Source organism: Aedes albopictus, chromosome 1, assembly GCF_035046485.1.
Source record: "Aedes albopictus strain Foshan chromosome 1, AalbF5, whole genome shotgun sequence".
Classification (NCBI taxonomy): Eukaryota; Metazoa; Arthropoda; class Insecta; order Diptera; family Culicidae; genus Aedes; species Aedes albopictus.
In genome coordinates this window covers 233472636-233533583 of record NC_085136.1, presented here as the reverse complement: position 1 = coordinate 233533583, position 60948 = coordinate 233472636, and the positions used below count along the sequence as shown (strand labels likewise).

The following is a 60948-nucleotide window of genomic DNA, read 5'->3' as shown; positions in this document are numbered from 1 at the left end:
GTGGCGTCATATAGAAAGAAATGAGAAGGACATCCAACTTTTTGAGATGTTGATTTTTCGTACAAGTTTGAGCCACCCTATTGTACACAGTTTCATTAGTTTTTTGCCTTTCTCGTACACCAAGGTGTACCGAAAAGCTATATGTTCACTCCAAAAACGAAAATTTGATAGAGCCCCCGGAGGGGCAAGTTTCATATACCAATCAACTCAGCTCGACGAGTTGAGATGATGTCTGTGTGTGTATGTGTGTGTGTGTGTATGTGTGTGTGTATGTGTACAAAAAAACGTCACCTCACTTTTAGATAGTAAATATCAACCGATTTCAACGATCGACGGCTCATTCCACGCGGAATCTGGTCCCATTGTTTCCTATTGAAAATGGTTCGGATCGGTCCAACCGTTCCGGAGTTATGGCCAAATAGGTATTCCGGACCGATACCCCTGGAAGTGGTCAAACATGAAAATGCAACAAACCCATACATGCAACACATCAAATTGCGGCATTTTCGATAGCTTTATGAACGGTTATCATGAAAATAGTCTCAAACCATATCTGAACCGGTAGTATTCCGGAACCGGTTCTAAGTGTCCCGCCAAATATAAAAGTGAACCAATCCCATGCATGCGACATATCAAAGTGCGGCTTTTTTGATAACTTAATGAATGGTTAGCAAGAAAATAGTCTAAAACCATATCTGAACCGGTAGTGTTCTGGAACCGGTTCTGAGTGTCCAGCCGGAAGTGGCCAACTATAAAAGTGAACCAAATCCATGCATGCGACACATAAAATCGCGGCTTTTTTCATAACTAGCAAGAAAATAGCCTCAGATCACATCAGAAACTACCGATAGTGACCCAAAATTGATTCCGGGTGCATGCGGCACATCAAATAGCGGAATGACAAAGGTGAAAAAAAAAAAATCTAGCGATTGATCAAATCGTGGCTTTTTGATAGCCTGGTAATCTTTGGGTTAGATTAAAAGTGAAGAAATGGTCGAAGTGTTCATATATGCAAAAGAACAAAATTGTGACCAAGGCGATCTCATCAAATCACACCATTTCAGATTCCTGCGGTATTTAGGCTCAAATGAGAATCGCATATTGCCCAAAACTGAAAAAGCGTTTTATCCAGAATGACGAAAAAGCGGACAAAACCAGCGTGTCTGATTGTCATAATTGACTAAATCAACAATCGGACATTTTCATTTTATTAGATTTATGAATCCTTGTGGGAAAAACTGCTTTTTTAGTTCTGGAGCATTTGCCATTCTCATTTGAGCCTTAATATATAGTAGGATGGATCAACATTTAATGTGAAAATTATAATTTGATCGCATCAATACCGAATTAAGTTTTTTTTTCAATTTCCTCTCTCGTCTAAAATTACTGCGCAAAATTTGGGTGCGGCTGGATGAGCTCTCGCTCTTCTCATTGCGATTTTTGTATGGAAAATTCCCCTTTTTGCATTTTTCTCACAAGGAGGTAAAATCCGTGTTACCAAGGATAATATAATATAGCTTAAAGAGTGCTAAAGAAAACTTTGTCGAAGATCGTAAAGTGATCTGTGGTTGTGAATAATGTTAAGGTGGTCAAGCAATCAACTGAGAGGTCTGATATTGTTTATCTCTGTTTTGTCGTTGAACATAACATCGGAATATGTGCCATCAATAAGTTTCACAAATCGATGGCGGTTTTGTTGAAATTTTTGCTTTTCTATATAAAGTGTTCCCAGGATTTCGAACATTTCGGCTAACGTTGAAGAAAGAACATGAGTTACATATTCGATAAGAAAGGCTTTATCACCACTAGGTGGATTAATCTGGGTTTTTTATTCTTATGAATCTCGTAACTGATAGATATCCACTTATGTGTATTTTTAAACTGTTTAGGTGGCTGCTAGCATGTGTCGGACTCCGTTGTCTGGATTTTTATGAATGACAAATACAGCTAAACAAAGGTGTACTGTTGGCCAACAAAATAAAATTCTCAAGAAAAATCGTCGACAGTTCAGGATGTGCGGAAAAAGAATACAGTTATAACACAGATCTAACAATATACAAAATTACAAATATCCTGGATCTGGATCCTGTGAAGAAACTAGATGTTAACGTAAAATACGCGCAGCATCCTAGTTTCAAAAGGTTGTACTAAACCATTTGGAATTCTTAAATATTTTTTACCTTACAATGATACCAAATCGTACACTGTCTATTAAATTCCAAACCCCCTAATTATAATGCGGAAACATTTTGTCTGTACTATAAATTTAGAATGACAGACACAATACTTCAATAAATTCGCAATCAAACAATAGGGCAGAGTAACAATACAGATTGGTTTAGTTGTCGTATTGGTAGAATTACTGCATCGCTTTGTTTTGAGGCTTCTAATTGCAACACATTTTCTGGATCTTTGATTGATAGAATAATGGGGGATTGTTGTTTTTCATCGCGATGTCACTCGTGTGTGCCGGAGGAAGAGGTTCAGTTTGAAGGATGTAGCTGACAGAAAAGTTATTCGGCGAGCAGTACCATCAGATGCTCCAAATTCAGCAATTGCCAAACATCAGTTCGGTAGACGAGCCTACTTTGGATTGGCGAAAACCCGGATAGTATTGATACACAGTCCGATGTAATCCTGGAAATTAAGTGCCCTTTTTCAGGAAAGATCAATGGAATTTGGTGAATAGTGAATAATTGTCTTGTAACGAAACGTTACCTAAAAGAACATGAGTTAAATGGATATATCCGATTAAAACTCAACAAAACAAAAAAACATTCGTACTATGCTCAAGTGCAAGTAAACATGTGGGTAAACATCAAAGCCCAGGGAATTCATTGCGTGTTGTCGCGCAAAAAATACAAAATTAAGCGTAACTGCGTGTATCCATTTGCAATTATCGCACAACTTTGTGCAAGAGTTTTCTTTGCAACGCATAAAATTTTCTCAAAGCTTGGGGTTGTTTATGTATTTTGGACAGTCTGAGGACAATGTTGGAAAAATGGCCCCAAACTTCCATAACAAACAAAGTTACTAATACGCTTATAATATGGCTGTATTTTGTGTTTCTGGTGACTGAAACCTTAACGAAAGCAATTCAAGTTGAACAAACACGACACCTATGCGTTCGCCTGTGAGAAATGCAGTTTAGCCACCAAATACATGTTATTTACACCTTCTGGTAAATATAATTTTGACAGGAGCATTATCTCGAACTTCAGTCATGAATACTGTGCAAAATGTGCATTTACTATTTAAAAATATTTTGTTGCAAACAATCTAATGTCTACGTTGAACAGTTGTTTCGGTAATTTTTAGTTTTTGCCAAAATATCACCAGAATCACAGAATACGCCTAACAGTATGCAATGACACAGCATCTCCATATGACCAAAACATATAACTTATATGTGTGTACTGAAAAATTAATTTCGTCATATCTAATTTCAATCACCTACAGCGCATTTTAGAAGCTGAACCTGAGAATATGGTATATGAAAAACTTGTGCGGCTAGTCTAGTTCTGCAAGAAAGTCACGGAAAAACCGCCATTTTTTGAATATTTAAGGTAAATGTCACGGACTACCTTTGAAAAATGCCAAATGATATTCACTGTGAATATCATTGGCATTTTTTGAAGGTAGTCCGTGAGATTTACCTTAAATATTCTAAAAATGGCGGTTTTTCCGTGACTTTCTTGCAGAACTGGACTAGCCGCACTAGTTTTTCATATACCATATTGTCAGGTTCAGCTTCTAAAATGCGCTGTAGGTGATTTTGTTTAGCTATGACGAAATGAATTTTTCAGCACTAGAAGCAGTAGAAAACTTGTAATATATTTTGGACACCACCTATTTTAAGTGTTCTAGATAAGTGTTAAGAGATTAGCTGCTCAATGATGCTTCATTAAACATTTCTCATAGCAATGAGGCTTTCAAATTTCTCACAATTATTAATTCAACGATATTGAGATGCATATTGTATGTGACTGTGAAGTGTATCATCTCATCTTGGATATCACCGCATTTGAAAGGTTTTAGTGACACAATCTGCATGTTTGTTGATCTTGAAGTAAATATTCAATTGGCGTGTTTCCAACGTAAATGAACAGAATAGGGTCTGCTTGACTCAATAATCACAATGAAAAGTATCTACTTTTCTCAGCTCTTCGGAACAAGATATACATCACTGTGCATGTCAAAATTACACTAAATTTTGTTTAGTTACACGCGATTGTTTGTTCCGCTTAAGGCGAAACTGGATCCATTTCCTCACTTTTTGGTTTTTAATTTTTTATAAAATAATGAAGTAATATTTTCAAAATCGGTTTTCGTGCACATGTAGAGTATGGATCAAGGTATCTTCTGATTTTTTTTTTGTGGTGGAAAATGTTTTCAATTTTTGCAGAAACCATTTTTTGTGTTATTTTGTTTAAAAATGGTTTCTGAAAAAACGAAAAGCATTTTCCACCAGAAAAAAAATTCAGAAGATACCTTCATCCATACTCTACATGTGCACGAAAACCGATTTTGAAAATATTGCTTCGTTATTTTATAAAAAATCAAAAACCAAAAAAATGAGGAAATCCTTCCAGTTTCGCCTTAAATAATCGATTGAAAACAGTTTTCAGAACTTTTTTATTTGAACCGTCTTTAAATTTTGACAGGGTATCAAAGATAATAAGAGAGATCTTTGGTAGAAATTCGAGTCCCGGCTGAAAAAAATAGCAACCAGGAGAGAAGAATCCTTCCAAAAGCACATCACGTAAGTAATTTAGAGAAAATCGTGCAAAAAAATCGTGTAAAATAAAACGTGTAATCTGTCAGACTAAGCCCTGAGTGTTGAAGGTACCGAAATTGGTAACAATGGACCAGACCACTGTGAGACTTTACATAGAAAACTAGAATGTGTTCGCTCCTGTCGGGTGAACTCCACGGTGGCAACACCACGTCCGGGGGCGAAAAGGTGGAAATGCAGAAAAAGCTGAGGAGTCGAGTCGAATCTTCCAAACGAACGAGACGACCTAAGAGAAAACGATCGTGACAAACCGGAATACCCCGAAGTCCCCACGTTGGTAAATCGAAGAGAACCACGCGAGTGCCCACGAAGTTGCGTCGATCCAGTGGCCGAACGTGGGGAATCAGTGCCTGATTGGTACGCGGTCTGCGCATACGCGCAGAATCTCGAGGCAGCGTTGCCGGACGAGGGTGTGCTCGATGTGGCCCCTCTAGAGGACTGCTGGAGCACAGTCAAAGCAGCCATCAACAACGCAGCCGAGAGCACTATCGGGTACGTAGAACGGAGTCGACGAAACGATTGGTTCGACGAGGAGTGCAGAGCGGTTCTGGAGGAGAAGGATGCAGCACGGGTGGTAATGCTGCAGCATGGAACCCGACAGAATGTGGAGCGATACAGACAGAAGCGGAAGCAGTAGACCCGTCTCTTCCGGGAGAAAAAGCGCCACCTGGAAGAAGCGGAGTGCGAGGAAATGGAACTGCTGTGCCGTTCACAGGAAACACGTAAGTTCTACCAGAACCTCAACGCATCCCGCAAAGGCTACGTGCCGCAAGCCGAAATCTGTAGGGATAAGGACGGGAGCCTCCTGACGGACAAACGTGAGGTGATCGAAAGGTGGAAGCAGCACTTCGACGAGCACCTGAATGGCGATGAGAATGTAGGCACGGAGGACCAAGGCAGCGGAGGAAATGACTATGTTGGTGCAGCAGAGGACGGGAACGAACCAGCTCCCACGCTGAGGGAAGTTAAGGATGCCATCCACCAGCTCAAAAACAACAAAGCGGCTGGTAAGGACGGAATCGCAGCAGAACTCATCAAGATGGGCCCGGAAAAGTTGGCCACCTGTCTGCACTAGTTAGTAGTCAAGATCTGGGAAACCGAACAGCTACCGGAGGAGTGGAAGGAAGGGATAATCTGGCCCATCCATAAGAAAGGCGACAAGTTAATGTGTGAGAACTTTCGAGCGATCACCATTTTGAATGCTGCCGATAAAGTGCTATCCCAGATCATCTTCCGTCGTCTTTCACCTAAAGTAAATGAGTTCGTTGGAAGTTACCAAGCCGGTTTCATCGACGGCCGGTCGACAACGGACCAGATCTTCACCGTACGGCAAATCCTCCAGAAATGCCGTGAATACCAGGTCCCAACGCATCACCTGTTCATCGACTTCTGTATAAATGTCCGAAAACCAAAGCCGAGAGGTGGAGGCGGAACTTAAACGGAGAACCGAGTAACCGGTAACCCGAGAACACTATTCGGACGGTAGGAAACTTTCTACCGGCGGATTGCGGAGTGAAAATACGCACAAACTTGTTTTCACGTGTTTATTGCACTGTTGTTCGGTTACAAGTGGTTTTCTCTTATAATTCTTCTTTTTCTTTTTCCTCTCGCGCTGGCAACGGTTGGTGCCAGTCAAAGTATATGCGATGACAGGTATGCTGTGCGTTGGGGGTAGGAATTTCGATGCAAATCCCCGAACATCCTCCCCGCCTTGAGGCAAGGCCTCAATCAGGAAGTGGACATAGCTTCTGCACTGGACGCTGGTATTCGGATCTTCCTCGGCGGAGCGTGACAGTGCGCACCAAACCATGCTTGTCTGGATGAACAGCTACAACCCGGGCCAGTTCCCAGGCGGACAGTAGGGTGTTGTCACTTTTCACCAGAACGAGCTGGTCCGGCTTGATGTTGTCTCGACGATTTCTCCACTTACCACGTGGCTGCAGTGTAGCAATATACTCATTGCGCCAACGGTTCCAAAACTCATTTGTGATTCGTTGTACCTTCTCCCAATTATCCAGTTGGTTTACTTTCAGATGTCCAATGTCGGGTTCCGGTAGCAGGTTCAGCGGTTGACCCACCAAGAAATGCCCCGGCGTGAGGGCCTCGAAGCTGTCCGGCGATGTGGAGGTAGGATACAGTGGCCTCGAATTGAGACACGCTTCAATTTGGCAGAGTACAGTCGACAACTTTTCGAACGTGAGCTTTTCGTTGCCAACGACCGGTCGCAAAAGCTCCTTTGCGCTCTTAACGGCCGCTTCACAGATGCCACCCTGATGCGGACTGGATGGCGGAATGAACCTCCAGCGGATGCCAAGGTTGCTGAAGTACGGTTCAGTTTTCTTGCTGTGAGTCTGCGTTGCTTCGTAGATCTCCGTCAGTTGCCGGTCGGCACCGACCAGGTTCGTCCCATTATCCGACCAGATCTCGTTGCAGTAACCTCGTCGAGAAATCATTCGCTTGAAAGCTCCCAAAAATGTATCCGTTGAGAGGTCACCTGCAACCTCGAGGTGAACCGCCTTGCTCGAGAGGCAGACAAATACGACGATGTATCCCTTCGAGCAACGTTCTCCGCGGGTATTGCTGCAGAATGGGACCGGCATAGTCAACTCCGACATGGCTGAAGGGTCGACATGCGGTCACGCGCGCCGCTGGAAGACTGCCCATTAGCTGCTGTGCTGTCTTGGCTTTCTGTCGGCAACATTTGACGCAATTCTGAATGACTTGTTTGATGAGATGTTGGCAGCCTGGAATCCAGTACCTCTGATTGATCGCTGCCGTCAGGAGTGTGGGACCTGCATGACAGTTCTGCAAGTGTAGCTCCTCAACCAGTAATCTGGACACGCGGTGGTTGTTCGGGAGTATCGCCGGGTGCTTCACTTCAAAAGGAAACGACGACTGCTGCAAACGTCCCCCGACACGAATCGTCCCGGTTCCATCCAAGAAAGGGTACAAGCTGCTGATCTTCGATTTCGGATGGACTTCATTTCCCTTCGCCAACGATTTTGCTTCTTCTTCATAGCCTTCGTGCTGAGCCAGTCTGATGAGCTGCATCCTGGCTGCGTGTAACTCGGATGGAAGGATCGCACCCGAGCGCCTCTCGTACTGAATCGACGCCTTCGACTTCAGGTTGAAGATGAATCGTTGGACACATGCCAGCTGTCGGCATGCCGCGCCGATGCTGGATCGATTAGCCAGTATGTGCTTCTCGATTTCGTACGTGGATCCTGAGTTGATGATAGCGACATTGAGTGTTTGGAATCGTTTACGTACCTCCAATGTTGTTTCATCCAAATCGTCAGACGGGTTGGTTCGATTCCAGGTGGCAGAATCTTCCGCCAGCCACGTTGGTCCTGACCACCACAGATGATGATCGATGAGCTCTGCCGGAGATATCCCACGAGACGCGCAGTCTGCAGGATTATCGTTCGATGCAACGTGAGCCCAATGCTTACGCGGCAAGACCTCCAGTATCGATGAAGTTCTGTTGGCCACGTAAGTGTTCCATTTTCGAGGATGTCCTGAGAGCCACTGAAGCACTATAGTCGAGTCCGTCCAAGCATACTGTTCTACCTGGAAGCGCTTGAGAGATTCAGCAACTTGCTTCATCAGCTTCGCTAGTAGTTCAGCAGCGTTGAGTTCGAGGCGTGGAAGAGACACCTGCCGCACGGGTGCCACCTTAGTCTTCGCTGCCAGCAACGTAACGAAGACCTTCCCATTTCGATCCACCGATCTGAGGTACACAACTGCCGCATACGCTTCCTCGGAGGCATCAGAAAAACCGTGGAGTTGGATTTGATCCTCGTAGTTGGGTGCCCATCGTGGAATGTTGATCCTCTCCAGCTGGCACAAGCTCTCCTTCATTTCGACCCATTTTTCTTCGACGACGGGGGGAAGCGGATCGTGCCAATTCAGGTCGTACAGCCAACAATGTTGAAAAAGGATTTTGGCACGAACAATAACCGGCGCAAACCATCCGAACGGATCGAACAGTCTGGCAGAGTCTGAAAGTAGTTGGTGCTTCGTGTTGGGCCCATCTGTCTGCAGGCTTACCTTGATCGTGAAGACGTCCTTGTCCGGAACCCAATGAATTCCTAGAGCCTTCACCATATCCCGTTCATCCGGAAACTGTATTTGTATTGGCGTTGTGCTGGTTTCAGGTAGCGATTCTAGAACCGCCGCTGAATTCGAGCTCCATTTACGTAATGTAAAACCTGCACTCTCCACGATCTCGTTGATTTCCTTGACAAGACGAATAGCTTCCGCGACTGATTTAGCTCCGGATGTGAGGTCATCAACGTAGGTGCTTTTCTTGATGTGCTCTGCGGCTTCAGGATACTTTCCTTCATACTCGTCCGCTGCCTTCTTGAGTGCTGCCATGGCCAGAAATCCAGAGTTCTTCAGCCCGTATGTCACCGTGCGAAGCCGGAAGTGCTGTATTGGCTTGTCCGGTGAGCTTCTCCATACTACCCGCAGAAAATCTCGATCGTCAGGATGCACCAATATTTGTCGGTACATCTTTACCGCGTCTGCGGTGAACACTACTTCGTGGAATCTGAACTCCATCATGATGTCGAAGATGTCGGTGTTGATATTCGGTGCATCGAGTAGCAGATCGTTGAGTGACGCTCCAGAAGTGGTGACACACGAAGCGTCAAACACCACCCTAAGCTTGGTGGTGCTGCTGCCTTCCTTTACGACCCCGTGGTGCGGCAAATAGTAGGACTTCGTACAATCAACTTGGATCTCTGCCTCCGGAATCGGTTCCATGTGGCCTAAATCCTGATAGTCCTGCATGAAGGCAACGTATCTCTCCTTGAAGTTCGTGTCGTTTTCAAACCGGCGTTCCATAGCTCGTAGCCGCCTGACTGCTGCGGTCAGCGACTCTCCCAGCTGCTGCTTTGAATCGTCCATTGGCAGTCGGACAATAAAGCGACCATCTTCCGTACGAGTAAGAGTCGAGTTGAAGTGATCAACGACCCTCTGTTCTTCCTGTGTCCAAAGCTTTGCTTGACGCAACTCCTGGTCTTCCCAGAACAATCGCAGGGTGTGATCGATGTCGAATTCCTGGCGAAGATTGACCACCGAGTGATGCGCGTGCGTACACCATTGCTTTGAGATTCTTCCTGCAACAATCCACCCAAAGATGGAACGCTGTGCTACAGGAACTCCATTTGGATCCTTGACCTGCCCGGCCTCCAATACGGACAGGAAGACATCCGATCCCAGTATGACATCCACCGAACCTGGTTGGTTGAAGTGGGGGTCCGCGAGTTGTAGATGCTCCAAGTACGGCATGTTTGCTACGTCGAAACGCTGGCACGGCAGGGATGCCGTGAGCTTTCCCAGCACGTAAGCGGATGTAGTGAGCTTGGTTTCCTCGTTGAAACGCGACGAAATCACCAGCGGGACGATGCCGGCAGTGGTGCCGACGACCTCGCCGCTGACACCGGTGACTTCCAAAGAAGCATTGCTGCGCCTCAACCCAAGGCGCTTGGCACAGGTTGACGTGATGAGAGATGCTTGGGAACCACAGTCGATCAAAATCCTCACCTCGTGTAGCTTCCCATCACCTCCTCGAATGTTTGCCACCACCGTAGGTAGCAAAGCGAATGCGGACGGTCCTTGCTTTTCGGCAACCGCCTGCGCAACGTTGGTAGAGATCGATGGAACATCCGATCCCGATTCCGGAAGTTGTTGAACCTCCTGCTTTCTATCCGGTTGTTTGATTTTCTGCTGGCATAGCATTGTGTGGTGCCGCTGGTTGCACTGCGGAGTGCGGCACACCGACTTCGATTGACACTTCTTCGCCGTGTGTGACGGACGCAGGCAATTGAAGCACAACTTCGACGTGAGTGCCAGTTCCCTACGCGCCGACACATCCATGGCCTTGAATTGTTCGCAGTGGTACGTTGGATGATCCTTTCCACACTTCGCACACGACGCCTGTGTCGCACTGGCGTGGAATGCTTGAATCTTCTTCTCGCTTGGGTTGTTCTTCGGGAACTCCTTCTTCGCAGTTTCTCCCTGCTTCCGCGAAAACGCCGAACAAGTCTCCAGAGCGTCACAGCGTTTCTGCAGAAAATCGATGAAATCTGCGAACATCGGGTTTTCCTCGTCGATTATCTTCTGCGCCCATAGCGCGCGGGTCTCCCGGTCCACTTTCTCGAGCAGCATATGGATGAGCCAAGGATCCCGTGTCTCGTACTCGTTGCCGAGAGCCTTCAACTGTCGGATGACGTCATCAGAAGTAGCCACCAGTTTCTTCAATCCAGCCGCATTAGTGACCGATGGCTGATCCACAAACTCCCGCACGAGGGTAAACACTGTGTATTTCTTTTTATAATAGTGCGTCACGAGTGTTGCCCACGCCTCGTCGTAGTTGGCATCGGTGATGGGGAACGAGTTCACCATCCGCTTCGCTTCTCCATCCAAGTAGGAGAGCAGATACTGCATTTTAACGGAAGGCTTCAGATCCTCCCTGTTGTGGATCGTGCTGACAAACAAATCCTTGAACGAGTTCCAGGCTTTGCGTTCACCTCGGAAGACGGGAATATTGAGCTGCGGTAGTTTGACTTGGGGTTCATGATTCGGCGCCTGACCACCCGCTGCTGGCTGCTGCGGTGGTGCATGCCGGCGATCGAGCATTGCCTGCTGCGTTTCCAAAAGCGCCTTTATCGCATCCCGCAAATCGTTGGACGTCTCGCTGCCCGCACTGTGCCAAGAAACGTGGTCCTGATTTGCGTCCAGGTACTCCGTATACAGGTCTTTCACGTTGAAATAAATCTCTTCGAATTGGGTGCGGTAGTTGAAAACCGACGTAACATCCATCAGGTTGCTTGTGTTCTCCTCGATCACTGTTTGCACGGCTTCGAAATTTGCCGCGAGCTCCGTGAGCTTTTCCCGACGTTCATGCACTTCACCGCACGACGGATTCCGGGTGTGGAGTGCTTTCGCGACGGACAACTCCCACTTCACTTTCCCGAACATAACCTCTCGCTTTGCGCGTAATCTTTCCAGGTCGTCTGGATCCATGATTCGGTTCCGAAGGACCAAAACTATGTATAAATGTCCGAAAACCAAAGCCGAGAGGTGGAGGCGGAACTTAAACGGAGAACCGAGTAACCGGTAACCCGAGAACACTATTCGGACGGTCGGAAACTTTCTACCGGCGGATTGCGGAGGTGCCTACTATGGGCTCCAGAAGAAACTGCGGTCAAAAAAGATTCACCCCCGCACCAAATGTACCATGTACAAGACGCTAATAAGACCGGTGGTTCTCAACGGACACGAGACATGGACGATGCTCGAGGAGGACCTGCAAGCACTCGGAGTTTTCGAGCGACGGGTGCTAAGGACGATCTTCGGCGGCGTGCAGGAGAACGGTGTGTGGCGGAGAAGGATGAACCACGAGCTCGCTGCACTTTACGGCGAACCCAGCATCCAGAAGGTGGCCAAAGCCGGAAGGATACGGTGGGCAGGGCATGTTGCAAAAATGCCGGACAACAACCCTGCAAAGTTGGTGTTTGCTAACCATCCGGTTGGTACAAAAAGGCGTGGAGCGCAGAGAGCACGATGGGCGGATCAGGTGGAGCGTGATCTGGCGAGTGTTGGGCGTGACCGACGTTGGAGAGCTGCAGCTGCAAATCGAGTATTATGGCGGCAAATTGTTGATTCAGTATTATCATGAATTTGATGTTAACTAAATAAATGAAACGGTACGCGGTGTTCTGTGCGAAGTGAGTGCGATCCTGTCTATGCGGTGCTGCGACGGTCTCTAGTGGGTCCTATCCCGTGGGTCGTAGGCCGCCGTAGGAAGTCCCTATGGTAGCACACCTGGGACTAAGAAAATATACCACGTGAACAGTTATCCGCAGCAGACCCCTAGCAGGCGCTTGAAGGCCGCCAAGTTTAAAGAGTTCCGTGCCCAGACACGTGATCTAATTGTTCGCGACACCAGCGTCCAAGAACCACTATCTAAGCAGGTGGTGCCGACCCTAAGAACTAACGCCGCGGTGAGCTAGTTTGGAACGTTCGGACGTCCACTGCATAGGCGTATGGACGTCATCAGCAGTTACGGTGTCCTCTGCTGTACGTAGGAGTCGTCTCCATTCAACTCGTTCCATGGCTGTGCGTTTTCAGTTCCACACTCTGTGTAAGGTCCGCAAATCGTCCTTCACTTGATCGACCCATCTAGCACACTGCGCACCACGTCTTATTGTACCGTATTTTGGATTGCTCTCGAGAAACATTTTCATCGGGTTGCTATCCGACATCCTGACAACGTGACCCACCCACTGTAGCCTCCCGACTTTCACGGTGTGAACGATGGTTGGTTCTCTCAGCATCTGATGCAGCTCGTGGTTCATTCGTAAAACGGCAGTAATACAGTTAATTCATTTAAAAAAAACTCCATGAAATAAATTAAAATCCTTCTACTGAGGTTCTTCTTTTCACAATAAATTTTCCAAAATGAATTGGCATCAAATAAATTTCAAAGTTAGTCAGTCAAATATTGTAATTCAAAATCTAAGGTGAATAATTTCCTATGCTTGTGAGCAGTTTGTTGCATTAGTAATGAAACCAACTTTTTTTTGAAACAGACACCTTAGCTACATTCAATTTTAAGGTAAAATATGAAGATACCTACTTACGATATACTCGATTTTTTTCTTTATTCGGTATACGTGCTGCCAGATGCTCCGTAAACGATCGGCATAGATCCGACGATTCTTTTCCCAAACTTCCGAATTTGTTTTGTAAGTTATTGAGGTTCACCATGTAAAATAGCACGAGATGGATTGTGGGCGTATTTTCAGAAGACAGCATTTCGGACGCTCTTCGAATTTCGTCTAAAGGTTTCATGATTTGTTTGAGCTTCCGAAACCCGGATTCATCAGGAATTGCCTTAGCCAAATCCGTCTCATCTTCGGTAACTTTTATACCAAAGAGCGATAGATTTTTCTGTACGTAACTAAAACAAATAAACTATTAGGGAAACGATACAAAACAGTATTCATCATAAACTTACCTTAAGGATCATTTTCGTCACATGCTTTCTGTATTTTTTGTTAAGTTAGAGAAGAACGGTGGGTCGGTCATACTGGCTAGACTCTTGCATTGTGCAATGGAATCTTTCAGAGAGTTCTGTTCCAAAGCTTTTGTTACACACGTATTGAAAATGTGGTCAATGTACTTGAGGTGCTCCGTAATTTCATTCGATATGCCCCAGAATCGGTTGTGGTATACTTGCTTGCTTCTGGATTGATATCTGGTATGGATTTAATAATTTCGTCGCACAGCTTGGTAATTGCTTCTGATGTAGGTATGAGACCGCGGAAGGAATTGCAATCGACGGTGAATTTCTTTAGTTCGGATTGCTTCGATACACAGTGCAACGTTTCTTCAATTCACTTTCCTCTACCAGACTGAACGGTTGGTTGGTTGTTACCAAGAACACCGTTACGTCTATATCTGCTTTCAGTTGATTCAGTTGCTGTTGAGTGGATACTTCACTGGCGTCTTGCATTGCGCTAGCAGCGCATCGCGAATATTTTGATTGATTAGCTTTGGTTTGGGGCTACGGACGACACCAAGGTATTTACCTACGTATTCTAAGGTAGTCTTAGGCACCCTACACACTACTCAAACCGTTTGATCAACATTGCCACCGCCCCCAGGTTGGTCGAACCAGCAAATGTTTCTGCAACCGTATGACGAACTGCCAAATCGTGTTGCACCAACATTTCACTTTGGTTGCACCAACATCATCTCCCATTTGAAATTGCACTATGTTTGTGCAACAGCACTACACACGGTACGATGGGTTCGTCAAACATTGGCTCCGCCCACCGTTGGTTTGAGTAAAATCAAACTGGTTTGATTTTTGCCAACCAAACCTTCAACCGTCAAATCGGTTTGACGAACTGCCAAATCGGTTCGTCAAACAGCATCACACACGGTCAAACACAGCACCAACTCAACCACCAACCTGGGGGAGTCAATGTTGGTCAAACAGTTTGAGTAATGTGTAGGGTGCCTTAGATGTCGAAACTGGCTGAGCGTAGACCTGTGCGCCGCCGCGCCACGCCGCCGCCACCGACACGTTTTGCCCCACGCCGACGCCGACCGTAATATCGGCGGCGCGCCATACGCCGATGTTTGTCACGCCGCCGATTTTCATTTTTCACGCCGGTGTTCAGTGCACGAAAAAAAAATTGTTTATCTACATTAAGTTGAGATAAAATACTCAAATTCTTTCGAAGATTCCTCTAAAATTCCAATCAAAGAATTCTTCAGAAGTTCCTTTAGAGATCTCTTCAGGAGTTTCTTCAAAGATGTATCAGGGATGCCTCTAGGGGTTTCAATTTGCATTTTTTTTTCAGAAGATGTTCAGGAAGATCTCGACAGAAGTACCTACCAGGGATGCCACCTAGAAATACATCCAAGATTCAACCCGAAGATTCATCAGGGGTTCCCATAGGAGATCCTTCAGAGATTAGTCAGAGATTTTCTCCAGGGATTTCTTCTGAAATTTCTTCAGGAATTCTTACAGGAGTTTCTTCGAGATTAGTCCAAGAGTTTCTTCAGAAATTCCTCTAGGAGATCTTTCAGGGATTCCTCCAGAATTCCAGCAACGGGTTTCTCCTGGCGATCCGTGTTCTTCAGAAATCACTACAGGAGTCCCATCAAGGATTCCATCAGGAAATCCCTCCTGGAATGTTTTCAACAATCCCTCCATGTTACAAAAATAAAAGAAATTAATTATTACTAAGGATTAACACTTCACGATACGTGGAACCTTATAAATGCACAAATAAGAGACATCACAAGTTGACGCAACACGACACATAACAGAAATATGCCCTGTTATCCAGATGGATAACATCTTCCGATCACAGGATGACGAGGTTTCATTGATTGATTTGGGTCCATCAGTCATCCTGGAATTGTATTTTAGTTGGCAGTATTGCCTTTTAGTTCACAGCATTTGATGCTGTGTTCATACCTTGGTTTTGTCTAGGAAAACTAATCCTAATCGGGCAGGTTCTCTAAACTATTTCAACAGAAGTTCGCTCCGGTATTCTTTCAGAAGTCCCTTCAGAGATTCTTTCAGGAGGGTTCATAGCTGCCTCCTGGAGATCCATCAAGAGTTCCGTTAGAAATTCTTTCAGGAATTCTAACAAACGGTCCTAGAAATTAGTCTAAGAGTTCCTGCAGGGATTTCTTCTGAAGTTCATTTGACTTTGTAATGGCTTTTCTAATCTTGACAAATTTCAAATACAGCTATTCAATCTTGTCCGACGTTTCGGTTATATTTGGTACCTTTCTCAAGAACTCAATTATTGCCGATTTTTCGTCCAGTGTTGTTCTGTCGAACAATGGTTGTCGAACGGATTGAGTTTTTTCTCACAGCAGTTAACGATTTTTGGATTCGACTGCGATAGAATTTCACTTTGAAATGGCATTTCTAGTCTTGACAAAATTCGAATGCAGCTATTTTATTAAGTTCTTTTAGAAATTCATACAGGAGCTTTTACAAAAATTAGTCCAAGAGTTCCTTCATAGATTCCTCCAGGAGTTTCCGAGATTCATGCAGATGTTTCTTCAGAGGTTCCTCCTGAATTTCTTCAGGGATTCCTTCAGAAGTTCATTCAGAAATCTCTCCAGGAGTTCCTTCCGAGAATCTTACATAAAGATCAAAGATCCAAACCTCCAAGAGAATTAAAGGATCCCCCCAAAAGTTTATTCAGGGATTCCTACAGAAATCCTTTGAAAAGTTAGTATAAGACTTCCTTTTAAGTATACTTCAGGATATCCATAGGGAATTCATCGAGAAGTTCATTAAGGAATTCATCCATGAGTTCTTCAAGTGATCGCTTTTCGGGTTCTTTTTGAGATTTTTCCAGGAGGACTCACGGATGCTCCAGGAGTTATATCAGAGATTTCCTACAGGAGTTCTTTCAGGGAAACTTGTTAAAGTTCTTTCGAGAATTTCCTTAGGAATATAATTAGGCATATTTCCCGGATATTACTGTGGAATCTCTCATGGAGTTTCTACAAGAATTCCTTAAGCATTTCCTTCTGGAAATTCTTTCGGGGACTCCTCCTGACAATCATTCGGGGATTCCTCCTGGAAATCCTGCAGGGATCCCTCTACCCAGAAAGATTCACTCGGGAGATTCCGCTGAAAATCCTTCAAGAATTCCACTTGGAAATTCTTCGGAGATTGCAACCGGAATTCTTTCGGGGATTCCCCCTGGCATTCCTGCAACAATTTCTCCTGTAGTTTCTTCGGGGATTTCTCTTGGACTTCTTTCGAGCATTCCTCCTGAAATTCCTACGGGAACTCCTCCTGGAATTTATTTAGAGATTTTTCAAAGAAATCATTCGAAAATTTCTACTGGAATTATTTTGAGGATTCCCCTTGGAATTCCTACGGGGATTTTTCCTAGATTTCCTTCAGGGTTTCCTCCTAGACCTCCTGAAATTATTTCAAGAATTCCTCCTGATATTCCGTCGTGGATTCCTTTAGGGATTCCTTCGGAATTCCTTCTGGAATTTCTTCAAAGATACAACTTAAACTTCCTTCTTGGAATTCTTCCGCGGATTCCTCTTACAATTTCTTCGAGAGTCTTTCCTAGAGTTCCTTCAGAAAATCTCCTGAAATTCCTTTGTAGATTTCTTCTGGAATTCCTTCGAGGATTCGTCCTAGACTTACTTCATGGATTCCACCAGAAATTCTTTGAGATATTTCATTTGATACTCCGCGGTGGATTCCACCTGGAATTTCTTTAGGGTTTCCTCCTGGAATTTCTTTGATGATTCCTCTTAGAACTCCTTTGGAGACTCCTCCTGGATTTCCTCATGGAATTCCTCCAGCAGTCCTCCTGGAATTCCTTCGATAATTTCTCCTAAAATTCATTCGAGATTCCTCCTGGAATTAATTTGGAGATTCCTTCTAAAGTTCCTTCGGGATGCCTTCGGGAATTCCTTCAGGAATTGCTGCTGGAATTCCTATGGGTATTCCTCTTAGAAATCCATCGAAGATTTCGGTTTTAGATCCTTCTGGATTTCTTCGGGGATTTCTCATAGAATTGCTCCAGAGATTCCTCCTAAAGCTCCTTCGGAAATTCCTCCTTGACTTCTTTCAGGGATTCCTCCTTGAATTCCTCCGGAGATTTCTCCTAGAGTTTCTTCGGAGATTCCTTCTAGAATTCCTTCGAAGATTCCTCCTAGAATTCTTCATTGAATTCTTTCGGATATTTCTCCTAGAATTCCTTAAGAGATTCCTCCTAGAGTTGCTTCTGGGATTTCTCCTGTAATTCCTCATGGAATTCGTCCTCGAATTTCTTCGGGGTTTCCATATGAAATTCCTTCGGTGAGTCTTCCTAGAATTCCTTCGGGGATTCCTCCTTCCTGAGTTCTCTTGGAATTCTTTCGGGGATTCCTCTTGGAATTCCTTCGGTCCTCTTAGATTTTTCTTAGGAATTTCTCCCGGAATTTATTCAGAGATTTCTCCTGGATATATTTCGTTGGTTCCTCCTCAAAATTTTTTGGGGATTATTTCTTGAATCCTCCTTGAAATTCCCACTGAAATTATTTTAAGGATTTTTGCTGGAATTTCTTTGGTGTACTGCTTGAATTCCTTTGAGATACGCGCTGGTATTTTTTTCGGAATTTTCTCTTGGAATTCCTGCGGGGATTTCTCACAGAGTTCTTTCGGGGATTTCTTCAGGGATTCCTCCTGTACTTCCTTAGGGGTTTCCTCTTGAAACTCCTTCGAGGATTCCGCTTGGAGTGCCTTCGGAGATTCCTTCCGGAATTCCTTAAAGGGGTTCCCCTGGGATTCCTGCAGGGATTTCATCTGGAATTCCGTCGGGTATACCTACTGGACTTCGTTCGGGGATTTCTTCTGGCATTCCTTCTGGAATTCCTTCGGGGATTTCTCTTGAATTTTCTTCGAGGATTCCTCCTAAAATTCCATCGTGGATTGCTCCTGGACTTTTTTCAGGGATTCCTCCTGGACTTTAACAAGGATTCCTCCAGATTGTTTTCCAGAGATTTCCTCCTGGAATTCCTTTGAGATTTCCTCCTAGAATTCCTTTTGGGGTTTCACTTCAAATTTCTTCAGAGATTTCTCCTGGAATTCCTACGAGGATTCCTGGTGGAATTTCTTCGGGAATTCCTCCTAGAAATCCCTCAGGGATTTTTCCTGGAACTCCTTCAGAGATTCCTCTTGCATATTTTTCGTTGATTCCTTCTAGAAATCCTTAGGGGATTCTCTCTCGAATTCACTTTGGAATTCCCACTGGAATAATTTCGAGGATTCTTTCTGGGATTCCTGTTAGGATTTCTTTGGGGATTACTGCTTGAATCTGCTTGGAACTCTTGCTGGAATTATTTTGGGATGTCATTGTACAAATATTGCGGGAATTTCTTTTAGAATTATTTCAGGACTCCCTTATGGAATTCCTACGAGCATTCCTCATTGAATTCCTTCTGGGATTACTCCTAAAATTCCTTTGAGGATTCCTTCTAAAATTCCTCCGTGGATTCCTGCTGGAATTCTTCGGGGGAATCCTCTAGGAATTTCTTCGGAAATTCTTCATAAGTTTTTCCAGGGATCTCTCTAAGAGAGATTCTTGAACTACATATCAGTGATTCCAGCATAAGGGCTTCATACAGCAGTTCTTACAGGGATTATCCCAGAAGTTTCATCATGGATTCCTCCAGGAGATTCTTTAGGGCTCCTCCTGGAATTCTTTTGGAGATTATTCTCGGAAATCATTCGAGGATTCCTTGTAAATAGTGCGACCTTATTATCAAATGTGATGGCTTCTGAAGGTTCTAAGAAGACAAAACGAAAACTGTAGCAAAACCTATATTTTTGTCTTTAATTGGATGCAGTGGAGTAATGCAACATGCACTAATACAGATACGGGTAATGTCACAATAGGTCTAATTACTGGCCACAGTGATGGACCCGAACAGGAATAAAAAAGGTGTTCATTCAAACGTGAGGTTACAAGTACACAGGGTCAAATATTTGATAAATGAACTCAAGAAAAAACATCTGTTTGACACTAATGAAAATTCGATCGAGTCAAACAACATTGGTTTCTTTTTAGTCAAATACTTCATCCTGTGTACTGGCATAATAATATTTCATGTCATCAATGGTTATGAAGAAGCAAAGATTGGACTACAAATTCTACAGCGTATTCGTTTCGCCAATGTTGACATTACGGTCAAATTTTGGTCACGCCGATTCACGACGCCGCCGCCGCCGCCGAAAGTTGCCACCGGCGTGACGCCGATGACGCCGCCGCCGCCGGCCAAAAATGGCCCTCACGCCGCCGCCGAGCAAAATAAAGTCGGCGCACAGGTCTAGCTGAGCGGCCATGTTGAAATTTTCGGGTTGAAAACGAACCAGTCTCCGCACAACAAGGAGAAGAAAAAAAAGAAATCTTGTCAACAAAGATTCGTCTGAGGATCCACAAAGAAAAATAAAAAAAATCAGGTGAAGTATTTTGAGTGGTGAGTTAAGTATTTCTTAGGTGATCGACTGTATGTTGGATGTCTTCATTTATGTTGCTGGCTTTTCAATCTTCTGGGAGAATCAAAACAACTATATGTTTTCTTGATCCGACGTTTCGGTCCTTATTGGATCTTTTTCAAGGATTCGAAGGTCTAGTTGTTTTTTTTCGTTATCGTGTTTGTATGAACAATTAACCGTCATTTATGTTTAGTTTTCTAGAAGTGTTTTCATTATAGGAAAACTAGTTTAAAAATATATGATATCGGAATCCGTCCCACTGTGTGTTGCACTGGCGCAATAAGGACCGAAACGTCGGATCAAGAAAACATATAGTTGTTTTGATTCTCCCAGAAGACTGAAAAGCCAGCAACATAACTGAAGACAGTCATACTTTGATCGAATGCCAAGTACACTATTTGCTTCCATCCGGAAAACAGACCTCTCGCCATTACCACCTGGACGTGTGAGTGAGGGCCAACTACTTCGTCAGTGTGACATCGTATTCCAGTAGCTTCCTCACACTCATTTTATCGCATGTTAAAATGCATGCACGATCAACTTCAGCCATATCCCCGGCAGATATTTTCATTGTGTTGAGTACGTCATGCAGTAACCCGTTTTTGAGATTAAGGCGACTTGCACACGAACATAACGTGGACAATCCTGGCGAAGGATAGCCAAGTTTGTCGCGGAGAAACCCGTAGCAGCGTTTGCTCAAGTAACGAATGGTGAATGCTTTAGAAATTTCGTCCGACGTCCATCGTGTGTGTGTATGCAATCATTTGGTCGCTGGGTACATGCTCAGCTTCACATACTCGTAGTTTTTTCTCAAGTCGGTAGACGTATACTCTCAGTTGTTTCATTTCATCTTTGCTTTGTTTGACTAGATTCGCATCTGCCTATTTTTCTCCTCCAACTCTGCTATGAGTTTTGCGTTGTTTTCTAGGCCCTGCTTAATCTGCTGCTACATTTGCGGCATTTTCGTTCATCGTATCTTCAAAACAGGGATGGTGTTTACCTATAAGATAAAATAACGATAAAAACAATGAGAACCTTGCATTTCTAAGGTAATCACATACCAAGGATACTAGGATGTTGTAGCTTTGATTCAGAAAACACATAATATATCACAGACACGCACGTACCCATGTACGAATTCTCTGCTAAAGAAAATAATCACACTATAAACATCTTCTTTTAATATGATCGATCATCATTGACCAAAAATGACTAAAGAAATTTCAATGAAACTTGTCCAGGAATTTTCCTAAATTTTCTGCAATATTAAAAAATATGGGCATGCCTGCCCATTCGTGATCTTATCTAAAATGTTACAAGACACTGTTGCTATTATTTATCACTATGCAATTATGCTTTTCTGCAAATTGTGCATTAATACCATCATTCGAGTAGTCGGGTTACCGTTATCATACAGCGTGCGCGAGTTACTCTACCTTCAAATTCACTTTTCGTGTTGAAATATCATCTTAAAGTTGATTTAACGACATTCATACGATAGGTGTTGCTTCACTGGTTAACGTTCGAACGTAGTTTACGTGAAAAATCGCGTATTTCGTATGTTAAATACGATATAAACTTTTATAGCATCACGCGGTGGCCAAACAACAATAGCCGTGTTGTGCATCGCCCAGCTATCCCGAGTGGTATAGTGATCCAAAATACGTTCAACTTTCGGCGCAGTGTTTATTTCGTGGAAAGAAAGACATACAATAAATTAGTGTATAGTGCAGTGAAACCTCTTTCTCATGGCCGCTAGCTCGTCAGGGCCCCCTGGCGGCCCTAGATATGAGCCACCTGGTAATAGTAGACAACCACATTGGATGCGAAGTGCAGATGATATGGGTACCATGGTGCTCTTATTGCGGCGCAGAACAAGTCAAGATACAGCGGGAAACAAGGTCGAGCAGAACGTAACCATGCCTCTCTCCAATCCATTTATCGTGGGCACGTCGATCGAACTAGCAGTCGGAACTAAAGTTGAAGCAACTCGTGAAGGACGTGGTTCACGGTACCTCTTACGTACCTCATCCAAAACAGTGTACAACAAACTACTGATGCTTACCGAGCTTACCGATGGAACACAAGTCGAGATCATTTCCCATCCTACACTGAACTCAGTGCAAGGTACGGTATACGATCCTGACACTAAGGACATGGACGAAAAAGACATCTTAGGCTACCTCGCTCCGCAAGGTGTACATTCAGTACGCAGAATCAAGAAACGTGTAAACAACACAGTTAAAAACACACCTCTTCTGGTTCTATCATTCTACGGGACGCAATTACCAACAACCGTATATTTTGGTCTCTGTCGAATCCCAGTTAAGGTTTACTATCCCTACCCAATGATCTGTTTCAACTGCGGGGACTATGGCCACTCCAGAAAAACATGCCAAAATTGTGGAGTCTGTTTACAATGCTCACAAACGCATGAACTTGCTGAAGGAGACAAATGCCAAAATACTCCGCATTGTTTGCATTGCAAAAATGAACACGCAATTACCTCACGAGACTGCCCCAAATACAAATCCGAGGAGAAGATTATCCGTATCAAAGTTGACCAGGGAATCTCCTTCCCAGAAGCCAGACGGATCTACACCGAAGAAACGAAAAAAGAGACATTCGCTAATGTTCTCCAGGATCGTCTGAACCGTGAACTAGCCATCAAAGATCAGATAATCGCCGAGCTACAAAAACAGGTGGCCGCACTAGCAAAAGAACTGTCGGAACTGAAGGACGTCCTTAAGTCGAAATCCAACGACCAAGCACCAGTAGCTACAAATGCTAAAGCCTCGAACTCACGGAAGCCACTATCCCAAACGTCAACATCAACGAACTCTTCCATCACAGCTATGCCCGCTCCAGCTCCACAAAATAAGAGCATCAGGATGTCACGTAAAGACAAATCGGACATTTCCCCCCCAACACCAACATCAAGCCGCAATGACATCAGAACATACGATCTCCGGAATCGCAGCAGAAGTGGAAAACGTCACATGGATATGTCTCCGTCAACCGGCAGATCGCAAGGTAAACGATTCTCCGCCCTCCCGTCTAGTAGTGACCCCATTGATATCGACGAATAATGGATAGTGAAAGTAGAAATACTCCCACAACTACCGACCTCGCAACGTACCTGGAACTGAAGATGGACGAACGACTACTATCAACATATCGCAAACTACATTTGGAACAGGAATTTGGAATACGATTGGAACCTACGCTAGAGAACCGAAGTAGGCGATTTGAAGGAGGGGAATGTGTAGTACCCCCTTCACCTCCGAAGCAGGAAGCGAGTCTGTTTAGGGAGGTGGTCCGGGACGTCTTACTTCAACCCGTTGATCACCAAGCTTACTGCTCGGTCGCCCTTGACTGGACATCTATACTATTCAACTCTGATAAAGCTAACTCTGATTCGAACTATACCGATTCGCCAAGCGCGAGGCTCTCCATGTCGACCCTGACCAGAGATGTTCCGGAAGCTTCCGACGAGCCTCTGGCGGCAGTCGACATGGACCTCTGCCACCCTCAGGCAAGTATCTTTTCACACTTAATCAACCATAATGCGAACCACCCTACTCCCGTGCCACGCCTTTCAGGGAATCCTCAATCTTTCGACGAATTTTGGTCTTTGGATTCAAGGCCATCCAGCTGTGGTATCCAAAGCAACAGTGTTTCAGGCCATATTGTCAACAACGCCTCGATCAACTCTTTCGAATAATGGACCAAGCGCATCACTCTCAACACTACTCGAGAACCCACAACTCTGACCCTGCCATACACCTGGAACAGATAACGAACGAACCAAAATTATCCGCAGACATTCACCCGACTAACAGCAAAATTCAATCAGAGCATATTCAGAAGAAACGACCTATCTTGAAGATAGCAGGGAGACATGAGGCAAGGAAATGCAGAGAAACCGTTTCACCGCTTATAGAAGAAGCAATACTACTGGAAGCGGCATTCCATAACGACGGCAACCAATCCGTTGACTGTCAACCCTTCCACCCGTCTACCATCTACGACAATCTATCTCTACCGGATTTTGCAGTATCAAACGCTGCAGCCTACGATCGTCTTCGCAACATAAGCATGCAACCTACGACTAGTTGGGACCCCGTTCCATCAATCGATTCGCCAAGAGCAAGGCCTTCCATGTCGACCCTGACCAGAGATGTTCCGGATACGTCCGACGAGCCTCTGGCGGCAGTCGACATGGACCCTTACCATTCTCGGGCAAGTACTCCTCCAAATCCGTTAACTAGTAGCTCTGCAAACCTTACTTCCGAGGCACATATTCCAGGCATTCAACGTGCACTAAACAGACGAGAAGGAACACCCGGCAGTGCCACTTCAACCAACGATAGCATCGGTAGCAAAACCGCTCGGAAGAGCTGTCTGCTTCTACAGTGGAATATCCGCGGCCTTCGATGTAACCAAGCAGAACTGTCTCTCATCGCGGATCGCGAACAGCCTCTTGCTATTGGTCTACAAGAAATGATGACGAGAAACATCCCCAACAAGCTCGAACAGCAATATGACTGGCTTCTTGCTGATCGACATTACAGCCAGGGAGCCGGCGCCGCCAGTCTTGCAGTTCTCAAAGGAATCCCTCACAATCAATTTCAAATAGACTCATCCATTCCTATTTGCGCTGCCAGGATAAACGCTCCTTATAACATGACGATCGCTTCTATTTATGTTCCACCGAACGCAGAGGACGCCGATGTAATCAACACGTTGGACCATTTCATCGTCAACCACCCACCACCATTTGTTATAGGAGGGGACTTCAACGCTTCACACGAAGCATGGGGAAGTGAAAAATCGTCAAAACGCGGATGGTTACTACTTGAATGGTTTGTAGATCATCAACTGATTGTACTCAATACCGGGGAACCAACATTCATCAGTTCAGCACACGGAAGCACCTCAGCCATAGATCTCACCGTGGTATCACAAAGCTTAGCAAGTAAGCTGTTTTGGTCCATCAACGATGACACATGCGGCAGTGATCACTTCCCCATCAAAGTACATCTGCCGAATAATTGTCCGCAACTCAGATGCCGAAGACGATGGCTGTATAAGGACGCAGATTGGCCCGCGTTCGAGCAGAAAGTATTAAGCGCTCTCCCAACCGAAGGAAGTGTCCCAACGATCGATCAACTTGAAGAGATAATTCAAGATGCCGCAAACTCCTCTATACCCAAAACTTCGGGAAACCCCAGAGGAAAATCCCACATATGGTGGACTGAAGAAGTAAAACTCAAAGTTAAATTACGCCGAAAAGCGCTGAGAAAACTTAAGAGACTACCAGCTGATAACCCACAGAAAGAAAGTGCGAGGAAAGCCTTCCAGGAAGCACGATCCTTAGCCAGAAAAACGATTATAAAAGCTCGACAAGACTCTTGGAATAGTTTCTGCGAATCCTTCAACCCTAATACCCCTGTTGATGTTTTGTGGAACAATTTTCACCGACTGAATGGACAAAGAAAAACTGCACTGCGAGGCCTCACAATCGATGGAAAACACGTGAAAGATCCCACTATTATAGTTGAACACTTCGCCGACTATTTTCACGAAATATCTTCTTCAGCACAACACACCTGCGATCGGGAAACATCACACACAGTAAGCGATGAAACTTCGTATTTGAATGAAGATTTCTCAATTCAGGAGCTCCTCCGTGCGATTGATGGCGCGAAAGGACATTCTACTGGAAGCGACAATGTAGGATACCCTATGATTCGACATCTACCATTGGCAGGTAAACTAGCGATGCTCCGAAGCTATAACTCTGTTTGGTCGGCAGGAAAATTCCCTGAGAATTGGAAACAAGGATTAGTGGTGCCTATCCCAAAGCCAGGAGGGAATCAGCAAAGCGCAGAGGGGTATCGTCCCATTACACTACTCAGCTGTATTGGAAAAATATATGAGCGTATGATCAACCATCGTTTAATGACTTTTCTCGAAGAAAACGAAGTTTTAAACGAGCATCAGCATGCTTTCAGATCTGGTCGAGGAGCCTCATCGTATTTCTCCGAGCTCAGGGAAATTATGAGTGAGGCTGAACGGTCAGACTCTCATATCGAATTTGCCATCCTCGACATAAAAAAAGCTTATGACCAAACCTGGCGCCCACACATTTTGAAACAGATTGAGGACCTCGCAATAGGACACCGTATGCGAGAGTGCATTAAAAATTTTCTCAGCGATAGACGTTTCCGTGTAAGCTATGGGGGAGCCACGTCAGATGAGCGAATTCAAGAAAGCGGGGTACCACAGGGCTCAGTGTTAGCAGTTACCATGTTCTTATTGGCCATCAATCCAGTATTTGAAGTAGTTCCGAAAAATGTGCGCATACTGGTGTACGCTGACGATATCGTATTGATCGCTTCTTCGAAACATCTGCCCAGAGTACGTAACGCCCTAAAGACGGCCGTCGAAGCCGTTGACGCATGGGCAAAAAGTGTCAACTTCTCACTGTCAGCCCCCAAGTCATGCATTCTGCACGTCTGTAAGAAACGCAGACACAGGTGGCGTAATGTACGATCGAATATCGAAATTGACAACGAGCGCATCCCGGAGGTAAACATCGCCAGAATCCTTGGAGTTTGGATCAATCGACGTGGAGACTTCTCTACTCACGGTGCAAAAACTGTAGACGCTCTGCAAAAACGTATTCAGTACCTGAAAGCCATTGCACCCAGAGCCAATCGAAGAACTCTTTGGCGAATTGCCGATGCCATTTGTATGTCAAAAATCGTCTACGGGATCGAGCTATTCGGCCTCGGACTATGCAAGGCATTCCAAACTACCTTCAACAAAATCGTAAGAATCACCTCCGGAGCTATCCAGTCATCTCCTGTCACCAGCCTTGTAGTTGAAGCAGGAGAACTACCACTCAACCTTCGTATGTCCGAAACACTAATCCGAAGATTTAGCAGAATAGAGGAAAAATCAAGCTACGATCACCTATCCCTTCGCGAAGCTGCAAATTCTGCGTTCCAAAACCAAACTGGTCAGGAGATACCTAGCATTGCCAAGCTACGCCGTAAAGCCAGTCGGCCATGGTATGACCAGTCCATTAAAATCGATCAATCTATACAAAAACAATTCAAGAAAGGTCATAGCTCCAACCGTGCCGTAGCGCTTGTTCGTAATCTGCTGTACACTAAATACAGCACGCATGACAAAATTTACACTGATGGATCGAAACGTGATAATCAAGTTGGTATAGGTGTTGTCAGAGGCAGCACTATTATCGAACAAAGCTTACCATTTCAATGCAGTGTGTTTTCGGCTGAAGCCGCCGCGCTGCACTCCGCTGTCAATTTGGTAACTAATATTCCGGCCGTCATCCTTTCCGACTCGGCAAGTTGCATTGCTGCACTCGAGAAAGGGAGATCCAAACATCCATTTCTTCAAGCCGTCGAACAGAGTATCCTACAGAAAGACGTAACATTTTGCTGGATCCCAGGACATTCGGGCATCCAAGGAAATGAAACGGCTGATCGTGCCGCTGACCGTGGTCGAACATATCGACCAACGCACCAGTCGATTCCAGCATCCGATGTGATCAATTGGGTTCATCAAGTTTTCCAAGAGACATTACAAGCTACTTGGGATTCTCACCGCTCAACGTTTCTGAAGCATTGTAAACCGTCAATCGAGAAATGGGTAGACAGGGAAGATCGTCGTGAACAGCGTGTCCTAACACGATGCCGTATTGGTCACACTAGATTAACAAAAGAATATTTGTATAACCGAAATGTCTCTAAGAACTGTGATACTTGTCAGACAGAGCTAACCGTGGAACACATTTTGATAAATTGTATTAAATATGATAATTTGCGCGACGAATTAGAAATTAGCAGTAACATTCAAGTAGCTTTAGGAAACAACAAAAGTGAAGAAACAAAAGTTTTGAAATTCCTTAAAAAATGTAATTTATATGATAAGCTATAGCAAAGTAATTAGGGTATTTTTTAGAGGCGAATGAACCCGTTGGTTTAAAACCTCTTTAATAAACAAAAAAAAAAAAAAAAAAAAAAAAAATTAATACCATGCCATGTTCAGAGCGTGGTTCAAAAAATCGTTTTTGCTCCACACCGCTTATTCGATTCCTAACCAGATTGTATGCCTTCTCCCAAAAATTGAGCTCATTTGGTTGAAAATTGAGACTGCACAAGCCCTTCAAAGTTTGTATGGGAATTACTATGGGAAAACGATGTTTTTCATTCAATCGACCGTAGCATTTCCCCAAGTGCCCTAGTGGGTTAGTCGACCCTTGGTAATCCTAGGCTACTCTATCAGCTACAACTTTGCCGAAGACCGCATTCAAATCGGACGCCTCATTAATTAGTTACCGATTTTTATCCAGAATCGGAATCTTTACTCATGATAGTTGAACAATTCGGTGGGCATCACTGCATTTTGCAGTGAAACATAGAAGCCATGATTTCAGTGTGCTATCTTTGGCGCCATATGCAGCAATGTTGCCTGCTGCAAAGTAAGAGGATCACTGTTAAAGTTTGTCCAGTGGGATACAAATCGATAACTAATTAATGAGACGTCCGATTTGAATGCGGTCTTCGGCAAAGTTGTAGCTGAAAGAGTAGCCTAGGATTACCAAGGGTCGACTAACCCACTAGGGCACTTGAGGAAATGCTACGGTCGATTGAATGAAAAACATCGTTTTCCCATAGTAATTCCCATACAAACTTTGAAGGGCTTGTGCAGTCTCAATTTTCAACCAAATGAGCTCAATTTTTGGGAGAAGGCATACAATCTGGTTAGGAATCAAATAAGCGGTGTGGAGCAAAAACGATTTTTTGAACCACGCTAAATTGTTCACAGTCATGATGATGATGATGATGATTGAAGTGTACCCACCATCATCGCAAGGATTACCTATGGCTGCAGAATCACTCCGGGAGGGAATGGTCTACCTGATGGTTTGTTGTAGCAGGGTGAGTTAAAATTCCTGAATTCCTTCGGTAGTCAACATAAAGTTGCTATCTCATGACAAAAGTCTGGCAAATCCACGAACTTAAGTCCGGGCATCAGTTCATTTAACTCCCTTAGGCTACCCCCCCGTGTGTGTGTAAACCCCGTCATATAAAAATGAAAATTGTAAGTAATATATTATAACACAAAGACAATGGAAAGTTAAATAAGATGAATCTCAGTTGTTATCTCTACCCAAGTAACACAAAAAACATGGATGGGATGAAATAGGCAAAAATCCGGTTTTAAATATGTCAACAAAAATGAATTACCTTCTTCCGCTGAAATTGAACACGTTTGAATGGATACATACCAAAGGTTGAGCTGTCCCTAGCTACCCTATCCCTCGTTCCGGCTCCCGGCAACTTGCTTGTCCAGGACGCACACATCATAGAAGTGGCAGAACTGGATCTTACCCTGTTTGAAGCTGCACGGGCCGAGTTTCCGCACCAAAGTTGCCATTCCAATGCCCAAGACCATTCCAGGCCAAGACGGACGGTGCCGTGCCAGAGTGTAGCACTTCAGCCAAGGTCGTACTTGCCCGTTCACGGATGATTCCAGCACGTACACATTTCCTCCAATAGGCCGTCCCGATCACTTCACCGTTTATCAAGCGTCACAAGCTTTCGGCTGTAAAGTACTTGTATACCAGCCTTGGTTAGTTCTTCACACATTTCCAACAATCAGCCGAAATTTAAAAAAAAAAAAAGAGAGGAACCACGCTAAATTGTTCACAGTCATATACAGTAATGTTCCGATTTTATCACGTCCTCCGCGCATCAGTCTTTCATGTTTCATTCATTTGCATTTGAGAACAAGTGTTTCCTCTCTTCTTCAAGATGGATGTTAAAGGCGCGTTTTGCAACGTTAAAAATATTGAAAATGCGTATAGATTTTGTTGAAAATTTAATTTTTTTTTTGAAAACTTGCGTGATTTAATCGGAACAATTCTGTATCACTTAGCGGTATTTTCGATCTTCAAAATTCAATAAAAATAGAAGAAAACAAAAACTACGACTTCAGGTTGAGCTCTTGTGCATCACCTTTTATCTCAGAAAACAAATAGGTTCATGCTATAAAATATGAATTTCGTGCCAAAATATACGTTTTGAGCAAGATGACTTTAACCATCGAAGTGATCCGTAACAGTGTGTGATTCATAACTGTGTATGGACGGTGCTTTCAGTCCTGTGCACCCATGGTGGTGCAAAGGGCCGAATTGAAAGATCTCCATCCTGGATGATTGCCAACCATTGCCTTGACCTGTGGCCAGGCCAAATTTCGGCCGACTTTCTTTATTTCCTTCTGATGTTCCAAATTGTCAACCATGGATACAAGTTGCTTCATGCTGCGTTGACTCAAGTGTCCTAGGCGCCAACTTCCCAAACTTCCGCTTCTGCTGTCTGCTATTCTGTTTCCAGTTTCTTACAGTTGAGTCTATACAATCCATCCAACTCCGTACTAGACGCGATAACTTTTCCATCTTTACCAATGACTTAACAGGAACAGTAAACGTCAGCGTCAATCCTTTGAGAAAATCTTCCTAACTGATAAAAGGTTTGTTGCTAGATCTGGGACCCGCAACCACAAATTTCGCTTCTTCTCCCTACCGCTGCTTTTCTCCACAAACTGAACGTTATGCTTAACCTCACAATATATAAAAACCTTGAACGACACTGCGCTCATGATCTGCAATAGCAATACTGATTGCCTTTTCTGTGTCAACCTAATGATAATAATGAAACAAAAAAACAAATAGATTAACGTTAAAATTCATGCAAAATGGAAAAATAAAAAATAACACCAAAGAACGAATGAACAAACACTTTCCTGAGATTGGTGGTGCCACAGCACTGGTAGAAAGTAGCCGCTCGATGTCCGCTTTTTCTCACACCTTCCGTCCAGCCCAAAAAAGTTCTTGCAGCACCACGATATCGAAGTTGCGGGGTTATAATTCGCCGTAGATTATCCTGACACATCCTGCGAAACCAAAAGACTTGCAATTCCATGTTCTAAGTTTCCTATCGTAGTCCTGTCTTCGTCTTGGATCTAACTTAACGTGATGCAGCATTTCTTACTCAGCCGCTGGATGCTAGAACACTTGGTGAACAGGTAGAACAGAACTTGGTGAACAGACGCTCGGGTCGTACCTCCTCAATCTTGCTGAAGTCAGAAGGACAACAGTGCCCAAGCTGCAGTACCAGCTAAGCACACAAACTCTTAGCTGGCGGTCTTTGTCATCGATTGATCCTTGGAAGCATGAGGTAGGAACTTGTCATAACAGAGCTATGTTAGACTAGACCATTTTATTATAGACTAGACGGCGTCAAGTGCTTCCCAAAGTTCTACGCATCTGTATACGAAAGTGCTAGTCGATCAACATTGATAATTTGTAGTCCACGCTCCCAATTTCATAAAATTATATGATTATGTCATGGGTTGGTTCCGATTTTTTTAATATATAGGGTATGTGTTCCATCAGTAATCTCACGCTTGTTACCGTTTGTAACAGTATGTCTGTGTATTTGTGTTAATTTGTTTATTCTATTTGTAAAAAAAATCTATATATTGCATGTCTCCGGATTATTTATTCAAAAATTTAAATTAGCCTGATGCCATAAAAATACCCCTACACTTATTCACACAAACTCACCACACTGCAATAAAAAGCACCAATATAGTAGTTATGGTTCAGTGGAAAAAGAGAAACTAAAGGGAAAAAGAGAAGATGACTATCGAACGATAGGGGAATCAGGCAGCGTTGAAAGAATGACTCGACCTATTTCTCGAGAGGACCTCATTTGAAACAGTCGTTAGAAATTCTAGAAAAGTTAAGTACAAAAGTTAATTTGAAGTGGAAATTCAGCAAAAACCTTCTAAAGTAATACGCATTAGAATCAGGTATGAAAAGAACTAAGTGAAGAGTGGAAGATTTTTAAAAAGCTAAGGTTGCATTTTTCTAAATAGGACCCGTTAGCTTTTACCCAAAACCCGCTTCTTATCCGGCATTACGGACAGAGCCGGTGACCCGGAGTTCCCGGACGTGCCAAAGTGGACCGTTGGGCTAGGTCGAAGTACCCGAGAGTTTGCTGAGAGCCCCGCCATCGTGAAGATCGAAAACGCGAGGTTTTCGGAAACCTAACCTCGCCGGTCCTCAAACCAACCGTGAAGCCAAGTTTGGAGTCGATTCGGACCCCACGGAGAACTACCGATACCTACGTGGTCTCCCCAACGCTCGCCAACCGTCGTTGTCGCTGGTCCAACCCCCAGTCCGAGGCGAGTTTCCACCCAGCGCTCTCGCCAGTTCTTCGTCAGTTCCCGGCCGGCCCTATAGGTATTTATTAAGAACTACAGAACACACACACACACTCACCCACACAGACTTGTAAATGCTAGGACAATAAAACTGTAAAATTATAAATCACCAGCTTTTTCCATTACACCCACATATTCATTCATTTATTTAGTATTACATCAAATTCAAGATAAAACTGAATCAACAATATTTCTCCATAATACACGGTTCGTGGCTGCCGCTTTCCATCCTCGGTCGCGCCCGATGCTCGCCAAGTCACGCTCCACCTGGTCCGCCCATCGTGCTCTCTGCGCTCCACGCCTTCTTGTGCCAACCGGATCAGTTGCAAACACCAGCTTTGCAGGGTTGTTGTCCGGCATTCTTGCAACATGCCCTGCCCACCGTATCCTTCCGGCTTTGGCCACCTTCTGGATGCTGGGTTCGCCGTAAAGTGCAGCGAGCTCGTGGTTCATCCTTCTCCGCCACACGCCGTTCTCCTGCACACCGCCGAAGATCGTTCTTAGCACGCGTCGCTCGAAAACTTCGAGTGCTTGTAGGTCCTCCTCGAGCATGGTCCATGTCTCGTGCCCGGATCACCGGTCTTATTAGCGTTTTGTACATGGTGCATTTGGTGCGTGGGTGAATCTTTTTCGACCGCAGTTTCTTCTGGAGCCCGTAGTAGGCCCGACTTCCGCTGATGATGCGTTTCCGAATTTCACGGCTCACGTTGTTGTCAGCCGTCAGTAAGGATCCGAGGTAGACGAATTCCTCCACCACCTCGAAAGTATCCCCGTCTATCGTAACATTACTACCCAGACGGATCCGGTCGTTTTCGGTTCCGCCTACCAGCATGTACTTTGTTTTTAAGGCATTCACCACCAGTCCGTCCTTTGCTGCTTCGCGTTTCACGCAGGTGTACAGCTCTGCCACCGTTCCAAATGTTCTAGCGATAATGTCCATGTCGTACGCAAAGCACACAAATTGCCCGGACTTTGTGAAAATCGTTCCCCGGCTGTTGAGCCCGGCTCGTCGCATCACACCTTCCAGAGCGACGTTGAAGAGTAGGCATGAGAGTCCATCACCTTGTCGCAGTCCCCGGCGAGATTCGAATGAACTGGATAGTTCACCCGAAACCCTTACGCAGTTTTGCACACCGTTCATCGTTGCTTTAATCAGTCTAGTCAGCTTTCCAGGAAAGCCGTTTTCGTCCATGATTCTCCATAGCTCTGCGCGGTCGATACTGTCGTATGCCGCCTTGAAGTCGATAAACAGGTGATGCGCTAGGACCTGGTATTCACGGCATTTCTGGAGGATTTGCCGCACGGTAAATATCTGGTCCGTTGTCGACCGGCCGTCGATTAAGCCGGCTTGATAACTTTCCTCGAACTCATTCGTTTTAGGTGACAGACGACGGAAGATGATCTAGAATAGCACTTTGTAGGCAGTATTGAAAATAGTGATCGCCCTGAAGTTCTCACATTCCAAATGGTCGCCTTTCTATTCATAAAATAGAGCAGATTACCCCTTCCTCCCACTCCTCCGGTAGCTGTTCGGTTTCCCGGATCCCGACTATCAGCCGAGGCAGACAGGTGGCCAACTTTTCTGGGCCCATCTTGATGAGTTCAGCTAAGATACCATCCTTACCTGCTGCTTTGTTGGTTTTGAGCTGGTGAATGGCATCCTTAACTTCCCTCAGCGTGGGAGTTGGTTCATTTCCATCCTCCGCTGCACTGGCGTCGTCGTTTCCTCCGTTACCGTGGGCTCCCGTGCCTACGTTCTCCACTCCGTTCAGGAGCTGATCGAAGTGCTGCTTCCACCTTACGATCATCTCGCGTCCGTCCATCAAGAGGCTTCCGTCTTTATCCCTGCATATTTCGGCTCGCGGCACGAAGCCGTTGCGGGATGCGTTGAGCTTCTGGTAGAGCTTCCGTGTTTCTTGAGAACGGCACAGCAGTTCCATTTCTTCACACTCCGCTTCTTCCAGTCGGCGCTTTTTCTCCCGAAAGAGGCGGGTCTGCTGTTTCCGCTTCTGTTTGTAACGTTCCATGTTCTGTCGGGTCCCTTGCTGCAGCATTACCGCCCGCGCTGCGTTCTTCTCCTCCAAAACTGTTCTGCACTCTTCATCGAACCATTCGTGCCGTCGATTCCGTTCCACGTACCCGATGGTGCCCTCAGCTGCGTCGTTGATGGCTGCTTTGACTGTACTCCAGCAGTCCTCTAGAGGGGCCTTATTGAGCTCGCCCTCGTCTGGCAACGCGGCCTCGAGATTCTGCGCGTATGCTGAAGCGACATCCGGTTGTTTCAGTCGCTCTAGGTTGTACCGTGGCGGTCGCCGGTACCGTACATTGTTGATGGCGGATAGTTTTGGGCGCAGTTTAACCATCGTTAGATAGCGGTCGGAATCGATGTTGGCGCCACCATAGGTCCTGACGTCGATAATGTCAGAGAAGTGCCGTCCATCAATCAGAACGTGGTCGGTTTGAGATTCCGTCTGCTGTGGTGATCTCCATGTGTAACGATAAGTGAGGCTGTGTTGGAAAAAGGTGCTACGTATGGCCATATTTTTGGAGGTGGCGAAATCAATGAGTCATAGGCCGTTTTCGCTCGTCTGCTGGTGGGCGCTGAACTTACCAATCGTCGGTCTGAATTCCTCCTCCTGGCCTACCAAAGCGTTCAAATCTCCTATGATGATCTTGACGTCGTGGCTTGGGCAGCGATCGTACTCGCGTACGAGCTGCGCGTAAAATGCGTCCTTGTCATCATCAGTACTTCCGGAGTGTGGGCTGTGCACGTTTGTTATGCTAGAGTAGAAGAATCGGCCCTTGATCCTCAACCTGCACATTCTTTCGTCGATCGGCCACCAACCGATCACGCGCCTCTGCATATCACCCATCACGATGAAAGCTGTTCCCAGCTCGCGTGTGTTGCCACAGCTCTGATAGATGGTATGATTACCTCTAAACGTTCGCACCATGGATCCTGTCCAACACACCTCCTGCATCACCGAACCCGCGGTCCTTCAGTAGATCGGCGAGTATGCGGGTGCTCTCAATGAAGTTGAGAGATCGGCAGTTCCACGTACCGAGTTTCCAATCACAAGTCCTTTTTGTTCGCTGGGGTCGTTGCCGTTGGTCTCGGTTCGTATAATTCTGTTGCTGATTTTCCGTTACAATGCTTTCTACGGCTGGCTTGTAGGGCCTGACACCAACCCCCTACTTTCCGGGGGACCATAGTGCACAGTTGAGCTTAGAGTCTTTCCCTGGCACTCGGACGTAGATCAGCCGCCCCTAACATGGGGATCAGACGCTGTTGTGAGCCGCTCCTCCAGCCGAAGCAAACCCGAGCTATATCTCGAGCTGTTCTCCCAAGTTTTTCGTAATGGTGATTTATATGGTTGACTTATTGGACCTACGCCAACATTCGCCGGAGGGTCATCGTGCTAGTTCTGTTTAGCGTCCCAACCAACACTGGGATGACCACACTGATGGGAATACAACTTTGGATCTTTGGCATTGTATGATTGCGGCATGGTTTGGTACCGATTTTTTATTATATACGTACCTACATCCTTCTAACCAAAAATGTAACACTTAGAAACAAAACAAACATAACTGCAATACCTACTCTGTTTTAAGTAGGACGCAAATATCTACTTGCCACTTCCTTAACCGCCCCCACCCTTCCAAGCATTAGCTGCTCCCGGACAATCACCCGTAAGCATTTTCTTGTACGCCTACGATTCGGGCCAAATTAATGCTGACAACCCACGTGGCCGCTGGAATTTCATTCCCGATAATTTATTGATTGTCTTTCCCCCGAAACTTCGACAATGTTTCTGCTTTCTCTCGACATCCTCTGCTCAGCTCAACAGTAGCGCCCCAAAAACGAATTTCTCCTACACACACGACGCATGCAATTTCATTCAACCATTCATTCTGCACCCCACCAAGGGTTGTCCTCCAGCCCGGTTTTCTGAATCCCATCCCGATTCGAGCTCCCCCAGGAACAGTGATGATTGTGGGAATTTTCCCGCGGTACGGAAAATGTGGAGCGTGCATGCACGCATTCAACAGTCACTTTCAGTTCAAATTCTCTCGCTCTCTAGGTACAGCAGCCGGGTCCCGAAGAACGATTCGGGCCGGGCATACCGCGCATGGTCGGCACATGCAACCCATTGAGAAATTGGACCTCGGCCGAAGCCGCCAGGAGCTTGGAATGGGAATGTTTCGCCTACGCTCTTTTAGTTTTGGTTGGATCCAGTTCGGCCTGGATATCACAACACTCTGTGTATGGTAGCTGGCTGAAGCGGAATTGCCTGGAGGGTTCTCCGACGACGAGGCGTGCTGTGGGAGCACTGCGGGAGAGATTTCAAATGTTCCCTGGAAGAGGAGCCGATAGGTGCTGGAGATGGATGGGCCTGGAGAGGGAGAGTGGCTTCTGAGAGAAACCATTTCATTCATATTCCTAACGGGTGTTTGCGTTTGAGGTCCGTATTCAGCTTCCAACTATTTATCATGACATGTTTTTAGAACAGATACAGGTATAACATACCGTTTGGTTCTCCTATAGGACGCTGTCCACAGTGAAGCCCAGGTTGCCTTTCGATCCAATTTGGTTGTCATTTTCTTTTTCTTTTCGGTCGATTTTTTTTGGTGCGGTTGGTGCAGTTTTGATCCACAGAGATTGAAAATAATTGAATTATATATGAAGAAAAGTGTAGGACGGGCAAATGCTGTGGTTGTGTGAGATATTGCCCTTTGTGGGTTCAACGGTGATTCAATCAAGGAAAAGCATTTGCAGATTCAATAGAACTGCTATTGAATGCAAAAGGGAGGAAAATTTGGTGAGTTCGTTCTGATGTGGAAATATTTCTCTTTTATTTAGCTGGAGAAGTGCCCCGCGTGCTAAGGATGGAGAAGGATGAATGCAACAATGCCGGACAATAACTCTGCAAAGCTGGTGTTTGCTACTGATCCGGTTGGCACAAGAAAGCGTGGAGCGCAGAGAGCACGATAGGCGGACCAGGTGGAGCGTGACCTGGCGAGCATTGGACGCGACCGAGCATGGAGAACAGCAGCCACATACCGAGTATTGTGATTGTTGATTATCCCAAGTAACCAATAGTTCCGCTTCCCATGACAAAATGCACTTTCAAGTTCCGCGAAGTTCAGATAAAGTTCCAAATGGAACATTCTGGCTGCTTAAGAGGCTAACGATGAGCCTTGCTGGAACTTCGGTCAGAAGTTCCGGCAAGGCTCATTGTTAGCTTCTTAAGTAGCCAGAAAGTTCCATTCGGAACTTTATCTGAACTTCGCGGAACTTTAAAGCTGCTTAAGATGCTACTCGGAACTTTGTCAGAACTTTCAAGTTCATAGAAGTTCAGTTCAGTAGCATTGTGTTTCAATGAAGATTAAATTAATTTCTTTTACAGAAAACAACTGTTTAAGCATACACGAATAAAAGACAAATATGAATTTATCAAATCAATGCAAACTAGGCTTGAGCAAAAATAAATTGCCGTCCATCGGATTCGAACCAATAGTCACTGCGTGAGAACCCTACGCTCTACCACAGTACTGCACTTGTGGTTGAGTGAACAGCAGGTAAAGTCTGACTTGAATCGATTTTCTGTCGGCAGCTAGTTTTGCACATTTGTATAGTAATGAAGTTAGCTTGACTTTGTCAAGCGTCTTCAGCAGCGCAGCGAATTTTGTCAAAGTTCTGTCAAAAGGTGCTTAGAAGACTATCCAGCGTGCTTATGTGAACTTTCAAGTTCCAAAATTACTTAAAAATTAAGCTGCTTAGAAGGCTAATGAGCAACCTTGATCAAGCTGCTTAGCTTATATAGTACCCTTTTATCTGAACTTTTGGTTACTTGGGATGTCTTGTCTTAAATGTGATGTTGAACAAATAAATGTATGTATGTAACTGCCCCGCACAGTCATCTGTATGGGAGCACCCTTTCCATAGCGGGGAGGGGTCTCAGATCAAGCTAAGACCATCTTGGCCGCTGCTATGAGCTCGTCGTTGATACTCGCTCGCTCCTCTCCTGCATGGCCATATAGTGTCGGCGGCCAAATCGTAGGTTCGTGTTGAGGAAACAATCCTTCGACGATCACTTTTAGCTTCTCTGGACATGTTTCAGGGGACACCGCTGGGCCACTGATTTTGGCCATCGCCACTCTATATGCGTCTTCCCATGGGTTTGCATTCGCATCACGGCACAACTCCATGAAGCTCGTTTTCTTGCTCCGCTTGATCTCCTCCTTCAAAGCAGTTTTCGCAGCTCGCAGCACTACTCTTCGCGCTTCTCTCTCGTCGCTCGGTTCGATCTTCCTAGGCATGGTTGTGTCGCATGCTCGCACTAGCGTTGCCGTTAACTCCTCGGGCCCCAGATCCGATCCGGGATCTTCTCTTCTGAGCAGAGTTTCCCATTGCTCATGTGTACATAAATGTGACAGCGAGCCTCCTACCAAGTTGTCTCCCAGCTCTTCAAAATCGCAGTGTGCTGCGCTGCTAGGAGGCTTACGAAAATCTGGTGGGTGCGAGCTTAGCACCTAGCTCCCGAAGAGCTCGTCTCATGCGCTGCGTGAGCTGTTGGTATCTAAGGTGAAAAACAACTTCTTGGTAACGAAGAACCTCAACAACTTTTTTCCGTACACAACTCAAGTGTCTGGTTGGTTTATACGATACGACTAGGGACTCTCAATGCAAAGGTTAAGGTAGCAATCCTCGTTCGTTAAGGAAGTTTTTGTCGTGAAATTTTCTAGTTTAATCAGCGCATGAGACCGAAGCTCATGAGACACATCTCGAGTAAAATGAGGCACACAACTTTCAGTCTCAAAATGTCCAGAGCTCCAGGGAGCTCGCTTGCCATGTGGCTCCCGTACATGGGACTACAGCACGTGTACATAAACTCTGCTTCTGAGAGCTTCGATGAAAAGATCGTTGTTGAACTGCTTCGTCTTCCACATTCGATCGCGAGGTTGCCTCCTGTCTGTGTACTCCGTGGCCGCACTCCAATCGTATACCGGACCTCCTGGTGGTTGCTGTGAGTGTATCCGTCGCAAACCCTCCAGTTCATGGTTCCCGCGAGCACGGGGCTACAGAAGGTGACGACGATAATCGATTCTCGACCATCCCTTCGGAGGTGCTGATGCTTCCTTCGTTAGCCAAGTCTACGTCGAGCTTTGCTAGTGTTTCTAACAGAGCACGCCCTCTTGGATTGGTGACGCAGCTGCCCCAGGCGTTAAAGTCGCCGGCAATTACGACCGGTCTCCGATCGGCTAGTTCGTCGGTTAGCTCATCTAGCATCTGATTGAACTGTTGTACTGTCCATCGAGGGGGTGCGTAGCAGCTACAAACAAAATCTCCATTGATTTTGGCGATCATAAAGCCTTCGTTTGCCAGTGTACACTACTTCCTGGATGGGATACTTTCCCATCGTCCTTATCCGCCTTATCCGCCTTATCCGCGATCCAGTTGCCGTTTCCAGCTGGTATACGATACGGCTCAGAAAGAATAGCCACATCGCACTTCGACTCTAATACGGATTGCCACAGCAACTGCTGTGCTGTGTCGCAGTGTTTGAGGTTTAGTTGAGTTACCTCCGCTGCGGTTTAGTATACCTGTCGTCTGCTTGAAGGCCGGGCATCTGGGGCCTCCCGCCGCGTGTCTGTTGTGGGCAGGCACGGGAAAATTCATTCACTCAGATTCATCTTGCCAACTGCGTTCTTTGTTTTGATTGCTTTGTATCGTTCGCTCACGGTTCGATCAAACCGTTCCAATGAACTCCACCGAGTCTCAATACGAATGAGCTCCAGAAAGAAAGATTGCAAAAAGAGAATGGCACCGAAGAAATTGAATCATGCCGATCGTGGTTCGTCGGTTGGGCCGTGATTCAATGAATCTTTACGCGAACGTTCACACACGAATCAAATTTTAGAGTCAGTGTGAATGAAAGATTGCATTCGCGTGATTGTTATGATAATATTATTTTGCGGGTTTGGAGCGTTGCCTTGATTTATTGCTAAATGGGGAGGTAAAGCATGTCTATTCGTGTTATATTTCCTTGGTCACGTGAGGGCAAAGGGGGAAAACGCGTTGGAAAACGGATGGTGCGGCGCGGAAACGGTTGATTCGGTAAAATATACCTAGCTTTCTATGAGGAAATATTTCTACCGAATGCATGACTACCGCGCCGCCGGGCCCTTGGTGAGGGTCAAACTCGCAGATTTGTGCCTGATTTGCCTGAACGACAAATATTCGACCACTTTTGACATATACATTTCGGGTTATTGTTTGATTCAGCCCCTATTTGTTTTTTGAGAGTGACAAATATTTATGTTTGCCCTGTACACCTTGGCCAAAATATAATTGTCAAAATTGGTCAATTAGTGTAATCCTTGATTAACATTAAAAACATAAATATACCAGAGTAATAATTCTCCTGAACTATTAAAACACCGTAACATAGCGGTAGTTTTTTCTTTCCTTTGTAAAGTATGTCAACTTCCTAATTTATTGCCCTTTTCCGGTTATATTATAGTACATATTGTTTGCCTAAATCAGACTCCAAATTTTACACATGTTCCAAATGACAATTCAACTGTAATAAAACAGGCGAACGCTATGTAAATGAATCAGATAATTAGCCCATATTTCCTACAAGCCCAAATAAATATGCGATGTTATCCCCATGCACTGGTTTCAAATTACATACATGGAAATCTATAGAACTCTTCATATTTACCATCGATACTAGATGATTTTCTAATTAGCCTCGAAACTGAAGTTAAAACACGCAATTGCTTAATACCCCCAACAAACGGGATAGAAAAATCTAGCACCATCAGCATCAGCAAAAGTACGACGAACGAAACGAAAGAATCGCCGCGATTGAAGGAATGCATTCACGTGTGATCCTTTCGAGACATTCGCCTTGCGATTGCAATCCCGTACCGAATGATTCAACGGGTGGACGTGAACAACGATGAACGCTGCCATAATTTTCGTCTATTTGCTTTATCCCCTTCATTCGCCTGAGTGCGTAACACACTTTGTACAGGATTGCTGGGATTGTGTTTCGTTCCGCGAGAATGTTTGCGAGAGAGCTCGAAATGAATGAATTGTGAACGATTATTTCCATGCCTGGTTGTGGGTTGCGACTTTTGTCGACACAAAACAGACATCTCCGTTCGTTGTTGCAGTCTTGCGCCTTGTAACCTTCCTGACCGTATCACCTGCACAGCTTACTTCTGTCGATTCCTTTGCAGTTCCGCGCCAGGTGGCCGTATTCTAGACACATGTAGCACCCTTCCGGTCGCTGGTAGAATCTCAGTGGGCATACTGAACAACCGTCTTTGATTTTTCCGATTGTCATCGCTTTGTTGGCTGCATCTACTGGGAGCTTTATCGAGGCTGCCTGCGTTCCAAATGGTCCCCTTCTCAAGCGTACTGTCATACCCACGCCTTCCAAGTCGCATTGCTCCTTCATGACGAGTCTCACTTCTTCCTCTGGTGATCTCGTCCAAATCCTCGCATTGGATCGTCGCTTCGGGGCACATAGCTTTCACATGAACCTTATCACCCATTACTTTCTCCGTTAGCTCTTTGTATGCTGAGCTTCTGTTTTTTGAGTCTATTTTCAATTCAAAGATCATGTCTCCCGCCTGGGTTCGTCTGATCTTCTGGAAGTCATCGCCAAACTCCTTGAGTTGTAGATCTGTTCTCATTACCCGCAGGACTTCGGCATTCCTCCTCCTGATAGGTTTTTGCGTTTTGACGTTAACATTCCAAGGGCCGGGGGGTGTCGCCTTTTCCGCCGGTAATCGCTTCGTTCACCGGTCTGGCACCCACATTCTTTTGTTTTTCTGTTTGCTGCCTACCTTTCATCTCCAGGTTCTGGTTCTTTTTGGGGTGAATATCAGTGTGGTTTCCGTCCGCAATGACTTTTTCTTCACCTTGGTACCTCTACCGGGAGCAGTACTGGTTTTCGCCTGCTGCAGTACACCGCCGCCATGGCGTTCTTAGTCGCCGACAACTCGGTTTCTGCGGCTTCCGCTCTTTGCATCAGTCTTCTTCAGTCTTTGATGGCTGACCCAAGGCTTCCTTGGATTCCTGCCACGAGGTCCTTAATGTCCTTGTGCATGTTATTTCTCACCCAAGTAACATACTTGTCACAGAAAAGTCACGGCGGCGCAGGTTTATGTTGCGCAGAAGTCACTGTAACTTACTTCTAACAAATATGTACTTACTTGCTAGAAGTTAGTCATAGTGACTTCTGCGCAACATAAACCTGCGCCGCCGTGACTCTTCAGTGACAAGTGTGTTACTTGGGCATGTCGACGAACTCATGGAGCTCGTCCGCTACAGTTTTCGTAGCTTCCACTTTCGATTGCTTTGGAAGTAAATTCCATGCGCTTCGCAGCTGCCGATGCTGCTGCTTCTCGCCTGGTTCATGCCCGCGCTGCTGCTGTTCGCACTGCTCCTGATCTCGCTCCTGTTGCTCCCCGCTGCTGGAGTTGCTTCTACTGGTTCCGTTCTGTCGGTGATCTCGCCAGACCGCCTCTTGCAAACAGGTTCTCCACACTTTCGTCGTTGATGTTGTTGTTAACGTTATCTTCTTCCATGCTTTAAGGGTCCGCCTCCGAGCCGCTATCTCCACTCGTCGTAAGTAGTCGTCTATTGATCTCATGGTTATCTATGTAACAGGGAGGCCATGATGAGGTTATCACGATCCTTCATGGGGTACCGTGATCAGAGCCGATCGACGCTAGTCAGGATTCTTCAACTGCGTCTACTTTCCACCAGTTAAGGCGACGAGTTCTAAACGTACTAGAAGGCCTGCTACGGTTTTAACGGGACGGGGGCAAGCGTGCCATTACTCCACCTGCCGTTTCAGAGTGGTGTCATCCTTTCTTACAGAGGAGATGGAATAGTCGAATACCAGCACCATAGCGTCGTGTTGATCGTGACCTTGGGCGTGTCCTAATCCTTGCAGCCAGTATACCGTCATTAGGCCCTTACTGGTATCGATCCTTATGCGCTCAGCGGCACGCCTTCTTTTGAGCCACCTGTGGAGTTAGGCGCTCGGTCACTTTTCCGCCGCTGATTGGCGCGAGGGAACAAGTCGCCAGCTCCCACCTTCGCACGTAGGTGCCTGTATGCGAGTGAGTGTACTGTTCAAAGGTAAACGGGTAATAAACTCGTCACTACAGACTCTGAAAGGTGACCGAGCACCACGTGCACTACACACGGGTAGTTCAAGCAGAGTTTACTTTCATGTGGCGGGGGTTCAGCAGTGGGCTCTGCTGGGCCTCTTCAGAAATACCACATACTTCCTGATTACGGCATACTGGCGCGCGTGATGGAATTGGTCAACAAGAGGGTACACTCTTAGACGACCACGGCGTAGTGATGTGCTGGTAGCGACGGCATTCTATCCGCTTAGTAGCGACACTGACCTGAAACGACGGAGGGGCTAATGTCGGAGCTGCCTTCCGTCCCATAAAACCTTGGCAAGGCCTTGAAGTGCGTTCCCGATGGGTACAGCTTAGGAAACTAACTGGGTGGAGGTAGGTTCAATTGAAGTATCCTGATTAGCGCTGATCCTGGCTCTGAGCTCAGGTCCCATAAGGGCTTGTGCCAACCCGTGGGTGGCCTCCTTGCAGGCATAGAAAGCACCGGGATTCTTGGGCGACTAATTCAGTGGCAGTGTGGGACAGCGGCTCTAAGGGGGACCCTTATTGCAGTGATGGATTTATTCTTAATTAGAGAGATCGAGAATACGGAGGGTGCGACGATCAACCGTTCACGAGAGGCGGACTGGTTAAATCACCAACGCAAGCGGCGAGGGTGGAATCCCCTCAAGTGTCGGAGTATGGAACACCGATGATTGGGTCAGTGACCGAGGACACGCAGATGAGTGGAGCGGAACCAAAGCGAAGCCGGCGCGTAAGCGCACGAAAGGCGACGCACTGGTCCTCAAAACAGAGAAGACAGCTACGCAGATGTGCTGCGGGCTATGCGGAGTGAGGATCGTCTCTCGGAACTAGGCGCGGATGTTAAAAGCATCCGGCGCACTAGGACAGGAGAGATGATGCTAGTGCTCAAGAAGGATGCCATCAACAAGGGCTCCTCTTATACGGCACTAGTACAAGAAGTGTTAGGTGAAAAGCTACAGGACCGTGAGGGCTCTGACGCAAGAACTTGGATTAGATCACCACCGCGGAGGAGCTCTCTGTTATCCTTAAACAGCAGTGTAATGTGGACGCGCCAAGTGCATTGATCCACATCAGGCGGGGCCCAGCAGGTACACAGATCGCAACGATCAAGCTTCCAGTTGGGGCAGCAGGGACGGATGTCCTGGGGCCTGACGCACCCCCCCGCTTGCGAGTCAGCCGCGTAGTTGCCGACTAAGAATAGGACTACTAACCCCAATTCAAGGTGTCAAGCGACCCGTGCCGAGGAATGAGTGATCGAGGGGGTGAAAAAGATGCTCGATCTTTATCGGAGCCTGTGGGGTACCTGGGCACCCCCCACAGTAAGCTGTCCCTTACCGCGTTAATGCAGAGCTCTGGCGTGGTGGACATTCTTTCTCGTGCGACTCGTGGGAATAAAATATGAGTAACAAATCAATTCAAAACACAGGTGCAGCAGGTAGTAGTGGTGCGATCAACCCCTTCGCAAGAAGCGGGTTGATGAGGTCTCCGACAAGGAGAAGTGAGGAGTCAGGTGCTGGAAGCTGCTTACGTAGCTCAAGCGTGGGAGCTCCTGTCCACTCCACGGCAAGCCAGCCGGTGGAGGTCATGGCCGCAGCGTGGTTGCTGAGGGCCATCAGCCAAAAAGTAGGAAAAGGACGGCCCGCATTAGAGGTTGCTGAGCACCAGCTTGGCAAAATCATCGACTTTGCAACAACTAAGTCGAATATAAGCAAGGACCTGAAAACGGCCTTGCTTAGACTTAGAGTGTCTGTCGATGAGGCCAAGCAGGAGCACGCGGTCGCGTTGCTGGCTGCTGCAGCGGCGGAACCCGCAAAAGAGAAGGCGGCGAAGTTTACACAAACGGAGGCCTTCTCCTTTGCAGGTAGTCCGAAGAGTGTGGAAACGAATGCTCGTGACAAACGAGACAAGCACTCGCAGAAGCGGACGAGGCTGCCGTCAGGTGAGGAGCTGTCTGGCGGAGCCAGCAAAGCCAGGCGCATAATTACCTCGAAGGTCGGCAACAATGCTGGAAAGTCAGACCCCAGCCAGGGTTCCCGGAAAGCTGAAATGGCTGGCCCATCCCGGAACGATGGGAACAAGGGGTTGCGACCGTTGGTGGGCCTTCAGCAGCCACAGAGTAGGACGAACCAAGGGACCAAAGGACCCTCCTTGGTCTACGGTTGAGCGGAAGAAGAGGAAGACGAAACCGCCGGTAGAAGTGCAGGACGCCAAGCCAAGGCGCAGGAAGGTACGTGCCAAACGCGAGAAGAGCGGCGCGCTCGTCATCAAGACGCAACAGTCCAAGTACTCGGACGTCTTGAAGGCAATGAGAAGCGATGCCAAGCTTGAGGGTCTGGGAGCCGACGTACGCAGCATTAGACGTACTCGTACGGGCGAAATGATCCTGGAGCTGAAGCGCGAGAAAGATCACAAGGGCGCCGCCTACAAGAGGCTGGCAGAAGAGGTTTTTGGTGAGGGTTCTCACACATGAGGCGACTCTGCAGGTCAAAGACATAGACGAGATCACCGAAGTAGAAGAGCTCATCACGGCACTGCGGCAACAGCGCCCTTAGGCTACGGAAGGGGCCAGCAGGGACACAGATAGCTTTGGTTCAGCTAACTGTGGCGGACGTTAAAAAGTCCGTTAAAGTAGGGCGAATAAAGGGGGGTTGGTGCGTATGTCACCTGACATTCCACGAGCCACCAGAGGTTTGCTTCAGGTGTCTGGAACCAGGACACAAGTCGTGGAACTGCAAAGGCCCCGATAGGCGCAAACTGTGCAGGCGATGCGGCGCTGAAGGTCCTAAGGCCCAAAGCTGCACGAGTCCACCCATCTGCATGATCTGTACCGGGAAATCCGTGAACAACAGACAGGTGAGGAGCTGTCTGGCGGTGCCCGTAAAGCCAGGCGTATAATAATCCCGAAGGTCGGCAGCAATGCCGGTAAGTCGAATCCTAGCCAGGGTTCCCGGGAAGCTGGGAAGGATAGGTATGAAAGACCGGCCCGTCTCGGATTGAAGGGAACAGTGTTAGGCTCTCAACAATCACGAAGTAGAGCTGATCAGAGGGCGGTCGCCCCCTGGAACAGTGTGCAGCACTGCACTTATTGTGGAACACTTCAAATGCGCAATAAACTAGGTCATCACTAATACTTATGACACACATGTGATACAAGAATCACTGTACAATTGCGCTTGAAATGAGTGCCATACTGAAAATTGTCTCAGTTCAAGTCAGTCTTGTTAAAATTTTCTTGACACTGCGTACCGTTGTACAGGAATCACACTCGTATCACATGTCTGTCCGGGGTATAAAGGACAACACAACACACACCATACATTTTGCCAGGGTACTCTAATGGAAACAATTTCCGAACCCAAGATAACGATGTTTCTCTATTGTTGTTGGTCTATAAGTCAATCCAGTAGTCGTATTTTCTCTGATGAGTGGCAATTCACAGCCTTAGTTAATTTCATAGCTTGAGTGTGCACATCGATACAGGTTTGGGCTTGTTCACAAATGTCATAATGCTGAAGGGGGTGGGTGGGTATCCGTCATGGCGTTACAGCTCCAACGAATTTTTTTTCTCCCCATACAAACAGTGTAACGGAGGGGTGGGTGGGTATCAGAAAAGGCAATTTTCGGCGTTATGATATTTGTGAATGAACGCGACGTCTACACTTTGATGTCCCTGTTAGAGAAGAATTAATACACAGTGGGAAAAATCGCAACGATGTCTTCGCATTCGATTGCACATGAATCGGGATTCTAGTCTTAAAAAAGAAGTGGATAGCATATGATGGATGTAGTTTTATGTTTTTTTTTTCTTTTTTTACCGTTTATTTATCTTTTAAAAGCATTCACAAAAAACATTACAAAGTATTTCACATACAAGGGTGTTTTTATAGCTAATCTTAATCCTAATTCTTAACAAAATTCTGTATGTTTTCAACAGATGTTAAGGTAGTTTCCAAAGTGTTTCTTGAATAACTTATTATTATTCCATCTTGTATCTCTTATTCTTTTTTGAAACATGAATAAACTTGGATTTTTATGGTTTTTTACATTATACGCTATAGCTTCACATATCAGCCATAAAGCTGCCTTGAATTTACTGTTTTGTTTACTTATTCCCTTATATAGAAGTAACAGAGGTGATTCAATTCGTATTTCAAATCTATCTTTTAATATTTTCAACACCCACAACCAGATTTCTGAAGTTTTCAAGCAATTTGTTACTCTATGTATATTATCATCCGGTTTACCACAAATGTCACATTGGAAATCATCTACATTAGCGATATTATTGAACATTTTAATATTGTTTGGAATAATATCGTTGAACATTTCGTACAAAGTAGATCTTGTAGATAATGTTAAAAAGTTTCTATTAATATTTTCCCAAATATCGTTCCAGCAAATTTGAGGATACTTCTCCTCCATTTTAACTTTGATGCACATTCTATCAATGAAATAATCGTATATTTGTTTATTTGTTGTTAAGTAAGACAACTTCTTAATTTCATTTGCTTTAGTTATAAACCTTTGAGTGTTAAGACTCAACCCTTTCAAATTGTCAGTTGAAGTGAAATAGTGATTTACTGGCTCATATCCTTTGAAAAGTATACTCCTGATAAAAAGCGACTTACATTGTGTTTCTGGATCGAGTAAATTCAACCCTCCTTTTAAATTGTGCAAGTATAACTGAGTACGCTCAATTTTAAAAATCCTGTGACATCCCCACAAAAAGTATCCACTCGTTTTCTTGATTTGGGCAAGATGAATATTACTTGGTGGTAATGTTTGTGAAACATACCATAACTTTGAAAGTATATAAGTATTCAAAACTATCACTTTCTCCAGTAAACTAAGTCGCCTCGACATATGAACTTGTGCTGTAGCATTAACACTTCGTATGATTTTAGCAAAATTATTTTCCACCATTTTTTTTTATAATTTGTATCAATAACTATTCCTAGTATTTTTAACTCATTTTTTTCTGCAACGAGCTGTGGTCCCAACTTACAATTGTTGTACCTTAGAAAACCAGATTTTTTAACATTTAGCTTTATATCAGCAAATTTTGTAAAATTTTCTATTATATGCATCACAGCATCAAATTCACTATCATTTCTTAGAATAAGAGTCAAATCATCAGCGAAAGCTAAAACTCTGACAAATCGATTGCATATCAAAATTCCAGAAATACTGCTATTCAAATGTCTTATCAGTGGTTCAATGTATAGGGAAAAAAGTAACATGGACAATGGGCATCCTTGTCTTACGGACCTTTTAATTTTGAAAGATGGTGATAAAAAACCATTAATCAGAATTCTCGATGACGCTTTTCCGTATAACTGTTTTATGCATTTAATCAGCTGTTCAGGTAACTGAAATTGTTCCAAGGTTTGCCACAAGCGCCTGTGACTGACCATATCGAAGGCTTTCTCAAGGTCTAAACTGAGCAAAGCAAATTTAAACTTTCTCGATTGTTGAGCCTTAACAACCATCGTTCGAATAATGTCAAGATTGTCCGTACAACTTTTATTTTTAATGCCAGCTGTTTGCCCTTCCTCAATTAGTTCTTCCAGGTATGTTTTCAGACGATTTGCAATAATTTTGCAAAAAAGCTTGTAATCCGAGTTGAACAAACTGATTGGCCTGTAATTATTTAAATCGTATTTGTTTCCAACTTTTGGGATCAGCGTTACGATTCCACTCGAAAAATTTTCAATTGGTACAATTTCACCAGAATATATTCCATTAAAAAGTTTAAGCAAATCTTTTTTAAGCAAAGCAAAATGAACGAGATAAAACTCATAAGTGATGCCGTCTGGCCCAGGCGATTTCTTCATTGTACTACTTTTGATAGTATTATAAAGCTCATCTTCAGTTATTGGTTCCATTAATAACTGTTTGGAATTGTCACTAAGTGTTTTCCTAATAGAACCTAACATAGAAAGAGTATTATCATGGTTTTTGCTTTCGTCGAAAAAATGTCTGTAATGATCGTAGACCATTTGCTTCGTCTGATCATTATTGCATAAAACGCCTTCATCATTTTTTAACTTTATACGATTGTGATTACTGTGCATTTTAACTAACTTTGAAACTTGATAAATACCTAACTTTTCGGCCTCTAACATCGTACTGGGTTGAAACCTTGAACAAATTAATTGCAGACGTTGATTTACAGCATTTACAATTTTAGACTTGACTACGGACATCTCGTCACCAACATTTTCTCTATTGAATTGTCGATCCTCCAATTCTTTTAATTTAGTATACCACACTTCCTTTTCGAGACGTGTTCGCTGGGTAAATTCAAAAAACTTGGAATTGTAAAACTGCTTGATCTTATTTTTTACATCAAAGCTCCACCATTCCGCAAAATTATGTAAATACTTTGTTCTAGAACGAAGGCTCTCATATACTTCCGAAAACTCTTGAGATAAACCATCATCGCGTAAAAGAAAATCTTTGATCTTCCAGTAACCTCTTCCGTAACTGGGAATTTTTTTCTCTGATTCAATTTCATAATTGAAAAAGATCGCATGGTGATCCGAAAACGGTATCGCTCGTCTTACAAATTTGCTAATTTTGCCCAATAAGGCTCTAGAAGAGTAAAATCTGTCGATCCGCGAAGCGGAATCATTCCTGAAAAAAGTGAATTGCTTTTTCTGTCCTTTGAGCCTCAACTCGACATCTTTCAAATCAAATAAGTTAGTCAGGGTTTTTAAACCTTTACTGACGTTTTTAAAACTCCCACGCGAATCATCATCTTCCAGTATGCAATTGAAATCTCCTCCTATTAACGTTTCCGTGACAGCAGGTTTGCTCAAATGCCCAATAGTTTGCATTTCAAACAAATCATCCCGTTCTGCCTTGTATTGTGATCCCGCGTGCGCATATATGTTGACAAAATTGATGTTGTCTATAACAATTGAAATTATTCTTCCTGAAGGACATTTTATACAGTCACGCGTATCGATTGATTTACGGACTAAAATTGCTGTGCCAGAACTTCCGTCGTTCCTGTTCACATACGCTTTATGTGATGGCAGGAAAGTAAAATCATCAAAAGCCACTTCTTGTAAAAACACCACATCAAAATCGTTGTTCAGGATGAACTCCTTCAACAAAAGCTTTTTAACTTCCACCTTAATCGCGTTGATATTCACAGATACCACTTTCCGAACAAAATTCATCTTAAATATCCAAAACAAAATGCTTCATATCAAAATCCAAGTCCATAGCCATAGTCGTCAAACATTGATCATATCAAAAGGTTCGCAATAGCGACAAAAAAAAAAAAAAAAAAAAAAAAAAAAAAAAAAAAAAAAAAAAAACCAATCCATAACCTAAAATATTCGAAATACCAGTCTCGTAACCTAATTCCATAGCCATAAACATCATCGAAACTCATGCTTGCCAGAACGCCAAATTCAATCAAAAATATCAATCTCATAACCTTACCGCTTTGCCTTTGTCATCAATCATAACCAAAATCCCACGTCAACCATATCAAAACGATATCCAAAAACATAACCTCTAAAACGTCGCCGTTGTCATCGCTAAAGTTTAGGATAGCTACGTCCCTTGAACTAACCTCAATTCTTTGGCTTCGATTTACCGCTACCCTTCGTGGGAACTGGTACCGATGCAATAACGTTCAAAACGTCCTCCTCTTTCTTTTGTTTACGACTTCTCGTAACCCGATTGAAGCCCTCATCCTCTGTCGAGGAACTGTCATGTTGTCTCTTCAACACGGAGCTGCATTCATCCATTTCCATCGCCGGTGCAGCCACGGACTCCGATTCCGAAGTCTCTCCGCAGCCATCATCGTCGCCTTCATCCGCGGGTGGCCGCGTGGCCTCCTTATCCTCGTCATCCACACCTGCACCGCACGCGTCCGTCTCGATGTTATTCGCTATTTTCGCTGTCGCCGGTACAAGCACTGTCATCGTGCTTTCAAGCACGTCCGCAACAGGTGTTTTACTTTTCAGCATCGCTGCATAACTAGTTTGCTTCACAGTGGAAGGACCAGCCGAAGTCTCCACCACCGCGTCGTTTGCCTTTTTCTGGTTCGCCTTGTTACGAGGACATTCCGCCTTGAGATGTCCTTCTTCCTTGCAGAGAAAACACTTATGCTTAACGCCCTCGTAGTAGACTCGTCCTCGGCGGTTGAGGAAGAAAAGTGTAGCTGGGATCTCCTTTTTCGCTTCTATGTATACCCCACGGACTCCGGTTGTTAGATCCAACTCCAACTGCGCCGGGAACCTTTCCCGGACCATTCTCCGCACCACCCCATACTTCGAAAGAACCAACGAAATCTCCTGATCTGGCACTTCTGGTGGCAGATCAAAAATACGTATGTACTTGCTGCATCCACCTGCGACGGACATCGTGATTTGCACCTTCTCGCCATTCGAGTATTCGAACACGTGTTTCTCGGGATTCTGCATCAAAGCGTCCTTCATCGATCGTTCATTCATGAACTTGATACACAAGCATCGTTCCTCGGAGATCTTGTAAACGCTCTCCATTGTAAATTTGTCTGCGTCGAAACTCTTGGCGAACCGTGCCATTTCCACTACACTTGGTCCAGTAGCACCATCCGGGAACCTAAACATCAGCGTATTTTTCACCAGACCCTCCATTGTCTATTGTTCACACCACTTAACCTCACAAAATCACTTCAGCTGTGAAACAGCTTTGCTTATAGCTTTCGATCTAACAAACACGTCTGTATCGAACGAGATCGGATCGTCAACTGTGTTAGTGCTGAAAAAAGCCATTATTTATTAATTCTATAGAAATTATAGAAATAATGAAATATGGCTTTTTCCAGCACTGTAGGATTAACACAAACTACATCCATCATATGCTATCCACTTCTTGGAAGCAATTTTAGTTTTTTAAGCGAAATAGCTTTCTCGATTTTTGGCTCAATGTCACCCCGATGAGTGAATTTAGTAGTATACTTTAGGAATAAGTGATGTATGATGTGATGAATAAGAATGGTAGCCTTAATCTATTTAAGGTATTTAAAATGTCCTATAGAAAAGTGTCGTACACCACAGCATGTAACCAAGTTGCTGATTCCAGGGTGTATTGAGTACCGTCAGTGGGGGTGTCATTGGGCCAAAATTACATAGTCCATCTCTTTGTGGGTCGTTACGACAATATTTTAGCTCTAAATCAATGTTAAATTCGGTAGACACGTTCATTTTTATATTGATTAGAATTGTTTTAAGTATAAATGCTTCAACTTAAATTTTCACAATGATATAGCCTAATTGAAATTGGCCCAATTTCACCCCTTCTAGGGGGTGACATTGGGCCAAACACTAAAATTCCAACAATATGAGAAAAGATTGCTTTCAAATCAAAACTATTGAACATATAAATACTTGCGCACAACCTATCAGTGTTGTAGTCACTTTAAAATACCATTTCAGACGAACAAACGTGAAAGTTTGATCACATTCATAATCTTCGTTCAATGATCCAATGCAATACATCTGCTATTCCTTAAATATAACGCCAACCAACATTCTCAAAAGACGAAAGTAATATTTCTTTATCATCTACATAATAACTGATGTGCTTGCATTCTTAATTTAGTATGAATCTAACATTTAGTTCAAAACTACACCGTATTATGCATAAAATAATGTGAATACTTTCAGTTGTTTTAATTCACATTTGTAGGGTTCTCGTACTGATTGCATTGCTTTTATATGGCCCAAAGTCACCCCCATGATGAACTATTTGTACTACAGCTTGAATAAATAAGTTTTGCATGGAAAATAGCTGACTTAATTAAGAAAACTCATAGTATTTAACAAAACCACTACTGAACGCACCTAGAAAACAGCAATTCATTACAAGTTCGGTGTTCAGCTGTTTTCTACTGGGCATTTTGAAATAACGATATTGTACAGTACGCCTAACCATAAAATTCATATCGCGTTTTCTTAATGGAAAATTAACTAAATGATACTTTTTTCTACACCGGATGGCCAACGCAAGTTATGTTTACCATATACTATGCTCCTTTTGATCATCACTTCGATAAATGTCAGTATTTTGAGCGAAACATCTGTCTTGATTTTTGGCCCAAAGTTACCCCCCAGGCCCAATGTCACCCCGACTGGCGGTAGTTGTTTTGAAATTTGACATAAAACTCATGCTAGTTTGCACCGACAATTTATTCGAGAATTTTGTAGTTCAAGAACCTTACAAAAGTTGATTGGAACTGTGGTAGAGTCTCAATTATTATTCGTTCAAACTTCGTGCGCGCCCCGTGCACACCTTATTGATTTCGGCCTACACACTTCGTTGCGCATATCCTCAGTCTCTCTGCTACCATGCGCACGGACAGATCATTTCCTTTCGCAGCGCGCGTGCTATTAACCTCGGTCCTTGTGAGTCGTTACCACAGGAACAATTTCAAGCATTCACATCATTTGATACACAATTCTTCGCATAGTTTTGGGATTCAATGCGAGATGCATGCGGAACCAAAACTATTCGATTCGTATTCGATAGAGAATAATACTAAACGGAGAAAAGTTCGAGAATAGCATACATAACAGAAGCATAGTCCAAGGATTCCTTGAGAAAGGCACAACTAATGCGACTGAAAGGTCGGATGAAAACTTAAGAATAATAAAGACCTTGGCATGGTCCATTTGTGCACCAGTTTGCAAGTTATTTAAATACAAGAATGTTGAGAAGGACATCTCTCCGATAAGCGATTTCCGCGATCGCGAAGGACCTGGATTTACTACGACGGACTACAGAACAGGCGTTTTTCGTGCAGAGAGGTTGGACATCAAAGGGGCTCCTGTCTCCACCGTCAAACCAATACCTACGTGGAGAGGAAAAAGAAGAAGTAGCAGACCTCACAAACCATTTCATACGCTGCAGACAAGAGCTTTTGTGACCGAAATGGAAGAAATTATCGGCGTGGTAGAGGATGACATCCTCGAGAAGACAATGGAAATGTGGAGTGCTAAAGAATCCGACGACGACGATATTCAACCCGAAGAGGACGGATGAAGAAAGGAAAATCCGTACAGAGAACAATGTGGAAAAGCTTCAAGAAGTGGTCAAAGCGTTCAACCAAGCGGTAATTAAACAGCAGGCAAGTCAACAACGGCGAGTTCGATTGGCTGCAACTGCTTTAAGAAAACATTAACAATACTCGAAAACTAACTGAAAAATATCGAAAAAATACGCCCGTTCTTGATCGATACCAATGATTAAATGAATTTGTAGGGCTCTCAAACTTGTTTCATTGTCTGGCCCAAAGTCACCACAAAAATGCTTAATCCCTTTTAACATGGGACAACCATACTGCACACGGCAGAACAGCTTACACACTTATTTCTGAATTGCCTGTTCGGTACTTTTTTGACGAGATTATAACAGCAGTACGATCTCGGTAGTTTCGGTAATCGATTTTACTGAGGTTCAGTAAAACAACTGTCAAAATCGCATGGAAAAGGTAAACAATGCATTTTTGCTGAACGAGCTCGGTGCTCAGCAGTTTTAATCTCGTCAAAAAATTACCGAACTCGGTAATCAAAATTAAGTGTGTAAGCAACTAAGTTTTTTATTTATTTATTTATTTGTCACCGTCTTCAGAAACACTGTACAGACTGATTTCCATACAAAGTAGCATACAACCCCAAAATAACTCCTTTAATTTTTCAGAACAATTACCCAATATACCCTTTTTCCTGCTATTTATTCAGGCCCCTGGCATGAATGAAATTTATCGTAGCCAACATCTAACTGCCTTATACTCATATTCGTGCAAATTGAAACGAGCGTGCAATCAACAAACGCAGCTTTTGTTTGATGTTGTGAGATACACACGAAATCACATTCACAATGCGTGTTTGTTGGGTTGCTTTATTCAACTAATCGCATGCTCCTCTTACCGTACATTAGTATTAATGCGAGTTTGAAGTGTTTTGTGATCATAAGAGGTGGAAAAAATGATTCCAAAAACTGATCAACAAAACAAAATAAACGTTAAACAAAATATTGTTGATGTTTTCGCATTTGACAGTGGGCGCTATTTATTAGCGCCCAGGACATCCTGTCTACCATGATTCCAATGCATTGATATAGGCCGTGTCAGGGGCCTGTATTTATTCCATGTTGGGTGTTCACTGTTCGAGCATTTTCATACAAAACAACATCAAAACCCAAAAAAACTCTTACAATTTTCAAAACTGCGCCACACACACTGAAATCTATCTATATATACAAAAGTCAATGTATGTATGTTAATTTGTATGTTAATTTGTATGTTTGTATGTATGTATGTATGTATGTTCCAGCATAACTCTGGAGTGCCTCAACCAATTTCAACCAAATTTGGTATACACATTTGTTAGGTTAAGGAGGTGGTTATAAGGGTATTGGAATTCAAGATGGCGGCTCGGGTTCCAAGATGGCGGCCATGGAATCGTGGTTTGAGCTATTATACCATGCAATATGGGTATCTATCGATCGGGCTTGATGAGTAGAATTCAAAAATGAATATCCGGCGCCATTTTGAAATCCAATATGGCGGACTATAAATCCAACATGGCGGACCATAATCCAAGATGGCGGCCATGGAATGATTGTTTGAGCTATTCAACCATGCAATATGGGTATCTATCAATTGGGCTTGACGAGTAGAAGTCAAAAATAGATATTTGACGCCATTTTGGAATCCAAGATGGCGGACCATAATCCAAGATGGCGGCCATGGAATGGTGGTTTGAGCTATTCAACCATGCAATATGGATATCTATCGATCGGGCTTGATGAGTAGAAGTCAAAACACGATGTTTGACGCCATTTTGGAATCCAAGATGGCGGACTATAATCCAAGATGGCGGACTATAATCCAAGATGGCGGCCATGGAATGGTGGTTTGAGCTATTCAACCATGCAATATGGGTATCTATCGATCGGGCTTGATGAGTAGAAGTCAAAAAAAGATATTTGACGGCATTTTGGAATCCAAGATTGCGGACCATAATCCAATATGGTGGCCATGGAATGGTGGTTTGAGCTATGGTACCATGCAATATAAGTATCTATCAATCGGGCTTGATGAGTAGAAGTCAAAAATAGATATTTGACGCCATTTTGGAATCCAAGATGGCGAACCATAATCCAAGATGGCGGCCATGGAATGATTGTTTGAGCTATTCAACCATGCAATATGGGTATCTATCAATTGGGCTTGACGAGTAGAAGTCAAAAATAGATATTTGACGCCATTTTGGAATCCAAGATGGTGGACTATAATCCAAGATGGCGGACTATAATCCAAGATGGCGGCCATGGAATGGTGGTTTGAGCTATTCAACCATGCAATATGGGTATCTATCGATCGGGCTTGATGAGTAGAAGTCAAAAAAAGATATTTGACGCCATTTTGGAATCCAAGATGGCGGACCATAATCCAAGATGGCGGCCATGGAATGGTGGTTTGAGCTATTCAACCATGCAATATGGATATCTATCGATCGGGCTTGATGAGTAGAAGTCAAAAAAAAATATATTTGACGCCATTTTGGAATCCAAGATGACGGACCATAATCCGATATGGTGGCCATGGAATGGTGGTTTGAGCTATTCAACCATGCAATATGGATATCTATCGATCGGGCTTGATGAGTAGAAGTCAAAAAACGATGTTTGACGCCATTTTGGAATCCAAGATGGCGGACCATAATCCAAGATGGCGGCCATGGAATGGTGGTTTGAGCTATGAAACCATGCAATATGGGTATCTATCAATCGGGCTTGACGAGTAGAAGTCAAAAATAGATATTTGACGCCATTTTGGAATCCAAGATGGCGGACCATAATCCAAGATGGCGGCCATGGAATGGTGGTTTGAGCTATTCAACCATGCAATATGGATATCTATCGATCGGGCTTGATGAGTAGAAGTCAAAAAACGATGTTTGACGCCATTTTGGAATCCAAGATGGCGGACTATAATCCAAGATGGCGGACTATAATCCAAGATGGCGGCCATGGAATGGTGGTTTGAGCTATTCAACCATGCAATATGGGTATCTATCGATCGGGCTTGATGAGTAGAAGTCAAAAAAAGATATTTGACGCCATTTTGGAATCCAAGATGGCGGACCATAATCCAATATGGTGGCCATGGAATGGTGGTTTGAGCTATGGTACCATGCAATATAAGTATCTATCAATCGGGCTTGATGAGTAGAAGTCAAAAATAGATATTTGACGCCATTTTGGAATTCAAGATGGCGGACTATAATCCAAGATGGCGGACTATAATCCAAGATGGCGGCCATGGAATGGTGGTTTGAGCTATTCAACCATGCAATATGGGTATCTATCGATCGGGCTTGACGAGTAGAAGTCAAAATGGATATTTGACGCCATTTTGGAATCCAAGATGGCGGACTATAATCCAAGATGGCAGCCATGGAATGGTGGTTTGAGCTATGAAACCATGCAATATGGGTATCTATCAATCGGGCTTGACGAGTAGAAGTCAAAAACAGATATTTGACGCCATTTTGGAATCCAAGATGGCGGACCATAATCCAAGATGGCGGCCATGGAATGGTGGTTTGAGCTATTCAACCATGCAATATGGATATCTATCGATCGGGCTTGATGAGTAGAAGTCAAATAACGATGTTTGACGCCATTTTGGAATTCAAGATGGCGGACTATAATCCAAGATGGCGGACTATAATCCAAGATGGCGGCCATGGAATGGTGGTTTGAGCTATTCAACCATGCAATATGGGTATCTATCGATCGGGCTTGATGAGTAGAAGTCAAAAAAAGATATTTGACGCCATTTTGGAATCCAAGATGGCGGACTATAATCCAATATGGTGGCTATGGAATGGTGGTTTGAGCTATGGTACCATGCAATATAAGTATCTATCAATCGGGCTTGATGAGTAGAAGTCAAAAATAGATATTTGACGCCATTTTGGAATCAGAGATGGCGGACCATAATCCAAGATGGCGGCCATGGAATGGTGGTTTGAGCTATGAAACCATGCAATATGGGTATCTATCAATCGGGCCTGACGAGTAGAAATCGCAAACAGATATTTGACGCCATTTTGGAATCCAAGATGGCGGACCATAATCCAAGATGGCGGCCATGAAATGATGGTTTGAGCTATGATGCCGTGCAATATGGGTATCTATCAATCGGGCTCGACGAGTAGAAGTCAAAAATAGATATTTGTCGCCAATTTGGAATCCAAGATGGCGGACCATCATCCAAGATGGCGGCCATGGAATGGTGGTTTGAGCTATGATGCCATGCAATATGGGTATCTATCAATCGGGCTTGACGAGTAGAAATCGCAAACAGATATTTGACGCCATTTTGGAATCCAAGATGGCGGCCATGGAATGGTGGTTTGAGCTATTCAACCATGCAATATGGGTATCTATCGATCGGGCTTGACGAGTAGAAGTCAAAATGGATATTTGACGCCATTTTGGAATCCACGATGGCGGACTATAATCCAAGATGGCGGCCATGGAATGGTGGTTTGAGCTATTATACCATGCAATATGGGTATCTATCGATCGGGCTTGATGAGTAGAAGTCAAAAAAAGATATTTAACGCCATTTTGGAATCCAAGATGGCGGACCATAATCCAAGATGGCGGCCATGGAATGGTGATTTGAGCTATGATACCATGCAATATGGGTATCTATCGATTAGGCTTGACGAGTAGAAGTCAAAATGAATATTTGACGCCATTTTGGAATCCAAGATGGCGAACCATAATCTAAGATGGCGGCCATGGAATGATGGTTTGAGCTATGATGCCATGCAATATGGATATCTATCGATCGGGCTTGATGAGTAGAAGTCAAAAATAGATATTTGATGCCATTTTGGAATCCAAGATGGCGGCCATGGAATGGTGGTTTGAGCTATGATACCATGTAATAAGGGTATCTATCAATCGGGCTTGACGAGTAGAAGTCAAAAATAGATATTTGACGCCATTTTGGAATCCAAGATGGCGGACCATAATCCAAGATGGCGGCCATGAAATGGTGGTTTGAGCTATTATACCATGCAATATGGGTATCTATCAATCGGGTTTGACGAGTAGAAGTCAAAAATAGATATTTGACGCCATTTTGGAATCCAATATGGCGGACCATAATCCAAGATGGCGGCCATGGAATCGTGGTTTGAGCTTTTATACCATGCAATATGGGTGTCTATCAATCGTGCTTGATGAGTAGAAGTCAAAATTAGATATTTGACGCCATTTTGGAATCCAAGATGGCGGACCATAATCCAAGTTGGCGGCCATGGAATGGTGGTTTGAGTTATGATACCATGCAATATGGGTATCTATCGATCGGGCTTGATGAGTAGAAGTCAAAATTTGATATTTGACGCCATTTCGGAATCCAAGATGGCGGCCATGAAATGGTGGTTTGAACTATTATACCATGTAATAAGGGTATCTATCAATCGGGCTTAACGAGTAGAAGTCAAAATGGATATTAAACGCCATTTTGGAATCCAAGATGGCGGACCATAATTCAAGATGGCGGTCATGGAATGATGATTTGAGCTATGATACCATGCAATATGGGTATCTATCGATTGGGCTTGACGAGTAGAAGTCAAAATGGATATTTGACGCCATTTTGGAATCCAAGATGGCGGACTATAATCTAAGATGCCGGCCATGGAATGGTGGTTTGAGCTATTATACCATGCAATATGGGTATCTATCGATCGGGCTTGATGAGTAGAAGTCAAAAATAGATATTTGATGCCATTTTGGAATCCAAGATGGCGGCCATGGAATGGTGGTTTGAGCTATGATACCATGTAATAAGGGTATCTATCAATCGGGCTTGACGAGTAGAAGTCAAAAATAGATATTTGGCGCCATTTTGGAATCCAAGATGGCGGACCATAATCCAAGATGGCGGCCATGAAATGGTGGTTTGAGCTATTATACCATGCAATATGGGTATCTATCAATCGGGTTTGACGAGTAGAAGTCAAAA

At 44.4% G+C, this 60948-nt stretch overlaps 1 protein-coding gene across 1 annotated transcript; it reads right to left on the bottom strand.

Moving 5' to 3' along the window:
* Positions 1-6519: 6519 nt before the first annotated feature.
* On the bottom strand, positions 6520-11827 carry LOC134291279 (uncharacterized). The gene is made up of 2 exons (XM_062858804.1): positions 7554-11827; positions 6520-7375 (listed from the first exon to the last, which is right to left on the bottom strand). The coding sequence occupies exons 1-2, from the start codon at positions 11825-11827 to the stop codon at positions 6520-6522; spliced, it is 5130 nt and encodes a 1709-aa protein (XP_062714788.1).
* Between the last annotated feature and the right edge of the window lie 49121 nt (positions 11828-60948).

Bases quoted from the DNA above. Each gene is read 5' to 3' on its own strand.
- LOC134291279 (XM_062858804.1), bottom strand. From the start codon at position 11,827: ATGGATCCAGACGACCTGGAAAGATTACGCGCAAAGCGAGAGGTTATG. The intron at 7,376-7,553 runs GTACTGGATTCC...CCCATTCTGCAG, and splicing joins ACGGCAGCGATCAATCAGAG to CAATACCCGCGGAGAACGTT.